General features: G+C 38.7%; 2 protein-coding genes across 3 annotated transcripts; one reads left to right on the forward strand and one right to left on the reverse strand.

Annotated features, from left to right (window-relative positions):
• The first annotated feature begins 14,742 nt into the window (after positions 1-14,742).
• CT83 (cancer/testis antigen 83) lies at positions 14,743-18,138 on the forward strand. The gene is made up of 2 exons (XM_049871429.1): positions 14,743-14,817; positions 17,857-18,138. The coding sequence occupies exons 1-2, from the start codon at positions 14,743-14,745 to the stop codon at positions 18,136-18,138; spliced, it is 357 nt and encodes a 118-aa protein (XP_049727386.1).
• An 898-nt stretch (positions 18,139-19,036) lies between these two features.
• SLC6A14 (solute carrier family 6 member 14) lies at positions 19,037-49,815 on the reverse strand. Of its 2 annotated transcripts, XM_049872779.1 has the most exons (14): positions 49,560-49,815; positions 48,385-48,550; positions 44,204-44,335; positions 42,641-42,805; positions 41,378-41,516; positions 39,530-39,662; positions 37,824-37,964; positions 31,390-31,618; positions 28,743-28,868; positions 27,174-27,292; positions 26,535-26,634; positions 26,176-26,285; positions 22,474-22,641; positions 19,037-21,246 (listed from the first exon to the last, which is right to left on the reverse strand). In XM_049872779.1, exons 1-14 carry the CDS (start codon positions 49,605-49,607, stop codon positions 21,100-21,102), a joined length of 1,923 nt encoding a protein of 640 aa, XP_049728736.1. In that variant the 5' UTR covers positions 49,608-49,815; the 3' UTR covers positions 19,037-21,099. The 2 variants fall into 2 exon arrangements, with proteins under 2 accessions (XP_049728736.1, XP_049728737.1); XM_049872780.1 differs by lacking the exons at positions 19,037-21,246; positions 22,474-22,641 and adding an exon at positions 24,928-25,168.
• Between the last annotated feature and the right edge of the window lie 22,274 nt (positions 49,816-72,089).

The raw sequence follows: 72,089 nt of genomic DNA on the forward strand, positions 1-72,089 counted from the left end.
TGTGTTAAAGATGTACTGTATAAATATTAAGGTAAATTTGTGTTATTATAAAGTGAGAATTATAACTTAAATTATCATATGGGAGAAAGGTGATCCAACAGAATGTAGAAACTATCGAACAATATCATTAAGGTCGTAAGCAAGTAAAATTTTGCTGAAGATCATTCAAAAATGGTTGCAGCAGTACATTGACAGGCAGCTGCCAGAAATTCAAGACAGATTCAGAAGAGGAGATGGAACGAGGGGTATCATTGCTGATGTCAGATGAACCTTGGCTGAAAGCAGAGAATACCATAAAGATAGTTACCTATGTTTTATTGACTATGCAAAGGCATTCAACTGAGTGGACCATAACAAATTATGGATAACATTGTGAAGAACAGGAATTCCAGAACACTTAACTGTGCTCATGAGGCATCTGTACATAGATCAAGAGGCAGTCATTCGAGCAGAACAAAGGGATACCGCATAGTTTAAAATCAGGAAAGGCGTGTATCAGGATGATGAGCAAATAATTTGAGAAGCTGGACTGTACAAAGAATGTGGCATCAGGATTGGAGGAAGACTCATTAACAATCTGCGATATCCAGATGACACAAACAGGACTTTGAAGCACTGATGAGGATCAAAGACCACAGCCTTCACTATGGATTACAACTAAACATAAAGAAAACAAAAACTCTCACAACTGGACCAATAAATAATCAATACCATGCTAAAAGGAGAAAATACTGAAGTTGACAAGGATTTCATTTTGCTTGAATTCACAATCAATATCCATGAAAGCAGAAGTCAAGAAATCAAAAGACATATTGCATTGCCCACATCGGCTGCAAAGGCCTCTTTAAAGTGTTAAAAAGCAAAGATGTCACTTTGAGGACTAAGGTGTGCCTGATCCAAGCCATGGTATTTTCAATTGCCTCATATGCGTGTGAAAGCTGGACAATGAATAAGGAAGACTGAAGAAGAATTGATGCCTTTGAATTATAGTGTTGGCGAAGAATATTGAATATATGTGGACTGCCAGAAGAATGAACAAATTTGTCTTGGGATAAGTACAGTCAGAATGCTCCTAAGAAGCAAGGAAGGTGAGACTTCCTCTCACATACCTTGGACATGTTATCAGGAGAGATCAATCCCTGGAGAAGGACATCATGCTTGCTGAAGTAGAGGGTCAGTGAAAAAGAGGAAGACCCTCAATGAGATGGACTGACACATTGGCTGCAACAATGTGCTCAAATGTAGCAACAATTGTGGGGATGTTGCAGGACAAGGCAGTGTTTCATTCTGTTGTACATAGGGTTGGAACCGACTTCACTGCACCTAGCAACAGCAACAATATGGAAGACCCTCCCCACTGTAATAGTTTCTGGATATGAATTACATACCGCTGTGGTTATATTGGAAACCCTGGTGGCGTAGTGGTTAAGTGCTACAGCTGCTAACCAGAAGGTCGGGAGTTCGAATCTGCCAGGCACTCCTTGGAAACTCTACGGGGCAGTTCTACTCTGTCCTATAGGGTTGCTGTGAGTCGGAATCGACTCGATGGCACTGGGTTTGGTTTTTTTTTTTTTTTTTTTTTTTTTTTTTTTTTTGGCGGTTATATTGATTCGTTTTTTAAAAGAATTTCCCTGATGGCTCCTGTTGAGGCTAAGATATCCTTTACGTTCAAAGGATTATTTTGAGCTCACTAAGTTTCTCACTCCAAAGTCATACTTTTTTTTCCCCTTAAAAATCAAATAGGAATGTTTCTACTACTTCCAGATGCCATATATCTTTGAACTGAAGTTATATGACATGGTTACAGATGTCATTAAATGTGTGATAGCATACCCAAGAAAAATTTCTGAGGAATGGCAGAATCTCCATAGTGCAACTAAAAAGGACAAACACTAAACCACATAAATGATATCTCAATATCATTTTTATACTCCCGTTGCTTATTTCATAACTAGAAAGATGATAAATTTTCTGTCTCTGGACCTGATGAAAAACATACTGAAAGATTTAATGTATATGTAAAGTACTGCCAAAATGTCTCCATTTATTCACCCTCTTTATTCCATTTGCGGAGAAATGGAGAATTAAAACCATAGAATATCTAAGTTGTGATTCACCTCTATTTGAGGATAAACATATGCAATCGGTGGGAAGAATTCACCTCTATTTGAGGATAAACATATGCAATCGGTGGGAAGAGGGGACCCAGAATTAGGAGACCAGGTTTGTAGTTAACTAATTCTGTGACATTTAGCAAATCAATTAAATTATGTACACCAGTTTCTTCAGCTGTAACATGGCAATTATACCTGCCCTACCTCCCACACAGGGTCGTTGGGGGGATTAAGTGAAATCATGTAAATGAAGATGCTGGAAAACAGAGAAATGATAAATGAATATAAGGGCATTAACTTACTATCGAGATTACCAGAAATCACAAACTGTTTTCATAAATAAACTGATCATGTAATAAAATATATTACCTAACTCCCATCACCATAAAAATCATATTAAATGACCTAAATATAATGTAGAAATCTTGTATATTTAAACACTAGCCTTGGAAATATTTAGCAAGCTTCCCAAAAGTATTTGATAATGAGATCCAAATGACTGAGCAATCTGGTATTTCCAAATCCAATACTGTACGAAGTGTGTGTCAAGCCTTGGACAAAATCGTGGAATGGTGATGAAATTTGTGCTTAATATTCCCAGCCTCCTTGTACTTGGCCCTATGCTATGGAACACAGTTCTATGCTATAACACATTGGGTCCCTATGAATCAGAATCAGCTTGATGATGACTGGTTTAGTTATTATTATTTTTTAGTCCTACTTTCTACCTTCACACCCTCCATGAAACCTCCTTTCTCATTTTACCATCTCCCACTAGCAAAACCCTATAAGAAAATTAATGTCACCCAGGCACAAACACCTAGTAGAAAATTGATGTTATGTACACCTTAGTATAAATTACAGCCACAGCAAGGAAAAGTATTTTAAGTCTTATTTCTAAATGTGGAGTAAAATAAAGTTTTTCACAACCTCTTCCCCAAGGAATTTCAGTTTGGGAGTAGTTGGTGTAATCTTTTCCCGTGAGAGAATGAGATGGCAAGTTGCCTATAGATAAACTTAATTCTGGTGGGAAATCAAAATCGAAATGTACTTTTCCATCCCATCCCCTGCCCCAACAACTATCTAAAAAAAACCCAACTGCTGCCGAGTCAATTCCGACTCATAGCAACCCTATAGGACAGAGTAGAACTGCCCCATAGACTTTCCAAGGAGCACCTGGCGGATTCGAACTGCCGACCTTTTGGTTAACAGCCGTAGCACTTAACCACTATGCCACCAGGGTTTCCAACAACTATTTAATCCTTTAAAAACAAAAAAACCAAACCAATTGCCATCAAGTTGATTCCGATTCATGGCAACCCCATGTATGCAGAGTAAAACTGTGCGTCATAGGGTTTTCAAGGCTTTGGTCTTTCAGAAGATCACAATTTGAGTTCACACACACACAACTACAACCTCTCAACCAGCCTTTGAGCCACACTTCTTTGCCTTGTCCTTCAAAGTCTCTTGCTTCTTCCTAATGCCCTTAATCTTTCCTCCTGTCCCAAGAGGATGGCATGCCCTTGCTGAAACTGCATAGTGTGTACTGGATCTCCATCAAGGCCAACAACCTGCCTGTGTCTAACACCTACCATCCCACTTCATAATTCCAAATACATTCTCTCTGAGACGTTTTAGAAATGAATATTTCAAAAATATCGATCATCTCTCACATTTCACAAGATTCAATAAATCACTAATCTTTCACATTTCACAAGCTTTTTGATATTGTCATAGTACTTAAACAGCAAGCAAAAGGATGAGATCTTCATTGACTACATTGACCTCTAAAGGAATAGGTAATGTGAAGCCACATGTTCTACATGCTGTCTTACAACTGAACTCATGTTATTGAACCTCAGAAAGAAATAGTCATTAGACGAGACAGAGACCTAGAAGGCACCTTTCCCTTCTGTTGGTTACAAAAAGTAATATCTTCCCTGCATTTATAAACAGGATAAGGCGGCTACCAGGCAAATGCTGGGTTTTCTTTTCTTCCACAGTTGTTCATAAAGATAACAGATTTGTCAGAAATAGCCTTTCATTAGCACAAACCAACATTTTGGGGGGAAAGAGTGGATTTTAATTTTATTCTAGCATAATAAATGAAATCCTTTGTGGGTAGGGAATAGTAAAGATATGTAGGAAAAATGTCCAATAAATAAGGTTATTTTGTGGCTCGTAATAGTACAGCAAGGACAGTTGAAACAATGAGCACGTACCTGCCTATGAAACTGATGTGCAAGTTCTGTGATGATTTTCACTATGTGTAGAAATGAACTTTATTTTTCTTTAAATTTCAGGGCATTCTGTAATGGTTTTCAAGGAGAACTAAGTAAGCATCAATGTCATTGCCTGTAGTGTACGCACCTCCAAGCAGTGCAGGGAACAGTAAAGCATGGTGATCAGAATCAAGGGCTTCCAATTCATATACACAGAGAGCTGGGTTTGTATCCACCTTCAACAGTCTGACTTTCATCAGTGCATTTAAACTTTCTAAGCTCTGATTGCTTGGTACATGAATGTCAATATCTATCTCGCAATGTGGTTGTGGGGACCAAATGAAATAATACGTTTACTGAGTCTGGTACATAGGAAAGTGGTGAAAAACAGGATTGTTACTATTATTCATACAGGCCTCAGGTAAATGAAGCAAGTAAATCAACATACCGGTTTACTGTTTTTGAATCTTAATAAAATGTGCTTAGTTTGTCAGCTTAATAAAAATCATTCCTGAATAAAAGGTATAAATGTATCAAATGAGCAAAGTGCTGTGGCCAATACTTTCGCCTATGACTGAATTATCAGTAAATTTTTTTTTCTATTGCTTTACAACAAAATAAAACGTCTTCGGACTTCAATTTTTTTAAGGAGAGGTTTTTTTTTGTTTTTCTCACTTAGGTAACTGATAAAATGAAGTCATCATTGCCAAAATTCGCATGATGTTGGTACATAATTTATTTTATATTTTAGTTCCATTGCAAGATATTTCAGATTCTGGTTTCATATTAACAGCTTCTATGCCACTTCCGGAAACTCTGGCGGCGTAGTGGTTAAGTGCTATGGCTGCTAAACAAAGGGTCGGCAGTTCGAATCTGCCAGGCGCTCCTTGGAAACTCTATGGGACAGTTCTACTCTGCCCTATAGGGTCGCTATGAGTCGGAACCGACTCCACGACACTGGGTTTTTGGGTCATGCCACTTCTGGAGCCATGGTGGTTCAGTGGTTAAGAGCTCAGCTGGTAATCAAAAGGTACACAGTCAAAGCCAGCAGCTGCTCCTTGGAAACCCTATGGGGCAGTTTCTGCTGTGTTCTATGGGGTCGCTATGAGGTGAAATCAGCTTGACTATAACAGGTTTGAGTTTTGTTTGCTTATTTGTTTTGTTTTGGTATGCCACTTCTGTCCTTGGTTAGAAAATATCAATTCATTTTAATATTATTGAATAAAAGCAACACAACTTTTCTTTCTTTCCGTTTACTCTATGTGTACATTTAAACTTTATGACTGTCTTTACTTATGGCTGTTATGAATGAATTGATATTGCATGGTAAACACCAAGTTATTATTTTATGAACAACTTGGACTGAAAATGCTCCATAATGTTGCCTTTACACAGACAAATGCAGTACAGACTTGACAAAACAAAACAAAACCATCGAGTTTATAGAAAAAACAAATACCTTTTATCTTCGTTGTCAAGCTGTTTTAGATGATGGTGTTCAATTCCGTTTGAATTTTCAAATGACTGTCCACCAGTCAAAGACCGCAGGGGATACACTCATAGCCAAAGTCAGATTTATTTAATTTGCCCCAGCAAGAGACAGCAAACATCAGAGGAACCATAGGTCATCTATACAAGAAGAAATTGGTAAAGGCTTGTCACAAAATTTGGGCTTGCCCTTGGAGATTCTAAGGAGGGATCATGGAAGTAGGGATCATTTCAGACTGGATACTGTCAAGTACCAGGGACGGTTCAGCAAATGGGTAACTCAATAATCTTTGTTTAGGATAATGGAGGAAGAAAATAGGACTAGGAATGCCACTGGTAAAAAAAAAAAAAAAAAAAAAGGAAAAATTACTCCAAAAGAAAGTAATTTTAATTTTTTTGCAGCTGCAGTGTGGCCTTGTTTGTTAAAAATATTGTTTATGTTCTGTTGGGAACATCAGGGTTTGGTTATAAGCAGGACTCTTTTTTTTTTTTTTCACCCCACCTCACGCCCACCTTTTGGCCAAGGGCAGGCAAAGCCATTCTGTAATGCATTATTTTGTGGTATGCAGATCTCCACCATTGCCAAGATTCCACTGTTCAGAAGGTTGTTCAGAGGATGTTTTCTGTCGTTGGACTAAAGTCAGTTCTTCATGCTTCTTTTTATTGTACAATATGCTGTGGAAATATTTGACATGACAGCAGTTGTACAGTAGCATTTAAGGTTCTGGAGATCACACGTGACCGCTACAACATGAGCAAATAGTAAAATAAAGATAATAATTGGAGTTTGTAGTTCACTTTTACACCGGGATCCAAAAGTGCCCAAATTAAACCACAAGAACAGATCCCACTCCCAAAATGAAAAGTCCACAGAACTAGGTATGAAGTATCAGCCAATTTATCTAATTTCCTGGATTCTTTGTTTCTTTCCCAGATCTTTTTGTAGTTGTTGTTAGGTGCCATCGAGTCAATTCTGACTCATAGCGACCCAATTTACAACAGAACAAAACATTGCCCGGTCCTGCACCATCCTCACAATTGTTGTTATGCTTGAGCCTATTGTTGTAGCCACTGTGTCAATCCATCTCGTTGAGGGTCTTCCTCTTTTTCACTCACCCCTACTTTACCAAGCATGATGTCCTTCTCCAGGAACTGGTCCCTCCTGATAATGTCTAAACTATGTGAGACCTAGTCTTGCCTTCCTTGCTTCTAAGGAACATTCTGGCTGTATTTCTTTCAAGACACAATTTATTTTTAGTAATATTAAAAATCCCAGAGAAGTAAGGATGTTATGTACAATATTCTTCTAAATGAGCACATGTTGCATTTCAAGAGGCTTATATTGTACCTAGAGCTGCTAGATGTTCTTGAGCAAGGAGTTCTATGGCCTTAGAAGAATTGTCTAGCTTCACTGTTAATCTACAAACTGTAATGTGTAGAATTTCCACACTTTCAGAGCTCTTGTAAAGTGTGAAATGAAGAAGACAGAGGGTAGAAGAACATGTCTAAAATTCCCCCTTCAATTCTTAAGGGTTTTTGGCTTCAAATTGAAGCCTAATTTTTCTCCCTCTTGAATTAAATTATCTAACGGTTGCTTTTTTTTTTTTTTTTTGGAAATTGACAGAACAATATAGACTCTCGATAATATTAGAGATTACTCATTTACTGACATACCGTTATCCAGTTTATAACCTGGTAACAATCAGTTTTTGTGCTACAAATCTAATGCTAGATATTGGGAAACACCCAAGAGTTGTATTCAGGCATGGATAATTAAATAATCTTGCTGGGGATTTTGCTGAGGTTAGTGTATCTGAGACTACTTAACTTTGAAACTAATTTGGACAATTTTAGAGTGAAGGTTGCAAAGATTAAGCACCATTTAGACAAATTTCACCAGAGATGGTTCCCTTGAGCTCTTAATTTTGTAAACATCACCAAAGAAAATCATGTAACCCCTAAAGGGAAATGAATGAAAACCTAGCAATCATATGCAATGTTTTCTGTGGCAAAATGCAAGTAAATCATAGCCTAGTATTTGCATTTACTCAAAGCGAGTAAGTCAGCAACATAAACAAACAGAGCGGCTGTGATGGCTAAGATTGTGTGTCAACTCGGCTGGGCTGTGATTCTCAGTGGTTTGGCAGTTATGATGTAGTTTGGCTGCTATTTAATGATGTAATCACCTCCATGATGAGATCCGCTATGAGCATCCAATCAGTTGAAAGAGAGTTTCCTTGGGGGTGTGGTCTGCATCCAATATATGTGGACTTTCTGGCAAAGCTCTCTGGATTTTGCTCACTCTGGATCCTGCAGCTGGCCACTCATCTGACTGTCAGTTCTAGGGACTTGAGCTAACAGCTTACCTGCCAATCTTGGGATTCATCAACCTCCAAAGCCTGTGAGCCAGTGGCCTGTCTTTTGACCGGCCAATCTTGGGTTTGCCAACCCCTGCAGCTGCGTGAGTCAGGAGAAGCCTCCAGCCTGACCCATGGATTTGGGACTTTCCAATCTCTACAAACTCATTAGACATTTCCTTGATACAACTCCTCTCTCTCTCTCGCTCTCTCTCTCTCTCTATATATGTACACTCATCACTGACTTTGCTTTTCTAGAGAGGCCAGCCTAAGATGGGGGCTGGGCCAATGCTGAGAACAGACATGTTGTTAGGTGTCATCAAATTTTTTATGACTCATAGTGACTCTACGTACAATAGAGCAGAACACTGCTCAGTCCTGTGCCATCCTCACAATCATTACTATGTTTGAGCCCATTGTTGCAGCCCCTGTGTCAATCCATCTCTTTGAGAGTCTTCTTCTTTTTCTCTGACCCTCTACTTTACCAAACATGATGTCCTTTTCCAGGGATTGGTCCCTCCTGACAACATGTCCAAAGTATGTGAGATGAAGTTTCACCATCCTAGCTTCTAAGGAGCATTCTGGCTGTACCTCTTCCAAAACAGATTTATTTGTTCTTCTGGCAGTCCATGGTATATTCCATATTCTTTGCCAACACAATTCAAAGGCATCAATTCTTCTTCTGTCTTCCTTATTCATTGTCCATCTTTCACGTGCATATGAGGCGACTGAAAATACCATGGCCTGGGTCAAGTGCACCTTAGTCTTCAAAATGACATCTTTGCTTTTCAACACTTTAAAGAGGTCTTTTGCAGCAGATATGCCCAATGCAATATGTCATTTGATTTATTGACTGCCGCTTCCATGGGAGTTGACTGTAGACTCAAGAAAAATAAAATCCTTGACAACTTCAATATTACCACGGTTTAGTATGATGTTGCTTATTGGCCCACTTGTGAGGATTTTTGTTTTCTTTATGTTGAGGGGTAATCCATACTGAAGGCTGTAGTATTTGATCTTCATCAGTAAGTACTTCAAGTTCTCCTTGCTTTCAGCAAGCAAGGTTGTGTCATCTGCATATCAAAGGTTGATAATGAGTCTTCCTCCAATCTTGATGCCGCATTCTTCTTCATATAGTCCACCTTCTCAGATTATTTGCTCAGCATACAGTTGAACAAGTATATTGAAAGTATACAACCCTGATGCACACGTTTTCTGATTTTAAACCATGCAGTATCCTCTCGTTCTCCTCAAACGACTGCCTCTTGATCTATGTACGGGTTCCTCATGAGCACAATTAAATGTTGTGGAATTCCCATTCTTTGCAAAGTTATCGATAGTTTGTTATGATCCACACAGTCGAATGACTTTGCCTAGTCAATAAAACACAGGTAAGCCTCTTTTTGGTATTCTCTGCTTTCAACCAAGATCCATCTGACATCAGTAATAACATCCCTCATTCCATGTCCTCTTCTGAATTTGGCTTGAATTTCTGGAAGTTTCCTGTCAATGTACTGCTGCAAGTTTTTTTTAATTTTCTTCAGTAAAATTTTACTTAAGTGTGATATTAATAGTATTGTTCTATAATTTCTGCATTCTGTCAGTTCATCTTTCTTTGGAATGAACATAGACATAGGATATTAAATATATACAGTTGATCCATTAGAAGGTGGCAGAATATAACCAAGGAGATAAAACACACAGAGTCATGGAAATGACAATATAGCAATCAGTGGCTCCCAGCATGTGGAGAGTCATTTTTGATGAGTACGGGTGGAAGTAGGTTGCCATAAGAGGTCATCTGATTGTTCCAAAGATTTTGAGCTCTCTCCTCCCACGGACTGTCTTCTTCTGGTGTGTCTATAGAGAATTTAAAAGATATAGTGTTTATAAATATACAGTTTCAGTGTATTTAAAATATACAGTTTTCTAATTTTTATCTGGAAAAATACGTAGGGATAATTCTCTTGGAATTTTACTGCTGAACTATTTTTATCAGTATCTCATAAGGTCCTTTCCAAAAGGTTCAAGTGTAGGCTTTTTTCCAATGATGTTTTAAAGACCATGTATAGGTTTTTTTTATAGGTTGATAAGGTGTCTGGGAAGGGAAAGCAGGTTGCACCTATCAGTGATAAGAATGAACAAGTAAATACATTATTATGATAAACAACATTATCAGAATGGAATAGAAGAATAGTATGCAATTAACTTATAAAGATAGTTAATGATTACTCTGGGAGTTTGAATAGATTTTTTAAAATGAAGACATTGACAAATCTCCTGGGCCTGTTAATTTATGTCATTATGTGTACTGTGATTTTGTCTTATTGACAATGTTACTGAAACCTAGAAACAAAATAAATTTGTATATAGTTATTGTATCAGTGCCTGTTCTTGATCATGAGTATAATTTTTATAAACTAAAAAATATGCAATCATTGAAACATTTTATAGTAGCATGTTTTACTAATACATAATTAACCTATAAAGAATGAACTTCTTTTTTACTTTGTTATTTTATTTTCTTTCATCTTTGGGGGAAGAAAAGAGCTGTCATGATAGTTTTGATTTAATTAAAATGTGAAGAATATTTTTTTAAAAAACCAATTATTCTTATTATCCTTTTGCAAAATGAGAACAAATCTAATGGCCATTCCAAGAAACCCAAAGAAATACAGCTATAAAAAAATCCTAACAGTTTTATTATTCCAATTTTGGGACTGAATTTGAGAAAAGAAAATTTAAGTAGAAATGTTAGAGGAGACCGGATACGAACATACAACTTAAAGGTCTAAAAGCAGGAATATTTTGAAAAATGTAACAATGAGCAACAGTGATTATTACAAATGTCACTTTTTTTTTCAAAAAACAAGCAAAATTTAAGATGATTTAAGTGTATTCCAGAAGTACAGAGGTTTTACAGACTATTTTAGCGATAAAAAGTAACCTCTGTTTTCTAGGTACAGAATAAAGCTCCACTAGCCTTGGTGGCGCAGTGGATAAGAGTTCGGCTGCTCTTAAAGGCCAGCAGTTAGAATCTACCAGCCGCTCCTTTGAAACCCTGTAGGACAGTTCTACTCTGTCCTATAGGGTTGCTATGAGTCGGAATTCACTCAAGGACAATAGGTTATTAGAAAGAAAACTCAGATTCTGATTTTACTTCTTTTACATGGTTTACGTAATAATTTCCAGTGAATGATTCATAAGCCTCCTTTATTTCTACCCTTAACATAGCTTCATAGGTATGCATTTAACCAAAACCAAACTCAATTCCATCGAGTTGATTCTGACTCATAGCGACCCTACAGGACAGAGTAGAGCTGCCCTACAGGGTTTCTAAGCAGTGGCTTGTGAATTCAAACTGCTGACCTTTTGGTTAGCAGCCAAGCTCTTAACCACTGTGCCACCAGGGCTCCTTGTATGCCTTTAGACATATAAAAACCCATTGCCATCGAGTCAATTCTGACTCACAGTGACCCTATAAGACAGAGTAGAGCTGCCCCATAGTGTTTCCAAGGAGCGACTGGTGGATTCAAGCTGCCAACCCTTTGATTTGCAGCCATAGTACAAACAGTTATGTGATAAGTGTAAAGCTTTCAATCTTACCTTTAAAATATACTTTATCAGTATATTAAATAAAATGAGGTATATGTTATGTTGAATTTATCATCTTAATAAACTCGAACCATTCCTTTAATAAACAGAGACAAATTACATCCATCATCTCATATATGTTAGTTTCTCTCTGTAATTATACCTAATATAAGCTAAGCTATTTATGTTTACTAGAATCAACCAAATAATCAAAACTTCGTTCCTGACAGAGAACACTAGAAGCCAGGAAACTAAAAACTGTCTAGCTGTTTTTCCATGACCACATATTTTATAATACAAGTTTTAAAGTACCCGTAATAAACATATATATAAACCTTACCCAGGTGCTTTATTTATCGTGTTCATTTATAGCTAATTAAAAAAGGGAAAATGGTAAATGAAAATTATGCTCAGTGGCTGTACTGGGTTGAATAGTGCTCTCCAAAACTTCATGTCCACCCAGAACCTGTGAATGTCACCATATCTAGAAATAGGTTATTTGCAGACCTAATCAAGTTCAGATGAGGTCATACTGGATTAGGGTGGGCCCTACTCCAAACACTGATGTCTTTATAAAAAGAGGGAAATATGGACACAGACACACACAGAGAAAAATGTCAGTGTGAAGACAGAGGGAGAGGTGGAAGTTCTGCTGTGCCCAACCAAGGCCAAGGCTTGCTGGCACCGACCAGAAACTAGAAGACTTAAGGAAGGATTCTTCCCTAGAGCATTTGGAGGTAAACCGGTCCTGCCAGCACCTTGATTTCAGACTTCTAGTCACCAGAACTGTGAGAGAACAAATTTTTGTTGTTTCAAGCCACCCATTTTAAGGTAATTTGTTACAGCAGCCGTAGGAAACTAATACAGTGACAATGTTTTGTGCATTTTTCTTGCTTAGAAATTATCCGCATAGTCAGATAATTTTACTAATTACCTCAATTTAATACTAATCTAAGGACTTAACTAAGGATTTGGAAATTAAAGATTTAAGCCAACACATTAAGTCCTCATGATTTGTAGCATTATAAAAATTCACAAGATTAAACCCTTTAAAGTATATCCATTATTGCAAATTCATTTAAACACAATTTTATATTCTACTTATTTAAAACTACTTGAGGAAACAATAATGATGATTTACTTGACCCATAAACCAATGTAGGAAATTTAAATATTTTAAATCTTGACAAATTAAACTCAAGCCTTGTACTAACTAGAACATTGTATCTTTATTATTTTTATATAGTGGTAAAATCAGGGAGAAGTCATAAAACTTTTATTAAACTAAAATTAAATCACTCTGATTTGTCCAAAGTGTCATCTATTTGATTGGGAGCATTACATGAACTGTTTTCTAGTATAACTATAAATCTCTTTACCCTTGAAATCATCCCCAAAACTTGGAGTGTCTTACTTTTCTACTTATTTTGTTACAAAGCAACCTAGGCCATTGTTTGAAGTCAAGGTTAAACTTTTTCATCTGAGTTACAGTTAATAAAGAAAAAATTTTGAGAGCCAACATATTTAAAGCAACAAAACACAAGCAATTCAATTTCTTTTTTTTCCTGTCCACCATTATTGGTATTTGGTATTATTTTCTAATATTTGTTGAATAAAGAAATCTTTAAGCTTTGGACTCATTAGGAAATAAATGTGGTATGAAAATATTTTAAAATGTAACCCTCTCCTTTCTATCTATATGAAAAGGAGGGTTTTTCCCTAAGAAGAGTTAGCTGGTTGCAGCGAGGCATCTATTGGACTAACTTTTCAGTCATTAGCTCAATGTCATCTTGTACAATTTAACTGAATCTCTTGAACATTTCTAACTTGTCTAGTGCAACGATTACTATCTCTGCTACCTCTCATTAGTTTTACTACAGATACACTCTTCAATTCTTAGGACGGAAAATAGTAAATAGTTGACGCTCACAAGTCAGCGAGTGGACAGGGAGGTTGTGGGGTGGAGGGGAGGGAACTGGGGAGTTCATCTGACGACTCAAAAACCATGGACTCAAGTCCTGCTTTTGCAACCAGGTTCAAATGAGTTTGTTTAACACCTGAATCTGCTTTCACCTTTGCAAAAATAGACACGGTATTAAAAATACCTATAGTATAAAGTTGGGAAGATTATATGGGCAAGTACTTTTTAAAGTGTAAAGTGACACAAATGTAAATATTCCAAAGTGACTAACATTGGAGTAACGCCTAAAACAGTAATCGGAGAGTGGCAGAGGTAGTTTCTGGCAAAGATTTTCAATTTGGAGATGCCTACTATTTACAGGAAACCCTGGTGGCCTACTGGTGAACCAAGAAGTCCGCAGTTGAAATCTGCCAGGCGCTCCTTGGAAATTCTATCCGGCAGTTCTACTCCGTCCTACAGGGTCGCTATGAGTCAGAATCGACTTGATGGCAATGGGTTTGGTTTTTGGGTTTGGTACTATTTACAATGCATTTGTATCTTGTTTTCATCTTTTTTAACTGAGAAATGAATAATGGAGTGGTTTGTAGCAAAGACAACACATAGTTTAAAAAAAAAAAAAAAGGAAGGGAAAGCACTTTCTAAATCTTATCTTGAGCCAGTAGATTTGGAGTCTGTATCTCTGCCATATTTCAGCTTTTTGGAAATCCCAAACTCCCTCAATGTCTCCTACTTTCCTCTCTGGAGACTTGACCCCAGTAACCAGGTAGGCGTTTACTAAGAGCATCTTAGTTTTCCTGCAGCCATTTTTACGTCATCCGATTGTGGCGTAGCGCCCCCATCATGTGCGTGCCCAATGTGAGGTCACACGCCCTCTCCACTATATAAGGCTTGGTGCTGCGGCCTATCCCAGTTGCACCAGGCAGTGCCGGACACCTAGCACCCTGGCCCAAGGCTTCCCAAGTCCGGGTGGGTAGCGGCCCCCTGGTTCCCAGCTGCCAGCTCAGTGCCCCGGTTCCCGAGAAGAGAGAAGACACGGGAGAAGTGCCATGACTATCTTTTTTCTCCTAATGAGCGGCGTTCTTTTCGCCTTAGCGTTTGTCTTCTGGAAAAAACGGCGGCAGGTAAAAATGTGTACGACAGATACAGATTGGAAGCTGGATGCATGCATGGATCCGTGTGCTTGTGTGTAAGAGTAGAAAGTTAGTAAAATAGTAAAATAAGAGTCAGAGAGAGGTGTCTTCATTCTTCTTCTCTCTTGAAAGAGCCTCAGACTTTTACTCTCTACCCACACGCTGCCCTCATATTGACCGGGGATTAGACAGTTGTGGTCTGTTATAAAAAGCCCCAAGTCATATTAAGTGATATAGTTAGCCTTCCACCCACCTGAAGAGAACAGGTGAGGTGCTTATCCTCACTCCCACCCCCCGCTTCCCATTTTAAGAATTTGTGCCTTCTCTGACTCTCTCGCTGTCTGGCTTTCACATCTGCTGCCACCTATCTTTCTCTTTGCCTCGCCCCTTTATTTTCCTTTTCGGTCATTTCTATGAGAGATTTCTGAGCATTCACAGATAATTCAGGTCAAAATGTAGGTTTCCTGGTGTTATTTAAAGTTGCAAGTGAAGTAGTTTTAGGTAAAGTTCAAAAGCAGGGTCCAATTATAGACTTACCGGACTGCCCAAGAAATGCAAGCAAATAATATGGCACTTTGACACTAACGCTACTTTTATATATTTTTTCTCAGTCTGTATTGGAAAGAGCATATTTCCAAATCTATGTAGTCATCCAGTACATATTTGTGTGTGTGTGTGTGTGTGTGTTTCTTCCATGTATGTATTTATTTCCATATAGAGTGACTAGTTCCCACCAGGTAATTTGTAAGGTTGTTCAGAAGAAAAAATCATGAGCTCTTCCTGTAGAGAAAATCATCATTTTGGGCATTTTCCTTTTCTTTCCTCTAAGCTTCTTGACTAATTCATGAGATAAGTATTACTACCCCTTATACCTTTTTTTTGGTTTACTGGGTATATGCGAGGAGGAAACCCTGCTGGCGTAGTGGTTAAGTGCTACGGCTGCTAACCAAAGGGTCGGCAGTTCAAATTCGCCAGGCGCTCCTTGGAAACTCTATGGGGCGGTTCTACTCTGTCCTGTAGGGTTGCTATGAGTCGGAATCCACTCCACGGCGCTGGGTTTTTTTTTTTTTTTTTTTTTTTTTTGGTATATGTGAGGAGGAGTCTCTGGGTGGCATAAGTGGTTAAGTTTAGGGCTACTAGCTGAAGGGTTGATGGTTCCAACCCACCCAGAGGTGCCCCAGAAGAAAGGCGTGGTGATTTGCTTCCAAAAGGTCATAGCCACGAAAACTCGATGGAGCACAGTTCTACCCTCCAACACATGGGGTCCCTATAAGTTGGAATTGATTCAATGGCAACTTTACCTGTTATATACACATATACATGAGAACACAGGCTCAGTGATTTATATGACACAGTTAGTTAGAACAGAGCCAAATCCCAGTCCAAGTATCTCTATTCCAAATCTGTTTTCTCTCCCCTGGAACATGATACCTCTCTTCAGAAACATAAAGTAGACTGCAGTCTCGACATAGCAACTCAGTCTTTAATCTATGATATGTATTTTAAAAATGAGATATGTGACACTGTACCTTGATAAATTATCGGATACCTCTCTCATCCATCCACCTCCCTTAATCTCTTTTCACATCGTCACATTGTCATATGGATTTATCCGTAGCAAAAAAGCCATGAAGGTTTTTTTTTTTTTAATTGGTTAATGAATAGAGTGAATTAGGCTGATTCTGGGCTACCCCTTACCAATAATTAAATAATGCAATAAATATAATAACGAATTACCTCTGTATAGTCTCTGCATCTTAACAGAATTGCAAAGCAGTTTTATAATTTGATGTAAAAAGCACAAATATTTAGCCGCTGACTGCCACTTTATTTTTTTTATAATTTTTATCGTGCTTTAAGTGAAAGTTTATAAATCAAGTCAGTCTCTCACATATAAATTTATATACACCTTACTACATACTCCCATTTACTCTCCCTCTAATGAGTCAGCCCGCTCTCTCCTTCCAGTCTCTCCTTTCGTGACCATTTTGCCAGTTTCTAAGCCCCTCTACCCTCCCATCTCCCCTCCAGACAGGAGATGCCAACACAGTCTCAAGTGTCCACCTGATACAAGTAGCTCACTCTTCGTCAGCATCTCTCTCCAACCCATTATCCAGTCCCTTCCATGACTGATGAGTTGTCTTTGGGAATGGTTCCTGTCCTGGGCCAACAGAAGGTTTGGGGACCCTGACTGCCGGGGTCCTTCTAGTCTCAGTCAGACCATTAAGTCTGGCCTTATGAGAATTTGGGGTCTGCATCCCACTATTCTCCTGCTCCCTCAGGGGTTCTCTGTTGTGTTCCCTGTCAGGGCAGTCATTCGTTGTGGCCGGGCACCATCCAGTTCTTCTGGTCCCAGTATGATGTAGTCTCTAGTTCATGTAGCCCTTTCTGTCTATTGGGCTCATAATTACCTTGTGAGCTTGGTGTTCTTCATTCTCCTTTGATCCAGGTGGGTTGAGACTCATTGATGCATCTTAGATGGCTGCTTGCTAGCGTTTAAGACCCCAGACGCCACACTTCAAAGTGGGAGGCAGAATGTTTTCTTAATAGATTTTATTTTGCCAATTGACTTAGATGTCCCCTGAAGCCAGTAGTCCCCAAACCCCTGCCCCTGCCCTGCTGACCTTTGAAGCATTCAGTTTATTCAGGAAACTTCTTTGCTTTTGGTTTAGTCCAGTTGTGCTGACCTCCCCTGTTCAATACATATTTTTAAATCTCTGACTTTTACAGGGGAAACCCTGGTGTCATAGTGGTTAAGTGCTACAGCTGCTAACCAAGAGGTCGACAGTACAAATCCACCAGGTGCTCCTTGGAAACTCTATGGGGCAGTTCTACTCTGTCCTATAGGGTCGGTACGAGTTAGAATCGACTCGACAGCAGTGGGTTTGGTTGCTTTTTTGGTAACTTTTAGGGGAAGGTGATCAGGTCATTTGGTAACCAAAAGTTACTACTGTATGTTGTCATTTGCTAGTGTTTGGAAATTGCTAAATTCAAACTGCATATATATTTCCTTTTTTTTTTCTCTTACAGAGAAACATTGGTAAAATGTCATCAAATTTGACTGCACTTGCACGAGCAAGACCAACCTCTCCTGGGTCAAGTAACAGCAACACTGAGAAGAGTCTTTCAGTCAACAGGCTCTCTCTGGATATCTTACATAATAATTTCCCGCACTCAATAGCTATGCAGAAGCGAATACTGGTAAACCTCAGGATTGTGGAATACAAGCTGGCCGAACTGGAACATTTCCTAGTTACCAAGGGTTTAAACGGTGCATTAGTTAACAGGAAATCCACTGAAAAGCACACATAATGTAATGACAGTGGAGGCAATCATTAAAGGCACTTTTGAGTGGATTCACTTGATTATATGTGCTTATACCAGATGAATTATTGTTTAAAAGGGGAGGAGATGCCAAGTCAGATACAAAATCCAGACACTTATCCATTTGCTTGCTCACATTTTATTTAAAGAATTGATTACATGTTGCTAATATATATTTTACTGGGGAATGAATGAAAGCACAATAGAGAAAGCAAAATAGTTCAATTGAAAAAAATAAGCTACAGTTGAAAGAATTACAGTGACTTTAGTTTCACTCAAGTGTGAAAACACTTTTCTCTAATGGTTTGCAATACCATCAATGTCTCCAAGTTTGCGTTAAAGTAAGTGGGATTCGATGAAACCGCTGCATCTTTGTAATGATAAGAGCTATCATTGTGCACCCTACAGTGTGCCAGGCATTCTGTTAGGGACTGTGCTTTACACACTTGTAAGGATAGTCACATAAACTCTTAACTGCTCCTTATGGTCAGATTTTGAAGAGGATTTCTCCCTCATCAACTCCATGGCACCCCCCCACACACACACAATTAGACATTCTTTTATTAAAAATGTACCTAAATATTATATAGGTACAAGAGTCACCTATACAAAATGACATATTTTTCTATTAGGTAAAAAATCCACGACCCAAATAGCACCAAAATGCAGTGGTAGAATGCATTTAATGTACTGTGTATTAAAATTGTCTCAAGAAAAATATATCATAATTTTTTATAAAATCCAGTATAAATAAGGAATCAACACTCTTGGAGATCGCTAACAGCATTTAACCTACCCTCAAATACAAGTTCACTATATATATATATATATATATATATATATATATATATATATATATATATATATATATAACTCATTGAGATCATTCAATTACAGGTTCGTCTATTTACCTATGTTTATGTCCCTTCCCTTAAATTACCAGTATGAAATCAATTAATACTTTAATCTTCAATCAAAAGGAAGAGGAAAAGGAATTTAAAATGTATAGGACTTAAGCAAGGTTTAAAGTCATTCATTTTATTGTCACTCATTTGCCGAACACAAAAAGCCAGCAGTAGTGCATGTGGTTCCTAAGCTTTTTTGGGGTCACAGATCCCTTTGGTATTTTGATGAAAACTATGGACTCTCTCCCTAGAAAAATAAATGTATGCATACACACACACAAGCTATATATATGTAATTCCAGTATCATATGTTCCTTGGAAGAAGTACAACCAGAATACTCCTTAGAAGCAAGGATAGCGAGACTATGTCTCACATACTTTAGACACGTCAGGAGGGATCAGTCCCTGGAGAAGGACATCATGCTTGGTAAAGTAGAGGGTCAGCGAAGAAGAAGAAGACCCTCAATGAGATGGATGGACACAGTGGCTGCAACAACAGGCTCAAGCATAACAACGGTTGTGAGGATGCTGCAGGACCGGGCAGTGTTTCATATGGTCACTATGAGTCAGAACTGAATCGATAGCACCTTGAAGCCCAAGTTAAGAACCTTAAGAATAGCTGAAAAGTTCCTTACATATTAGGTAGTGTTCATAATCCTAGGCTGTGATGTTTATACCAATTATCAATGATATATAATCAATGTATAAACCTATTGGAGCCCTGGTGGCACAGTGGTTCAGAGCTATGCCTGCTAACTAAAAGGTCAGCAGTTCGAATCCACCAGCTGCTCCTTGGAAATCTTATGGGGGCAGTTCTACTGTGTCCTATAGGGTCACTATGGGTCAGAATCGACCTGATGACAATGGATTTGGTTTGGGTTTTATAAACCTATTTGTTGTTGTTCGGTACTGTCGAGTGGGTTCCAACTCATAGAGACCCTATGTACAACAGAACGAAACACTGCCCAGTCCTGCACTATTAAATCTATTAGTAATATATGTTTTTTTCTCTTTGGTAAGGAAACTGGGGACATAGGACTTTCTAATTTGGCTTCTGGCATTCTTGACAAGTTTGATGAGTTTATCTCCTATAAGTATGTAAATAAGTTATCACCCATGAGTAGTTAAGTTATTTAAATAAGACAAAATCACTGTACTTGCCCTATTAGTCATGTGTTACAATCATGTAATGTTAGACTTGATCAAAGCCATTTCCTTATTAGCATTTTGGTCCATAGTCTATTTGAAATGAAATCTAGATTTTAGAGAGCGTAATGAACTGCCCTTAATTTTGTAAAACAAATTATATTTTTCTTCTGAATATAACCTAAGAGGGAAAGACATTATATGGGAAAAAAGGTATTCAAAGCTTCTGGATTCAGTTTTCTAGATTTCTCACTTATTGACTTAATTTTTCTGCCTTATTTCACTCTTTGTAAATAAAGAACATAACCACTAAGGTCACATAGAAAAAGTGAGCAGTAACAAATACATGAAGTTTTAAAACATATTTAAACCAAAAGTATTAATCTACAGTCTTCATATTCTATATAGTTTTTTTCATAAATATATGGAATTTCTTATTGTCAGGCTTTCAGTTTCTAATACATTCTTTAAAATATACTCATTTATTTTTTTTCTCTAGCTTTGTGGAAAAGAAATCAGTGTATTAGCAATATATAAGCAAATAATATTTTTAAAGCTAGTAATAGAAAATATAACCATTTTCTAAATAACCAGCTCAAAATAGTCTTTAATGTATTAGAAAAACATTTTGGTAACACTTACAAACATGTTTTTGTGAAACAGAGACAGCCGTGTGTGTGTTTATGTGTATGTGATACAGGTAGATAATCTAAAAGGAATTATAATAAACACATTGCTAAACATAAATAGATTCACATTTTTATATTCCTGCTTAAATGGGAAAAAAGTTTATCACATTATGAACACAGTATATACATTTTTCTACTCAGCGAACATACAAATAAATAATTTTTTCCTCTATTCAAAAAAAATGACATACCATATATTTTAAAATATCTCATTCTGGTTTTCCACTGCCACTAACAGTGGGTATTTCATGGTCAATTTCTTTCTTAGGATCTACCATGTCTTTATATCTCTCCCCACGATGTTGTTCCAGGTATGGACCCCAGTTAGGAGCTGATCTGCAGCAGCTTGCAATGCGCTGAAAAGCAGAAACAAAAATACTTGTCTTATAATTTAAGTGCTACAATCTGAAAACAATCAAATACTAAACTTGCTTTTTAAAATTTTAAGTTCATCTTAACTAAAATGATGTAGGAAGTATAGGCAAGTGAAGTGATGATCTAAATGTTGTAAACTATTAATAACGCAGTCAACTAAGAAACAAATAATAATCAAATTTAACTGCTACCATAATTGTATTAACTACTAAACCAAAATATCTGAGTATGTGAATGATTTCAAAAGAAGGTATGTGAGCCCATTAGAGGAACAGCTTCACTCTACACACCTTCACTGAATTCCAGCCTGGCCTAAGGGTGAGGGTTATGTGTGGGTCTAAACCAGTGTGTACCTGGGGATGTTTTCAAGATCCAAAGAAAGGGAGCTCCAAGATCAAACCACTGATTCAGATACATTCTTGGATGGGCTTAGGAATTTATTTAAATCCAAGACTCAAGGTTTCTGTTACAGTGCCCTAGTATAATGTCGTAAATAACTTCATCCCCCTAGGCTTGCACAGAATAGGGATGACTAAAGGTCCAGGTTGGGTTCAGGGTCATTTACCAGACGTATTCCAGTATACACACACTATTAACCAGTTGCCGTTGAGTTGATTCTGACCCATGGTGACAGAGTAGAACTGTGCTCCGTAGGGTTTGTGATTTTTTGGAAGTAGATTGCAGGCCTTTTTCCCGGGGTGCCTCTGAGTGAATTTGAACCACCAACCTTTCAGTTGGCAGTCAAGAGAGTTAACCATTCGCACCACCCAGGGACTCCGAACACACTATTAGGACTATATTATAACCAGATGAGGTTTCAAAAGTGGGGATGACAGACAGAGAGCTAAAAGGCCTTGTCTTGTTTCCTTTTCAGGAACAACTCAGTGTAAGTATAGCTGTCATAGCTATTATGTGCTAAGCACTGTACTAGGGCCTGAGGAGATAGTAACAACAAGCAAGACCATACTCCTCCCTCAAGAAATTTATAGTCCAGACATAAGACATACTAATATATATAATACAAGGTTGTTTACATAGTAACAGATGATTGTATCAGGTACAGAAGTGCTTTAGAGAAGATGATGAATTTATCTCATGATCAGAATCTCATTACAGCCATATGAGTAAATTAATCATTTTGATCATAAGCATTTTACATACAATTAAAATAATTTACTTTTAATTTAATCTCAATTTAATGTGCTTACTTGAAAGATGTTTCCTTTCGCCTGAATTATTTTCATGATAGCCACAATTGGAATCCAAATAATGCAAAAAAGAATCATACACCACCCTATAGCAATTCCCCAATCAGGGTATTCGATGGTGCCATAAGTAGGTCTGCGAAATGTCACAACTGACCAGATAAAAATTGCCTGTGAAAGTAAAATATGAAAAAACAAAGCTAAATATTAGACTCCATTGCACTAATGATTTCAGTTGCACTAATGATTAGAATTTGACACCATTCATTAGAAATAATCTGTCAACAATTAAAATGAAAATGCATTCAAGCAGGTAAGATAACCAGGTGACTAACCAGAAGATAACAATACTGAATGGACCAAACTAACTGGGTTGTGAATAAATACTTCCAAAATTAGTCCCTCTGTGTATTTATAAAAGATACAAGTACTTGTCCAACATGTATTTCAATAAAATACTTGACCAAATAACAGATTGAGAGTAAAGTAATATCTGACATTTTCCATTATTAGGCTGCCCCATAGGGTTTCCAAGGCTGTAAATCTTTACAGAAACAGACTGCCACATCATTCTCCCAAAGAGTGGTGGGTTCAAACTGCTGACCTTTTGATTGACAGCCAAGCGCTTAAACCACTGGCGCCATGGGGCTCCCTTTAATTTATTATACAGCATTGTTCTATGTCACATACTAGGCAGCATATCAATTAATTCAATAATAAGAATGTATTCCTTAGTGGACATGCTTCTCTCCTTACTTAGCAATTGTTTCCATTGTTTCCCATTGCACACACACCCTTTACCCCACCCCTAAAACACATGTATTTATACACACTACTCGTGCATTCTATGAGTCGGAATAGATAGCACTGGGTTTGGTTGTTTTTGGGTACTTGTGCATATTTATCAAAACATTCTTCACTTCCAAACTCTTATTAAAAAAAAAAAGCTCGATGTGTATGTGGTTTACCTGGAGAAACTTGAGCCTTAAAGACTTTAAGGCCAGGCTGAAAAAAAATTTTTTTAACTACTAGACAAAGCATTAAAACTATTTAGAAACCTGTAAAGCAAAAGAAAACAAAACCCAAAAATCACCTAGTAGTTTCTCTGAATTTAGGTGTCTTTGTTTTACTAATAAGGAGCCCTGGTGACACAGTGGTTAAGTGCTCAGCCGCTAAGCAACAGGTTGGCGGTTCAAACCCATCAGCCTCTGTGAAAGAAAGATGTGGCAGTCTGCTTCCGTAAAGATTTACAGCCTTGGAAACCCTATGGGGCAGTTCTACCCAGTCCTATCGGGTCACTATGAGTCTGAATCGACTCAAGGGCACTGGGTTTGGGGGTTTGGTTTGTTTGTTTTTACTAAAATCATTGAGAAAACAATAGAGCCTAAGAATCTTTATAAAATAGATATTCAAGTCTAATTTTAGAATTAAATGGACTAATTCCATTTAATTTAATTACAGTAATTTAAATGTATTTCACAGTAATTGTGCATAACTACAAGAGAATGGATGGAGGATTAAAAAAAACACCAAACCCGTTACCTTCAGGTCAATTCCAACTCATAGCGACCCTATAGGGCAGAGTAGAACTGCTGACCTTTTGGTTAGCAGCCAAGCTCTTAACTACTGCATCACCAGGGCTCCAAATAGAGGGGAAAAAAAAAAAAAGTAAACCCATTGCTATTAAGTCGATTCTGACTCATAACAACCCTATAGGACCAAGTAGAACTACCCCATAGGGTTTCCAAGGAGAGGCCGGTGGATTCAAACTGCCGACCTTTTGGTTAGCAGCTACAGCTCTTAACCACCGCGCCACCAGGGCTCCTGGATGGAGGATAGTGGAGTCTAATGTACCTAAGTTCATACTAAATAGATGATCCTTTTGTGTTTTAAAATAAACCCAGGTGTCAGACCTTATGGAATCAATGAAAATTTGCTGGTAAAGTCTAGTTAGATCTTCTAAGTTGATAAGGGGTTTATTATAGAGACTTGTCAAACGAGGAAAATTAGATGCCTAGTGGTACTTTTGAAACTAAATATTTCATGGTCATTTATCAAGAATATTTTTTTAAATAGATAAATAAAGCAAACCCATTGCCGTTGAGTCGATTCCGACTCATAGTGACCCTATATGACAGAGTAGACCTGCCCCACAGTGTTGCCAAGGAGCGCTTGGTGGATTCGAACTGCCAACCTTTTGGTTAACAGCCATAGCTATTAACCACTGTGCCACCAGGGTTTCCAAGAATCAGGAATATGGAGCATCCAAATATATTAATTCAGCACATCCAGTCCCAAACTGCCCTCTACATGAAAAGTTCATGTTGAAAAAAAAAAAAAACCTAACACCCTCTAAAACAAATATGATAATTATTTAATGGCCCTTTCTAGGGAAATTTCTGAAGCATGAAGGCAATAAAAACCAAAGCACATCCTCTCCGAAGCTTTGCCACTTCCACTACCCCACCGTTATCGCTCGTTCTAGTGCTTCTCTCTCCCACAACGTGTTTCTGTTGGCACTCTAACCTTTTGGTTAGCAGCCGAGCTCTTAACCACCACACCACTGGGGCTCCGGTTACCGTCCAGAAGTGTTATTTAAAGCTTTCATGCCTATATCATGTCTTTCCAGTAAGGCATCTTTTCCTATTCCTCAGCTTCTAAAGTCAACTGTTGAATTTATTAACATAAACCGTTGCCTCTGTTGACACACATGAGTATCTTTTAGCAATTTCAGATACTAAATACCTCATATAAAGAGAAAAAAATATATGCATTAATATGAGTGTAGTCTCTTGGCAAACAGTATATTTAGAATATGAATTTCTTGAAGGCAGGGTCTGGGTCTTATGCATCTTTGTATTTTCTGTACTTAGCAGAAAGACTAGGGACATTGTAGATGGCTTACTATAATGTTTGGGGAATGTAATGGATTAAATTGTGTCCCCTCAAAATATATATCGATTTGGCTGGGCCAAGATTCCCAGTATTGTGTGGTTGTCCTCCATTTTGTGATTGCAATTTTATGCTAAAGAGGATTAGGGTGGGATCGTAACACCACCCTTACTCAGGCCACCTCCCTGATCCAAGGAAAAGGGAGTTGCCTGCACCACTTTTTATCTCTCAAGAGGTAAAAGGATAGGGAAGCAAGCAGAGAGTTGGGGACCTCATACCACCAAGAAAGCAGCTCCAGGAGCAGAAGCTCCTCAGCCAGGGGAAGATTGAGGCCAAGGATCTGCCTCCGGAGCCGACAGAGAGAGAAAGCTTTCCCCTGGAGCCGACGCCCTGAATTTGGACTTGTAACCTACTAGACTGTGAGAGAATAAATTTCCCTTTGTTAAAGCCATCCACTCGTAGTATTTCTGTTGTAGCAATACTAGATAACTAACACAGGGAATGAGCAAATGAATGATTTATTTTCATTTATCCTATTAATAATTTTTACATCTGTAGGACTTTTAGGAGCTTCTTTCTTTTCTCAGATGGTAAATGTTTAAACCCATCATAGGCTGAAAAACATAGTATTGTAAGGGCACTTTAATTTAGGCATCTTGGAGATGCCAGCCACAGAAATACTAAAAAGTTGAAAACCATTCATTTAAAAGAGTATTTTGCCTTAGCCCAATGTGAATTATTCTTCAAGTTTATTTTAGAACTGTTTAGCTATGTATATTGTTGATAACAAATGCATGTCATATTAATACTTACAGTCAAAAGGACAGGCGTAATGGCAAACCAGCAAACTCTCCACCACAGCCAGAATATCCACCTCTTAGCTCCAATCATCATTTCTATATCTTCAATGAATCTGTTCCCTCCTAAAGAAAATAATGTTGCACAATGCATTTCAGCCCTTGCTCATATTTTCCTTCAATAATCATTGTGACCCCAAATTATCTTTCTGTGTTTTCCTGTACTAAAACAATGAGCATACACCTTTAACTATAGTTTCTGCATAATATATTTTTGCCCAGTATTCTATTTTACATTATAGTAAAAATAATGAAAAGGAATCAAGGTAAACTATTTTAATAATTCTTGTTAATAGTTTTATAGTCACTATTTACCATAAATCCAGATGATTCCTATTATTTCCAGTATAGCTGCAATCAAAATGCCCCATCCAGCAGAGAAGTGATCAATCAGGTTAACCCAGTAAATTCCAGCCTACAAAAAAGAAAAAAAAATTACTTCTAAGTATATTTTTATTAATTTTATGGTTGATGAAATATTCAGAATTGAATGTATTAATTTGACCTTAAGATATTTTCCTTAGCTTCACCTCTGCTAAAATGTGAAAAGAAAATGTTTTCAAATGTGGATACAAATGTGTCTTTAAATGTCTCAAAAATGATGCATAGTTATCTTTCATTTTGTACTGAGCCTTTGGGGGGGGAAGCATTTAAAATAGTTAATATTCCAAATGATCTGCAGTGTCTATGTGCTTGGTTGTCACTGTCAAATAACTTATGTTTAAAGTCTATAGTCTTATCATAACTGGGCCTCCTTCTCCTCTGGGAAATGTATTTACTCTCGAAATTGTGTTGTTATGGGGAACAAAAATCTGGGCTAAAACTTAGAAAAACCTTGGTCCAAGTCAGACTTGGACACATAGCTAAACATTCTCTTGGACCTTGGTTTCCTCGTTTATATCATAAAGTATCTTCCAACTAATGTTGTGTCTATGAAAAAATGTTGTAGTATACCTGAGTCACACAGACGAGACCAAGAAGAAACAAAACCAAGCAGCAACCCAAAGTTATGGGAACCCTCATTTTCTTCATCAGTTTTGGAAATAAATCTTGAATCGTCGTCGTAATGGTTTCTTCGGAGATGGGAGAAAAAAAAAAAGGCCATGTTACATGTCAACTCATTTGACAAAAATAAAAAATAAAAATGTTGCCGTCGAGTCGATTTTGGCTCATAGCAAACCTATAGGACAGGGCAGAATTGCCCCATAGGGTTTTTCGAAGGAATGCCTGGTGGATTTGAACTGCCACCTTTTGGTTAGCAGTCGTAGCTCTTAGCCACTGTGCCACCAGGGCTCCAAGGATACAAGTAGTCTCTATTTTTTTGGAAGCTTATAACTCATTTAGAGTAAATTTTGTCTGTTCATCAAATTCACAAATATATTTTGAGAATACACTCTGAACCCTGCTCCTAGCTCTTAAAAATCCATAGGGTCCTTCTTAGCAGTCACTTGTTGCTTCTGATGAAAACCAGATGCAGCTACATTTGTTTTGTTTTTTTGGTTTGGTTTTGTTTTGGTTTGTTATAGGTTTTTCATTGGTAGCAACTGTAAAGTAAGAAGCCACTGTGAGCTGAATTAGTTTAAAAGAGGGTTAAAGGTAAGGAAGAATTCAATTGGACTTTTAAATAAGGTGAATATTTGAATAAGTGGTATGGAGACGAAAGGCATTCTATCTTTAAGAAATAACTCTGCTCATGAAACAAGGAACTGGCTAAGGGTAGAAGGATGTATAAGAGAAAGGAGGATTAGAGAATATATTTGAGATTTTAGAAGGCTTTGAAAGTAAACCAGAGGAGTCTGGACTTTACCCTGTAAACAGAGAAAACTATTTAAAAAGTTCTATGTAAGAGAGTTATATGATGAAAATTGTTTCAGAATTTCTAGGCATATACCCTAGGGAAAATCCTTATGTGTACATATAGCCATGTTCAAGGTAGTCATTGCAACAGTATGTATAATAAAAACAAATTGGAAATAATCCAAGTGCCCATTATTACAACAAACAGATTGAGAATGAACTAGATTTATATATGTACATATGTATGTGTACCAACATGGACCCATATAAAAAACAACTGTCGGAATGATATGTATGCTATGATACTTCACATTTGTGTGAAATTTTAAAAACATATGTTACTTATGGATACATACGAAATGTAATACAAACATAGACTGAATAACATACACAATCCTTGGTGACAGTTGCCCTAGGAAGGAGAAAATATGAGAGGCATTAGGAAAAGAAACAAGGGACTTCAAATTCATCTGTAATAGTTTATTTCTCAAAAACAGGTCTGAAGCAAATATGATAAAATATTAATGTTTGTTCCTTTGGGGTGTCAAGTACATGGGTACTTTGTATTTTTCTGTATTGAAAATATAATTTAGGAATCTTTCAGAAAGATCATTCTGAGAGTAACAGCTAGAGGGGGCAATAAGGGTAAGAAAAGTATGTTTTCAAGTAAGAGGAAACATGAGTAAAGTACAGGTGAGATATTTTAACACCAGGAGTATTACTTACCAATGGAAGCAAACTGAGAGTCGAGACCCAAAGTCAAAAGCATGAAGAAAAATAATATGGACCAAAATGGACCACCTGGGAGCTGGGCTAGAGCTTCTGGATAGGCAATGAATGCCAAATCAAAACCTAAGAGAAATACATAGTATTTTAATTTAAATTAGTAGCCAAGAAAATTTGCATATTTAGACATTTTCAAAATAAGATACTAGAAAAATTTAATTTCACTTTGGCAACCTAATCCAAGACATACATTTTCATCAACTGTATGAGTCTGAGAGCCCTGGTGCCACAGTGGTTAAGAGATTAGGCGGCTAACCAACAGGTCGATGGTACAAATCCATCTGCTGCTCTTTGGAAACGCTATGGGGCAGTTCTACTCTGTCCTGCAGGGTCGCTATGAGTCGAAATCGACTTCATGGCAATGGGTCTTTTGGTGTTTATGAGTCAGAACCGACTTGACAGCAATGGCTTTGGTCTTTAAGTTTTTTTAATTTCACTTTTTAAAATATTTGATTTGAGGGTTCCACAAGGTGATAATGTGAACATGTGACATGAATTAAGCTAGTGAGACAAACTTTGTATATGGCACGTTTCTTACATAAGAGATCGTAACTATTTTAATGGTATTGTTTAACTGCTTTCATTTGTTTAAGGATTAATGAAGAATAAGAACTATCTTAAACTCCAGAACATAAGTCAGGTCACCTTATCCTAGCCTAAAAATTATAAAAGGATTTCACTTATGGAACTTTCTAGTCTTCAACTTTCTCTCCAATGTTTACCAGAATCACTATATGCAGTGCAGTCTTAAATCAGTATATGGATACCTGCAAAATCATAGGTAAAGAAACTATAATTTGAATCTTGTTTTCCATTTGACATATGCTATACTTTCAGAGATGCTTTTCTTCATTTCAATTCTCTTACGTGATCGTTAAGCAGCTCTGGTGGCACAGTGGTTAAACGCAAGTTTGCTAACCTAAATGTTGGCAGTTCAAACCCACCAGCTGCTCTGTGGAAGAAAGATGTGGCAGTCTGCTTCTGTAAAGATTATAGCTTTGAAAAAACCTATCGGGTATTTCTACTCTATCCTATAGAGTCACTCAGAGTCAGAATTTACTTGATGGAAATATGTGATCCTTAGATTTATATGTGATCCTTAGATTTAAGTGTTTTTAAAAAGTTTCTCCAGTCTCCCAGAGAACTAGTGTAGGATTCAGGAGAATTAACTAGCTCCTTTTTTTTTTAGTATAGGTTCTATCACTGTCTAATTATCTGACCTTCTGCAAGGCATACAACATTTCTGTGCATCAATTCACTCCTCTGTAAATGAGTAGCTAGACACTTGATCTCCAGGGCCCATTCTATACTCATTATACCCATGCTGTTGAGTAGACTCAAACCGCTGACCTTTTGGTTAACAGCCAAACTCTTAACCACTGAACCACCAGGGCTCTTCAGGGCTTTCTAAGTCTGATATTCTATTAAAATCCTTCAGTCTCTCTATTAAATGATACTAACTGTAAAAAAAAAAAAATTAATGAGGAATACCTGCTTAAAAGAACTAGGGTTTCCTAAGAATCCTGTGATGAATTGAATTGTGTCCCTAAAAATGTGTGTCAACTTGGCTAGGCCATGATTCCCAGTATTGTGTGATTGTCCACAATTTGTGATCTGATGTAATTTTCCTGTGTGCTGTAAGTCCTACCTGTATGATGTTACTGAGGCAGGGTTAGAGGTAGTTATGTTAATGAGGCAGGGCTCAACCTACAAGATTAGGTTGTTTCTTGAGTCATTCTCTTTTGAGATATAAAAGAGAGAAGCGAGCAGAGAGACTGGGGAAACTCAGACCACCAAGAAAGTAGTGTCAGGAGCAGAGCACATCCTTTAGACCTGCCGTCCCTGCACTGAGAAGCTCCTACACTAGGGGAAGATTGATGACAAGGACCTTCCTCCAGAGTCAACAAAGAGAGAAAGCCTTTCCCTGGAGCTAGCACTTCTGAATATGGAATTTCAGCCTCCTAGACTGTGGAGAATAAACTTCTGTTCGTCAAAGCCATTCACTTGTGGTATTTCTGTTATAGCAGCACTATATAACTAAGACAAATCCTTAGCTAGATAATTAATCATCCCCAGCTAATGAAGTTTTTTTAATGAAGTTAGGAAGTTCGTTAATCAGATTCCTTTAAAGCAGGACACAGCTCTGTACACTCAAAGACACTTGGATTTCAATCTATACAATATTAATGTGTTTTAAAAAATTCAGACCCAAGACTATAACTGTAGTGTAATTATTATTGTGCATAGGGTATATTATATATATATATGAACATATGAATATAAAGTGCTTAGCATGATGCCTGATATTTATAATAGTGTAATAAGTGATTCATATAAAGGACAAAACAAAAATCTGGAAAGAAGCTGTGTCCTCTTAAACAATTGTTCCCTAATATAGTTTTGTCTTCCCAGATTGTAAAAAAATTATTACATTATTAAAACAAATAAACTATATAAGATGGAAAGAGAAAGAAAAGGCATACCCTAAATCCTGAGTGGCTTAAGTAGATTTCTATGAATCATATTAGAGTTTCATAAGTGAGGTGCATTGAATTAACCCAAGTTGATAAAATGCAGCGTTACATACCTTCCTTTACAACTTGCGAGACTTCTTTTCCAGATATATGAGCCATGTGTCCCAATATAGAAAAAATAGCAAATCCAGCAAACACACTAGTGAGGCAGTTTGTCAAACAAACTACAATAGCATCAGAGTAGCAGTTGTTATTGAACTTATTGTAAGATGATAGAGCAACTAAGCCACCCCAAGCCACAGAAAGGGAGTAAAATATTTGAGTGGCAGCATCTTTCCAAACCTATAAGAGAAAATAATTCAACATTTACTTTAAAAGTATATACTCTTAATTTTTCATTTGTATTAAATATTTCATATATATACAAATTATGAATATATATCATAAATTATAATGAAATGAATACTCAAATTACTCACTACTCAACTTTCAAAGCCTCCATATGCCCTTTCCTGATCATATCACCTTCCTATCCTCTAGTGGTAACTGCTATCCTGACTTCTGTTTATCATTCCCTAGTTTTTCTTTATATTTTGCTACATAAATATGCAAAGCGCAACAGTATAGCATTTAAACTTATAGAAATGGTATCTTAGTACATATAATCTTATCTAACTTGTCCCTTTCATTCAGTATTGTGTGTGAGATTTATCCATTATCAGGTAGAGCCATATGAAATTTCCATTTTTGTAAGTCAAAAACGAAAGAATGTAGGCAAATTTATATGGCTCAGTTAAGTATATATAATTTTTTTAGTCATTTTTTCACTGTTGTACTATCCCACTGTGTATATCACAATTTATCCTTTCTTCTGTTAATGGACATTTAGGTTGTCCACAATATTTTGCTATTACAATGTATTTGTGAACATTCTTGTGCATGTCTCCTCCTACCTAGCTATGGAACTGTGGTGTCGTAGAGTATATGCATCCTCTTATTTTACTAAATGTGGCTAAATTGTTCTCCCACTTTGTAGTCCCACCAGCTGGGTATGGGAGTTCCCATTACTCCACATCCTTGACAAATTTGGTCAGAATTTTTAATGTGGTCCAATCTAAGTGGCTGTGAAATTAGTTTTAATTTTGATTACCCTAATTATTTATAAGGTTTAACATCTTTTCGTGTGTTTGTTTGTTCGTTTGTTTGTTTTTCTGTTAAATCCCTGGACATATCTTTTGCAGATTTTTCTTTTGAGTTATTTGTCTTTTTCTAATTGATTTCTAGAAATTCTTCATACAATTTGGATACCAATTCTTTGTCTATTAAGCATATCAAAGTTTTTTTCTCCCAATTTGTGGCTTATTTTTTCACTTCCTTGCATTGTCCTTTGGTGAACAGAGAATTTGTATTGTTTCTTATTATAATCTAGCTGTATTCATCTTTGCTTTTATGTATTGTTCTTGATCTCTCTTAATTAAAATCCTTAGCCGAAGATCATAAAAGTGCTATCCTATATTTTCTTCTAAAAGATTTAAAGTTTTTATTTATATTATTACGTTTTGAATTCACCTGAAATTGATAATATGCATATGAAGACGTGGAAATCCCATTTCATTTTTTTTTTCTAAATGGAATATCAGTTGTCCAAGGACCATTTACCGGATAGACTGTCTTTTCCCCACTGATCTCCACCGTAACCTCTGCCACATATCAAGTCCCACATGTTATGAATATTTCTCTGAGATTACTATCTTGTTACACAGGTCTATATATCTATACCTATTCTGATACCATTTCAATTACTCCAGCATTATAATATTGTTTTATGTCTGGTAGAACGAGTCCTCCTCACTTCTTCAGAAATGCCTTGGCTTTTTGGTCTTTTTCTCTTCCGTATACATTTTAGAATTAGTTTTCAAGTTCCACAGAAAACCATATTGGGACAATTTTTGGAAATCTATTGGCTCTAATCAATTTAGGGACAATAAAAGAATTTTAACTCTTAATGAGACTTGAAGAACGATGATACATTTAGATGCCCCTTAGATCACCGAGTTCCCTCATTCCATGTTTTGGTTAGGGTCTCTCATGTAGCTGGCCTCATCTCTTTAGGAAGTCCTCCACACTCTTCATCTAATCCTTCCCCTTTAATATTCTCCCTTTTACAATTTACCTTTCCTATGTCTTTGCTAAAGGACGATAATTAATCTCAGAAACCAATCCACATTAATCCATTACCCCCAAATCATAAATCCAATCGTGCAGATGTCAAATAATTGGACTGGCATATATTTCAGCAAATGTGTCTTTTTAATCCATTTAAAACAGGACCAGTCAGTGAAAGGCAATATGATTATTAAGAGTTCTGGCTCTGGAATCATAAAGAATAAATTTTATATCTAATACCTCTCACTCTCTTTGACTTAAATTTATTTTAACCTCTTTCAGCCTAGTTCTTCATCTATAAAATGAAGATAATAATAATAATGTCCTAGGGATGATATGAGAATTAAATGAGGTGACACATAAAAGCACTTAGCTGTCTGTCGTTCAATGATTATTATTATTGAAAACAAACATCAATTGATAGTCACTTTCTTATATGGAAGTTGAAAATAATATTTTCCCCTTGAAAGGTATATAATCTATTTCCAATTTCGATAGAAACAAATTCATTAGGGAGTAAAATAAATGTTATTATATCTTCAGATCATAGCTTGATGTTACGTTATCATCATCCTATAATTGCTTTATAATGGCAGCAAGCCAATATGACGCCAGTTGGATAGATAGAGAGAGATCAAAGTTATTTAACTCAAATATAACAAAAGCATATTAAAAAAGCAAGGCTCTTCAATCTCACTCCTAGGAATATACCTGAGAGAAAGAAGAACCATCACATGAAGAGACATATGCACACCCATGTTCATTGCAGCACTATTCACAATAGCAAAAAAAGATGGAAACAGCCTAAATGCCCATCGACAAATGAATGGATAAACATATTATGGCACATACATACACACAATGGAATACTACACAACGATAAAGAACAATGATGGATCCTCGAAACATCTCACAACATGGATGAATCCAGACGGCATTATGCTGAGTGAGATAAGTCAGTCACAAAAGGACATATATTGTATGAGACCACTATTATTAGAACTCAAGAAATGTTTAAACACAGAAAAAAGCATTCTTTGATGGTTACAAGGGTGGGGAGGGAAAGGGTGGGGAAATCACTAACTAGATAGTAGACAAGGATCTACTTTGGTGAAGGGAAGGACAAGACACAATACAGAGGAAGTCAGCACAACTGGACCAAAGCAAAAGCAAAGAAGTTTCCTGGACACATCCAAACACTTTGAGGGACAGAGTAGCTGGGGCTGGGACCTGGGGACCATAGTTTTGGGGGACATCTAGGTCAATTGGCATAATACAGTTTATAAAGAACATGTTCTACATCCCACTTTGGTGAGTGGCGTCTGGGGTCTTAAAAGCTTGTGACTGACCATCTAAGATACATCGGTTGGTCCTATTCTACTCGGAGCAACGGAAAATGAAGAAAACCAAAGACACAAGAAAAATACTAGCCCAAAGGACTAAAGGATCACATGAACCAGAGACTCTACCAACCTGAGACCAGAAGAACTTGATGGTGCCTGACTACCACCAATGACCACCCTGACAGGGAACACAACAGAAAGCCCCAGACAGAGCAGGAGAAAAATGTACAACAGAACTCAAATTCATATTAAAAAAAAAAAACCAGACTGAATGGTCTGACAGAGACTGGAGGAACTCCCGAAACTATGGCTGTTAACCCAGAACTGAAAACATTCCTGAAGCCCACTCTTCAGACAAAGATTAGACAAGACTATAAAACAAAAAAAATAATACACGTGAGGAATGCGCTTCGCAGTTCAATCAGATATACAAGACCAAATGGGCATCTCCTATCCAAAAGCAGGATGAGAAGGCAGGAAGGGACAGGAACTGGTCGAATGGACACAGGTAACTCGAGGTGAAAAGGGGGAGTGTGCTGTCACATTGTGGCAGCTGCAGCTAATTAGGAAATACAAATGCAAGTTGCACTAATTTGTTATGTAAACTTGACTACATTTGATTTTTTCTGGGTCTGTTTCTTCACTGTAAAATAAAGGTGTCTGTAAAATAATTTCTGATGGCCCCTCTAGCTATAAACTTGTATGGTTCTCTGCTTTCCTAGAGATCTCAATGGAGTTCAGATATTCAAAGGAAAAAATATATACAGAGATATGATCCTATGTTTACAATATGGATTGCGAGAACTAAAACAAAAAAATCTTAAGAAAAAAGTTATCACTGCTAGAAACCCAAAGAAGGAGGAAAAAAGGAATGAGATATTATGTGTGTTGCAGGAGGGGGAATAGATTAACTTGTATATCTCACAAGAAGCTTTCAGTTTAACTCTGATTTTTTCGAAGATAATAGAGATACAGAAACACAAACCAATATAAAATTTTCAGGATAGTTTCAAGGAAGTTTGTAAAGCCCAGGTGATCTGAGGTTTGCAAAATCCACTTAGAGACAACCAAAAGGGCTTCTCAACTGTGCTCAAAGCAGGGCTTTGAAATGGCTTGAACCCGTTCAGTCATGGGCGCTGAAGCGAAACTGAACAGACCGAAATTTCTACAATTTGGGTGATCTGGAACAGTAACGGGAACAGAAAAATTATGGGTTGAAGCCCTGGAACGGGAGACTTGGAAGAGACATAGTGAGGCTTTTCAGGAGCCTGATGCCTGAGATTTGTAATACTGGCAGAACTGTGGAGAGCGACGCACATTCAAAGCGGTGAGGTCTGCTGACATCTTTGAGCGGGGGCACCGTTGTTTCCTATGGGCAAGAGATTTGGTTGCTATACAATGCATACCCTGCCCTTGTTTTCTAAAAGGAAGATTAGGTTTCTAGCTGGGCTTTGACCTGTAATTTTTCCTGTACTAGTTATCATTCCAGTTCACCAAATTTTAAAATTTCAGGTCTGTTCTGGTTTTGTTTTCTCAGCCATGACTGAATTGGGAAGAACTGGTTTGAAGCCCTGGCTCAAATTTGTGAGGTTTTAAAAAATAATGGGCCAGCTTCATAGGGAAATGTTGCAACTATAATGATGCAGTATAATAGCAATAATTGAAATAATTGTACATTAGTTCATATTTGTGTTAGCTTACGATTTCCAATGTATATTAATTTGTTTTATCTCATTTAATAACCTAACATAGAGAAAGTGATGAATCATATTTTCCATTTTATTTGTTTCTTTTTCACCACCGAAAATGGTCTTCAGGTTGGGAAGAGATTAACCAACAAGGCTAAAAAGATGAATGAAGAAATAAACTAAGACAGCCTCTGGACAAATCAAACTGTTACTCTCCAAGCCTAAAATAATAAAATCTCCTAGTTTTAACATACTTTAGAGCTATTGTGGTTAATGACTGAGTGAAAATTATTAGGAACAAGAAAGGTAACCAAAGATAAGGGATCGACATCTCAATTTTCAAAAAGGATAAGATTATAAACTGATAAACTTGACATTGCTTACCAGAAAATTTCTACAACAAAGAATAAAATACCCAGCTTGTAAGTATTTAGAAAAGAAAACAGCAACGGTTAGAAATTAATAACACTGGTTCCACAAAGAATACCATAGCAGACTCAAAGTAATCTCTATTTTGAATAGCACTATTTGGGTAGTAGATGATACCAACAGTATTTCTTGATTTCAACATGAATACGATTACGGGGTTATAGCTGGCCAAAGCTCGATATGAGCCAAGAAAATGCTGTGAATACTAAAAAAGTGAAATCATTCTTAGGCTATACCAATAGAGTATAATTATTGTTAATGCTCTCTGCAGTCAAAATTGTAAAAGATTTTATGTACCCAGGATATACATAACCATCATCTGGAGATGGAATAAAGTTAAAAGAGGGTTACCCAAGTGATATTCATGGAACATGTTTATGTTTTTAGTACAAGTGACAGTTTTGTTTATGGAATACTTAATCCATGCCAAATTTGTGTTTTAATTTCATAATCCATTAGGCAAAATTTGATCTTACTTTTGGGATAGTAACATTTAAAGACAGTTAAAAATGTATACTAGACCACTAAACTTTCAACTAACAATCTTTAAAGCTACTATTAATTGTATCCAGTAAATCACACCAACCTAGTCATCAATTTGGAAGTTTTATGCATGAGATATTCTTATCCATATTAATAAGCCCAAAATACTTTTGGTCAAATTGAAGCAGTTACACGAATGACAGTTTTCAAATCTATTGCTAAAAAATGATTATCTCACTTCCAATAAGAGAGCATGAGTGCCATGTTAAAGAGCTAAATTAGACATCCTTGTTGACAAAAACACCAATAAAATTAATTGGGTATTGTTTGCAGGCTACTACATACTACTATGGCACACTTATATGCAACCAGAGATTTTTGATACTTGTTTAGTATTTTCCTCTTCTCATAATTTTAGGTCCAAATTCAGTCTCTTACCTCAGCTTCCCTAAGTTTTGTAAAATTTGACTGCGATCCAATGTAGTATGAAATGCCTTTGCCTGCACCCTCCAGAGTTGCCCCTCTTATTAGCAGGATGAGTAGGACAACGTAGGGAAAAAGAGCTGTAAAATATACCACCTACCAAGGAAAACAAGAGTTATAGGTTATTTTTAAACCATGGTATATAATTGCATACAAATAAAGTTATTAGCCAGTTGAGATTAGTGAACTAAAAGTAATGGAGATTTCATATGGTTATCAATAAGTCTGATGACACCAATACCAAAATTTGCATAATTTTCTTTCTGTTCTCACACCCTCAAATGATACATTGTCAAAAACATCCTGATCTATGAAGTAATATTCTCCAGGTTCATGCTGTAAATAAACAACACATCAACAGTGATAACCTGGAACCTAGATGGAGCGCTTTCCTAAATATATCCTTACTAATGTTTTAATGTCCCAGAGGACTGAATCTCTCCTCTCTGTAAGTTACTGTATTGAGGTAGGAATGAAAATTATTTTCAACCCTGCACTGGTTAGTACATACTCAATCCCCAAAGGGAAGAAAAATAATTCCCTAGTATATACCCAAATCCCATGAAAGCTCTTTAAAGTGACTACTGGACACTTCCTACCGCTATCCTTAAAACTATTGTTGAGTCTGATAGCACAGCATCCAAGTACTCTGCTTGGGTCCAAATAAAGCATGGTCCCAGTTGAGTAGACTGTCTTTGAGGCTGATTTTTTCATGAATATGGATGGTTTCTTTGATCCATAGATGTCCTGTGTCTGATAATATACCCAAGGAGATGATTTAAGCAAGTCATTCAGCAACCAATAAAAATTAATTGGCCGGGTAAATGGCCTTTAATTGACTCTTTCAATATTAATGTCAAAAAGGAACAAAGAGTTTCAAAAAAAAAAAAAGTGCAATTGAGAAATTATTTTGGAAATTTTCCACTGGGTTTGTGGTGTTCACAGTGTTTTCTTGATCTAGCAACACTTCTCATTGCAACTCACCATTAACTGAACGTGCCAGAAAATATACTAGGAATACAAAAATACTATCCACAGTTATTCCTGCCCCCCACATTTAAGGAAATTTTCAGTCTAGTTATTACAAACACATAAACATTCACTTTTCTAGGTAATGTGCACCTGCTCACAGAGAAAATTGCATGGTGTTCTCTTAAATTGACAGCATGCTCTCAGAAAATTTAGAAAATAAAATGGAGTGGGAAAATATAACAGAATGGTTTGCAAAAAGGCCCTGTTCTCTGGGAGAGAAGGTTCTCAGTCAACTTTAGCAAAGTTTAACTTAAGGTAGTCCTGACACTATTACCCCTATATATAAAGGATCTTGACTTTCCAACCTACCCATTGCAATGTATAATTCAATACAAGATGTTTATTTATATAGTGGGAAAGAAGTATTTAAAATATGCCCTCCTCAAGCCTCAGGATGCTGTATCAGCTAGAAAGGTCCAAGTTTCAGTGACTGCATAATTCTAGCACTAGTTTTTGTTTGTTTTGCTTTGTTTTTAACAATAGAAGTCATCATAAATATTTACTTAGAGCTAGACTGTCTACTTAGAATTAACAGAAAGTTTTTCATACATTTGAATGTTCCCATTATTGACAAAAACATGCATATGATACTGCTTAGCATTGAAATACAATGAAGTTTTCCAAATTACCTTGCCAGAAGACTTGATCCCTTTAAATAGTGCTGCTCCAACTATGAGCCAAGCCAGAAGAAGACAAAGTGCTAAATACCACACAATTACTCCAGTCTCTTCCAATCCACTTGACCGTTGGAGCGCCACTTTACTGAAAACACATAAGACTTTTGATGAATACAGAATCTCTTGTCTTAAAAAAACATTGAAATTCACGTGATTGAATATTGTAATATCTTTCATCCAAGAGTACACTTCATGAGTTTTACATCTTATTAATATATCAATTAAAAGTTCTGTGAGCCTCTTATTGATACTATTTTATGGAGCAGCAAAAAGAGTTCATTGAATAGTCAGGCTCTGAACTTCAGGGTTAACTGCAGCAATATAAAGCTCCAAACCCGAGAACAAAAGATCTATTGATACCTAAAACTAAGATTTTTTTCTAATATTTCAAAGCCCTTTATGTGAAGAAACTAACTTTACATCAGTTTACTTCATTTTACTCATTGTAACATTTTTAATAGAAGATAAATTATATTAAATATTTTGCATATTCATCACATTTCTAGATATCATCAAATCCAAATGGTTCCATTATTTATGCCTTTTTCCAAGGCTTTCTGTAGAACTCCACCATTTTCACGAGGGACATACAAAAATCTAGGGTCTGAATTCTGAACTTGATGTTTGGGAACATTTCAAGACACGGACTTTGAAAGGGTCGCAAAGGGCATTAACATGTGAGTGAGGAAGAGCTAACTTCAGTAGGAGAGTGAAGAAAGTTGGATAAGGCTAAAAATAGGTATATGGGTTGGCATGAGTTGGAATCCACTACAGGACAACTAAGAACAACTACATAGGGTAAAAAAAAAAAAAGACAGGTCATGTTAAATTGATAAAAGTAAGCATAAGCCAAAATATCTAGTCTTACCATATAAGGTCGGCAGTTCAAATCCACCAGGTGCTCCTTGGAAACTCTATGGGGCAGTTCTACTCTGCCCCATAGGGTCGCTGAGTCCAAACTGAGTCGAGGGCAACGGGTTTTACCATATAATGGCATTTGTAAGCAAATCACATAACAGGAAATTGCAGCTTCAAATACAAATTTTGCCAAAAATACTTCTCATCATCCAACTATTTACCATTAAAATGTTCGTTATAGTCTAAAATTTGAATATTTTTTCTTCAAAGTAGTGCCACAACTTATATCACTAGTAATCACTAAATAAATCATTACTGACAGCCTTGTGTCCATTTAATAACTAATTTATCAGTGACAAATTGTTGACTATCAGCTGATTTTTTTAGGAACCCTGGTGATGCAATGGTTAAGTGCTCAGCTGGTAACCGAAAGGTCAGCAGTTTTAACCCACTAGACTCTCCGAAGCAGAAAAAAACCTAGTGATCTGCTCCCATAAAGATTCAAAAAAACAAACTGAACCCATTGCCTTCGAGTCGATTCTGGCTCATAGTGACCCTATAGGTCAGAGTAGAACTGCCCCATAGAGTTTCCAAGGAGTGCCTGGTGGATTCGAACTGCCCACCTTTCAGTTAGCAGACATAGCTCTTAACCACTACGCCACCAGGGTTTCCGCATAAAGATTACAGCCTAGAATTGCCCCCATGGGGCAATTGTACTATGTCACTTGAGGTCTGTATGAGTCAGAATCGACTGGATCGGACCCAAAAACAACTCCTCTCCAACTCATCCAGGATTGGTAAGCATTTGAGTTAAGTGAAGTGTAACCTACCCAGATCCCCCTTTTTTCCTATTTAAGAAAGGGGCTGATCAACATTTTGTTGCTGTTTATAAAAATTTGTTAATAGCATCTGCTTAAGAAGTAGATCATCTAGTGCACTTACTTCCAATATTGTTCGCTGGGAAGCTGCCCTGGCCTGTAAACTTGGCTGCCATTGATGCAGGTCAAATTGTTGGTGTCTACCCAGCTTTTATTCGCTTGGATGATCTCACTTGTAGTTAGGCTCACATTACAGAGAATTACTAAAAAACGATTTTAAAAAATACACATAAACACAGACACGTATTTAGTTTTAGAAAAGTACTTTCCTGGAAAAAAAAAACATTTAATGGTAAATTATTTAAATTACTCTATAAATTCTTCCTTGGTGACAGTGGGGTATAAATCTCACAAATGGAGGAAGTCATGTATATTTAACATCTTAAATCTTCTCTACTACTAAGCTGAGGATGAGTATGAAAATATCTGCCCTTTTAAATTGTGATTATGTTTATAGTAATAACAGGTATAGAATAACAGTTGTTTTAGTTGGGATTTAGTACTCTAAGTAACTTTTAGTGTATGAATTTATGTAACCTATGTAGGTGATGTGACATCTTTAAATTCCTAAGATGTGGTAAGTCTTTATAAATTTATTCTCTTAAGGTGCACAGGTAGGAGCCCTGGTGGCTCAGCCAGAATGCTCCTTAGAAGCAAGGATGAGGAGACTACGTCTCACATACTTCGGACATGTTATCAGGAGGGATCGGTCCCTGGAGAAGGACATCACGCTTGGTAAAGTAGAGGGTCAGCAAAAAAAGAGGAAGACCTTCGATGAGATGGATTGACACAGTGACTGCAACAATGGGCTTAAGCAGAACAATGATTGTGAGGATGGTGCAGGACAGGGCAGTGTTTCATTCTGTTGTACATAGGGTCACTATGAGTTGGAACCGACTCAACGGCACCAAACAAGAACATGCACAGGCAATCCCTGTGTTAATAGTCCACATTATTGATGCCACATTACCCCAAAGGTTAGCAACATATTACATAGAAAACACTTACTGTCTCCTGAGACACACTGCTACTATTATAGTAGCACCTTTCTCTCTTTTTCACTGTCTCATTTTCTTTTCTCTCCAGCCCATCCCATGCCTTGGGCCTACAGTTAGTACTCTTAGGCAAGCCTTAGCCTTGCAGGCTGCCCTCAGATTAACATACTGCATTAATCAACTTTCAGGTTATACATGTCTTATTCTGCTTCCCCCAGTGCCCACTTAAAATTGCACTTTAATTGGTTAGAGGATTTAACCCTTTAGGTTTATATAGAAAATATAAAAGGATGATGCAGATTTTATAACATTTAAGAAACAAATGTTTTTACCTATAGGTGATCTGCTACAGTTTTCATCTGCCCAAGAAGGAGAACAAGTCGCCCATGGTAGTTCACTTCGAAAAGAAGCAAACAGGTAGTAAAGACTATAGGCAATTATGACATTGTAATAAATGGTCACAAAAATGGATATCAAGACCATTGTAATTCCAACACCTGGAAAAGAGAACAATTAAAAAATAAACACATTTTCCTTTGTGAATTCATAAAAAGTTGCATCTCCGATTCCACAAAATCTTTGAAAAAGGACGTTTCAAATAACTGTTTGGGGGGAGGCAATACTGTCTGAGGAGCCCTGGTAGTGCAGTGGGTAAGTGTTCAGCTGCTAATCGAAAGGTTGGTAGCGCGAATCCACCAGCAGGTCCTTGGAAACCCCATAGGGCAGTTCTACTCTCTCCTATAGGGTCGCTGTGAGTCAGAATCAACTGGACAACAATGGGTTTGGTTTTTTTTTTTTTTACTTAGTTTACTTCCCAAATTTAAAATTATTTTGATGATTGCCTTTTTGAGATAGTTTTTCATTTGATTAGAAAAAGGTCTTAAGGCCAAGGCAGAAGACCGAGATTCACATAAAGAAAAAACCCATGCCCTTTACTGTTCCTTATTCTGTCTACAAACTCTTGTTAGAATGGGCGCTATTACTGGCAAAAAAAAATTTAAAGCTCATATCCTATTACTTAATGACCAATACCTACATCTTCATCTATAAACCAACATTTTGATGGGTAGAAAATGAAATGTCTAATATTTTGAAAGGATAGGGTACAGTATTTTTACAAGCACACGTAAAAAAAGATTCAATAACTCTGTAATAATCTTGAATTTGAAGCTCCAAAATTTCTTTAACTCAGTAGTTTCAAAATACAGTTTAAAATACTGACTATAACTCTTATGCTTGAGACTAGCTTTTGAGGTAGCTTCTCCAGTATTGCAGCACAATAGCCTATTCGCCTCACTACGAATTTATTTTTGATGTCGCATTGAGGTTTTCACAAACGGTTTTCAGCAGCTAGTACATACCAAAATGATATCTAATCTTCAGACAGAGAGGCAGTTTGATGTTTAATCACAATCAAGGCTTTTTTTTTTTTAACTTCACCAGTGCCCTATTCCATTAGGAGCATTTAAGGAAAAATAGTGACCTGCCCTTCAGTTTTTCTGAATCAGGCAATGTGAAAGATATGCCAAAACAGTAAGACAATGACTGCGTATGAAGTAGAAGAAAGCTAGAGCCATGGAGTTCACGCACAGCAGGGCGATGTGCATGGGAATTTGAAAGGATAAAATAGAAAAATAATGACCCCCTTACAACCCTCTCTAATGTCCTCTATAACCACCCCCGAGACATATCTGCAGCTAGATAAGCAGAAATAAAAATACAAATTTGATTTTTAAATTCTACAGTGGCAAACTATAGAGGAAAGCAACAACAATGCATGCTTCTTTGCCTTAGCCCATCAAAATTTTAAATGCTTTTTCTTCTTCCACATAGTGAGGTCCTCACAAAGTAAACCAATGAGAAACAGACAACAAGGAAAATACTTTTAAACCAACCTTGAAACATTGGAAGAATCCTCCAAACTGAAACTGGACCTAAGCTAGCAAACTGTCCCAGGGAACACTCTAAGAAGAACAAGGGTAAACCAGCCAATCCTAGCATAATCGTATAAGGTATTAAGAAGGCACCTAGAAAAGAAAAAGAAAAAAAGCACAATTAACATCTCAAAATCTTGATGGCACTTTGACAAGCACCAGAATATTTTTAAAGCATACTGATGTAGTAGAGCCAGAGAGTGCTGGTTTTGGATCCCAAATTTACTACTTTCTGTGATAAAGTAGCTGATTCTCTAAACCTTGGATTCCTCCTCTATAAAATGAGGATGTTAATGAAGTTGGCGTGAGTATTATAAATAATAGCCTATATAAAGTAATCTAGAGAAGGCTTTGGAGTCAGATGGAATTAAATTAAAACTCTGCCTCTACCACTTACCAGTTATGTGACCTGGGGCAATTTACTTAACCTCCAATAGAAGAACAATACTAACCAGTTTGTGGTGAGGGTTCAGTTACATAGCCTACCTGAAACACTTAGCAAAATGGCTAGCACATAGTATAATATTCAATGCTGATTTCCCTCCTTGGTCTTTAAAAACAAATGGTCTACTTTTAAGACATAGGATTCAACTGCAAAACTTGGTTCATAGCAGCAGTTATTGCCACTAAGCTTGTTATTCCTCAAATAATTACAAATGTATTAGTTCAGTGTTAATAAGAATTGTATTGGTTTTGTTAGAAGAACCTGAATTGTGTGTGTGTGTGTGTGTGTGTGCGCTTCAGGTGAAAGTTTACAGCTCAAGTTAATTTCTCATACAAAAATTTATACACATACTGTTAAGTGACATTAGTTGCAATCCCTACAATGTGACCACATACTCCTGCTTTCCACCCTAGTTTTCTTGTGTCCATTCAACCAGTTCCTGTCCCTTTCTGCCTTCTCATCCTGCCTCCAGACAGGAGCTGCCCATTTGGTCTGGTGTATCCGACTGAACTACGAAGCACACTCTTTACATGTATTATTTTTTATTTTATAGTCCAGTCTAATCTTTGTCTGAAGAGTGGGCTGCAGGAATGGTTTTAGTTCTGGGTTAACAGAGCATCTGGGAGCCATAGTTTCGAGGGTTCCTCCAGTCTCTGTCAGACCATTAAGTCTGGTCTTTTTACCTTAATTTGAGTTCTGCTCCACACTTTTCTCCTGCTCTGTCTGGGAAGAACCTGAAGTTTTAAGATGTATTCATATTTAACTCTCAATTTCATAGGGACTTATTCTCCCACATTTAGATTATAGAGACCTCTTCTTTTTATATTTATTTTTTTCCTGCCCATGTTTGGGGCACAACATTGCTCATTAGAACCTTTACCAGATTGTAGGTAGGAGCAGGGACAGAATATTAAACTTATTGTATCATATACTCTAGAAGTCTTGGCAAAAGATTTAACAAGAAAATGTGGGGATCAGTGGGTAAAAATGGACTTTTGGATTATGTAAATTCCATTTATCCATGTTGCATTTTTCCTCTTGTGCACTCAGCTGCTAACCAAAAGGTTGGCAGTTCAAACCTACCCAGCTGCTCTGTGAGAAAAAGACCTGGAGATCTCCTTCTATAAAGATTAAAAAACCAAAACCAAGCCCAGTGTCATCAAGTCAACTCCAACCCATAGTGACCCCATGTGACAGAATAGAATTGTTCCATAGGGTTTCCAAGGCTGCTGTCTTTACAGAAGCAGACTGCCACATCTTTCCCCTGCAGAGTAGCTGGTGGGTTCAAACCACTGACCTTTTGGTTAGCAGCTGAGTGCTTAACTGCTGCTCCAGAAAAGCTCATTTCTGTAAAGATTACAGGCAAGTAAACTCTATGGGGCAGTTCTACTCCACGATATGGGGTCACCACGGGTCAGAGTTGACTGAACAGCACCCAACAACCATGATAACATTTTTCATACTATGGTACTCTAACATCATACCTAAGAATTACATTTTTTCTAACCCTCAAAGTATATTCTACTAAAAATAATGAGAACATAGTACTTGTTACATACTCATAGTTAAGTGGCTATACTTTAATGCTAATCCTGCAAGTCACTAGGCAATAGGAACAAATATGTTTGTATAGATGACGCAATGTACATACCATCATTACTATGACTAATAGAAGCTGAAGTCCTATCAGTGATAAATATGAAGAAAAGCAAATACAAAATATCCCTGTTTAAATACACCAATAAGCAAACTTTCACCAGCTGATATAGACAGGAATTTTGAAAAAAAATTGAATACTCCCTTCATTGTTATACGTGCCTTTTCATCTATTATATTACCATTAATATTAACAAACAAACAAAAACCCATTGCTGTCGAGTCAATTCTGACTCATAGTGACCCGATAGGACAGAGTATAACTGAGCCATAGGGTTTTCCAAGGAGTGACTGGTGGATTTGAACTGCCGACCTTTTGGTTAGCAGCCGAGCTCTTAACCACTGTGCTACCACGGCTCCTAATAATAACAACCATAACTGATCAATTGTTAATATAACATAGAAGACACAAATTGTTAATGCTGTTGACCTAAACACTAAGGTAGTATGAAGCTTTTTTCATAAACTGTTAAAGAGAGTCTACAGACAAAATTGTTTCCAGATTTTAGCAAAAGTTTCTCAAACCTGCCATATTTTTAACCTTATCTATATACATTTGACAAATTTGAATTTCATGTTTCTCTCCCACCCTTGTACAAAAGAGAAAGAAGCAGTTGAGAGAGCCTAGAACATCCATTACCCAAATGATGTGACCTTTAGATATTGAGAGTCAATTTGGTATATTAATTTTTAGAAGAAATGAGAAAGAAACACATACAATAAATAATACTTTTTGGCTTTGGATCTGCCCTGTATTAAAACTAGTTTAATATCTTTCCTGAAAATTTATGGTGACTACTGAGTATACTTATAATGTCAAGTCACAGGGAACTTCTACACTAAATATAAGCACACGAGTTTAGAAAGGTGTCCTAATGCTTTTCCTTACCACACTAAAAAAAAAAGGAAATACCCACCAAAAAGAATGTGACTTCTGAGTCATTTTCTAGCTAAAACATATACCAAACCCATGACTGAACAACCCAGGCTCCAGATAGGGGAATTTATGCCACCAGCATTTAAAGTATTTGATAAACAGAGCTCCTTTTTTATGTCTCTGAAGTCCAATATGAATGTTTGAATGCAACCAATAAAGTAGGAATGTAAGATTAAAATATCACCACACAAAATTCTATTGTACCAAGAAAAATAATTATAGTGGCATAGTTTCACTGGTACACAGTTATGAAATATAAGGGCATGTCACCTCTACACTTCTAATAGAGCATGTAATTCCAAGTAAATAAAATATGGTGTAAGTGAAAAGTTGTTTCGACATTACTAGAGAATTGTGCAATTCATTTTTTCCCTTTGTGTGTCACATCAGAATTATTCTTTCTCCTTCTTATAACTGAGTCTACCCTAAATGATGTACAATGTAGAAACAGTATTGTTTTGCAGGAATAAAACACCTGGCTTTGAACTAACCTCTACTGCATTTTAGAAGGATCTTCCTTGTGGTCAATCCAATTTGAAATCCATGTGACTGAACAATGCAGCTTAACATGCTAAAGCTTTAACATGCTAAACCTTTAATTACTTTTTAATCAACTCCTTCCACGCTTAACTTTTCAAAATATAATTCCTTATTCTACTTAAATAAATGATTTAAGAGTTTCTTTAAAAAAAACTTTTTTCTTTGATTCAGCTATGAATTAAGCAATGTACAACTTGTGCATGAATGGATTATTATAGGAACATACATAAATGAAGAATAGTACATCATGGCTAAAGATTACATGGGCACTCAGAAGTGCTAAATATAAAACTTTGTCAAGTTTATATCTGAGGATTCTATGAAGACAAGCAGCTTCCTAACTTGAGCTAGTAGCTTAAAAAAAAAAAAAAAAAGTAGCTTAGCCTAGTAATATATGCAGTATGCTTGCTTCCTCTTCATCAATGACCTTTTCCCCATTTCACAAACCTCCCATTAGCCCAAACTATCACATATCTTTCCTCAGCTTTTAAAACACTCTCAGAGGCCATACAGCACCTCACTGAAAACCGGAAGGGAAAGAAGTTAGGGTAGGGGAAAAAATACCTCCGCCGTTGTTGTACGTCAGATATGGGAATCTCCACACATTTCCCAATCCCACTGCATATCCAACCATAGAGAGAAGATAATCCGATTTTTTGGACCAGTTACCACGGTCCTGATTCTCATCATTTTCGCCAACATGGAAATTCTCAGATGAAACTGTCACTTTCTGGAGAAGGGAAAATACCAACAACTGTCTTTCTACCATTAAATATTTCACAGAATCATGATTTAACAAGTCCATAGAGTAAAAGGAGAGAGAGAGGGAAAAGAAGAGGAGAGGGGAGGAGAGGAATCCTGAAAACCTTAACCAAGGCGAATTCTTTCCAAAGTTCTTGGGATTACTGCTGATAGCTGCTTTTACTTTACAATATTTACCCCTCCACTTGAGAAAACTTCCAGAGGTGGATATTTTTACTTCTCCTTTAGCTGAGATCATCCAAATTTTAGTGAACAGGTTACATATTGCACCCAGCCATGACGAGGATATGAAGGAAGAGAAAGCAGGTTTCAAATACAAAAGTCTTGAAGATGAACTAGGAAAAATCAACACTCTTGAGATTTTAGTTGATCTTTGAGAGGAAGAATCAACTATAGCTTCTACTGAAAAAATAAAACTTCACAGACTCCTCTTCCTGTACGGCTGATCATTTGGGTGTTTGGAATTAAGGAAAGTTTAATTCATCTCCCTATCTTGGATCAAAATCAGTCCTTCTCTAAAAGCCGGAAAATAATATGCAGAGCCAGATCAATTCTCCTGTCCTACCAGGTGAAGTAGCTCTCTCTCTACTTGTGGGGGGAGGGGGGGCGGGGAAGAGGCTCTCTCCCAAATCTGTTAGCTTTGGGGTACAGAATGTTACTCAGGTCTGATGAGGACACGGCACCTTTCCATCTCCCTCCGGCATAGACTAAAGGCTATTCTGGAGAGGACAGAGAACAGGATTTTGTGGGCCCACCCAAGGCAGGTGATGAGGTGCCCCTAAATCCTGTAACCGGAATAAGAGCTCTTTTCTTTTCCCTCTATTCTCTGCGGACACCTCAGACACACTTCAGGACAGGTGAACAGAGATGTAGAGAACGAAGAACAGCCACAAAAAACAAAGACTGAGAATTGCCCCCCCCCCGTAAGTTTTCCCTTCCCAGGCCCTCCACAGCTCCCGCAGCTCCCAGACCCCTACCTCCTTCCCCCTGCACTTGAAGAAGCTCGGACACTTCAACTTGTTCATGGTTCACTCACTCCCTCGGCTCGCTCCGCCTAGTCTCGCAGTCTGCCTGAGCTGGACGGGTGGCAGGTGCACACTCCCCCGTTCCTACCTGCCAGAGTGATCCGCCTTGCCCAGGGGTGGGACCATTTATGGAAGGAAGCTCTCCCCTCCCCCTCCTTGGATCTCTGTCGTGTCAATTACCGGAAGGGGCCAAAGTGAGGCTCTGGTTTTTCCCCAGGTAAGCCGGCATGTAGCAATTCCCTGCCCTGGCCCGGGGGAAAGGGCTGGGCTGCTAGAGAGCAGAGCAGCCTGAGCCGAGATGACTGACAGCCTTTGACTCAGAGCCTTGCTGGTGCCTTCGCAATCTCGCCTTTCCGGGGTTCCCTGCTTCCTCCTAAATTTGGCCTCTCAGTCTGGTCTCTGTCCTGGGGCCAAGTGCTGATCACTGGTACTGGAGTCGGGGAGGGGACAGTCAATGGGACCCGCTCTGTTCCCCACGACTGTCTTGAACAGTCCATACCCCACGTTCTCCCCTGGTTTCCTTACCAAAACGAACAAAAAAAAAAATCATCCCCGTCCAGTCGATTCCGACTTATAGCGACCCTATAGGACAGAGTAGAACTGCCCCATAGGGCTTCCAGGGAGCGCCTGGTGGATTCGAACTGCTGACCTTTTGGTTAGTAGCCGAATTTCCGAAAGTCTCGCCCCTCACTAGAAAGCAATCAAGTCCCTGGAGCAAACACTGCTCCCAGAGGCAAAGCCGCTGATTTGGGCACCTTGAAAAGCAGCCAGCTGAGGTAAAATTACTCATCTGGCTCTGCCTGAAAAGAGCAACTTTGAGCCTATGTTTCAGGCTCCTCTCTCAGCCTTTGGAACAGCGTTACCTTTTACAGGGATTGCTTTGTGTAGTATTTCAAAGAAGCCAAACAAAAACAAATTATTGAGGTTTATGGGAAATTCTAACCTGAACAAAGGACTGTACTCTGTAAGAAAGATGAGGCCTAGAAAGTAAACTATGAGGAAACATTCCAGCTTGGCCAGAGAGGAAATAATTATTATAATGCTATTTACCAATATAGCACCTTTCATCAGGAAACTCAGATTTAAACTCAAACCGCCCAGGTAAGAGAAGGTGGTGGCAGTTCTATGAAACACAGGACAAATCAATGCCCACAGAGGAACCAGCAGAAAGTCAAATTCTGTACCCTATGTGCAGCTCCTTTGTTCTCCACTGACAGACAAGAATTTTCCACTTGCAGCAGAAATTTGCCCTGGGGAATCTGGGCCAGTAAAGCAGAGTAAAGTCCATGAGGGAAGTGGGAAGGTAGTAAGGAGAAAGTTCAGCAAGTTTCTAACTTTGCCTTGGACATAGCGTAGGCTAGTATGTGTGTGTAAGCAGGAGCGCGTGTCTGTTAGTGTTATACCATTGACCTGTCTTAGACATAGAAACAACAACAACAAACAGCCCATTGCCACTGAGTTGATTCCAACTCATAGCGACCCTATAGGACAGAGTAGAACTGCCCCATAGGATTCCAAGGAGTGGCTGGTGGTTTTGAACTGCTGACCTTTTGGCTAGCAGCCGAGCTCTTAACCACTGTGCCACCAGGGCTCCTAGACATAGAAAAGAGGGGCTTAGAACCCTCTTTGGAAACCCCGGTGGCATAGTGGTTAAGTGTTACGGCTGCTAAGCAAGAGGTCGGCAGCTCGAATCCGCCAGGTGCTCCTTGGAAACTCTATGGGGCAGTTCTACTCTGTCCCATAGGGTCGCTATGAGTCGGAATCGACTCGACGGCACTGGGTTTGGTTTTGGTTTTGGGTTTATAACGCTCTTTACAAAAGGATGAGCTGAAAAGTGAATCTAATAGCATTTATCAAAATATTCAAGTCTCGTAGAAATGAAAGGGACCTACCATGAGGCACTGCAAACAGATGGCAACTAGGGGAATAGAAAGAGACTAGGAATCCCAAGAATAGAAAAATAAGTGACCTTAAGTATGTCTGGGGTAGGTGCAATGCCAAGGAAACAATCAGCAATTTTCCCTGTCTGTTAGAGAGAAGCTTTTCAAACCTTTGAGAGTTTAGGGCATCTGGTACATAGAATTTTAAACGGAAGGTATTTTAGAAAATGTGCTGGTTTGTGTGTTTTTGTTTGTTTGCTTGTTTTTGGTGTGTTATTCCCATTGTCACACATGGCTTTTCATGACCTGGTCCTGACCACCCTTTTAGTGTCATCTCTTGCCATTCCCTATCTCAAATTCTTAAGTGTGTGTGTCCTTTCCTATGCATGCATATACATGCTGTTTCACACCTCTGTGCCTTTGCTCACGCTATTTCTTCTTCTGGGAATTCCCACCCTCCTCTTCAAGTGGCTAACTACTACTCATCCTTTAGGACTCTGCTTAGCTGTCACCTCCTCCAGGTCTTTCTACAATGGTTTCCCTTCTGTTATCTCAGGTGGGTATAGATGCCTCTCCTCTGTATTCCTATCTACCCTGCACTCTTTTTACATTCTGTAAAATCCTTTGCGTGTAGTCCTATAGCCTGTGAGTCCTTTGAGGGTAGGGAGACTGTCTTAGTCATTCCTGTATTTCCAGTATCTAGCACAGAACCTGACACAGAGCAGGAGCTCAGTAAATATTTTTTAGAAAAACTTGATTCTGACAGGCCATTTAATGACTTTGTTGTCAAACCAGGGAAAAGACAGCTGGTCTAGAATCCATCTCGCGAGAGATCATGAAATACTAGGAGCAGCTTCTCTATTTTGGGGGGTCTGACTTGATGAACAAATTGTATTTGTGAATTATTTATTATTTATTCACTTGGAACTTGACATTAACCACTTTATTAAAAGAAAAAAATAAGGCCTCATTCAGAGGCAAAACATTAGTGAATTTTTTTTCTAAAATAATTCCCTTCATTCCCAGGAAGCAAGAACTACTTAAGAAAGACAATCACATAGATGTGTTTGAACCAGAAAAGGAGATGACTCTCTAACTGAAGCATCAAGTGAATGGACAGAGAAAGCACATACTAATTTCCTACAGAGTATAGAAGGATATACAGGATAACATGCCAGACAACTCTAGAAGAAAATGATAGCTACTGATCCACAATTTCTTACCGGTGCTTTCTCAACAGGGAAAGTGAATCTGTTGCATTTCATTATTAATTGTTACTATTATTATTTTTTTTACTTAGCTGCAGCATACCATAGAGATTTTTTTTAAATATAAGCTTTGTATTAACGTGTAGCATGCATACCAAAAGTACACAAATTGTAACTGTACAGCTTGATAAATTTTTGCAAACCTATACACCCATGTAAATAGCATCTAGTTCAAGAAACAGAATATTACCAGAGCACCATAATACCCCTCATTACTCCTCAAGGGTCACCACTATCTTGAGTTTTAACACCACGGTTTTGCCAGTTTTCTAACCTTTTCTAAATGGAATATTATAGTAGGTACACTTTTGTGTCTGACTTCTTTTCACTAAACATTATGTTTTGGAGATCCAGCCATGCTGTTGCGAATAGCTGTAGTTCACCTATTATCATTCTAAACAGTATTCCAATGCATAAATATACTGAACATATTATCATTTTACTGATGGAATTTGGACTGTTTCCAGATTGAGGCTATTTCGAATAGTGCCCCTATGCCCCTATGAACCGTCTTGTAATATATCTTCTTATGCATTTCTGTTAGGTATAGACATAGAGTGGAATTTCTGGATCACAGGATATAATATGTTCAGCTTTAGTAGACGCCATCAAACAGTTTTCCAAAGTGATTTTCCAGTTTACATTTTCACCACCACTACTGCATAGAATTTTAAACGCCACATGGAATGGACTATAGAAAAAAAAGAGAAGGAAAATGGGAGCAAAGTAATGCTCGATGGAAAAAGAGAAGAAACAATTATTGAGCCAGGTACCTCGCTAAGTGCACTACATTTATTATCCCATTTAATTCTCACAAAGCTCTTTGAAGGTAGGACCTACTATAACCCTTATTTTGCAAACTGAGATTCAGAGAAATTAAGTCACTTGCTCAAGGTCACACAACTAGTAAGTGACAGAACTGAGACTTAAACCCAAATTATCTGACTCTAAGCCTATGCTGTCAAATCACTCTAATATAAGAAAATCAGGGCAACACATTGGCAAAGGTTTTGTCTGTGGCATTCCTGCTGCCCAAGGCTCCATCTTCCATCAACATTAATGATGACATGGCATATCGAGGCATCATTTGAACTTCCATATCCTACAGAACACCACATACGGATAAAACTGTTTAACCTCATCTTCGTAAGATTGAAAACAACTTCTCTGTATTTCCTCCTCGAAGGAGAAGTCACAACTTAGACAACCCATGTGCGCCTCCTTCCCAACTATTTGCCTGCTGAGTCTCACACTGTCAATTTGCCAGGGTCACTCACAAAAGGCTCAGATTTAATTGATTCATAGTGAAGATAATCAGTACTGGGTACCCAAGGTGAAGGCTGGATTTCAGTAGCTGCAGCTTAGAAACAAAGACGGATGCATACTGCTCTTTAAAACATCATAAGCACATAGGATTTGGAGCCTCAGAACACCTAGATGCTTCACTAACACATCCCATTGAATGTAGCTATTTATTTATTTATTTCTAAATCTCTTAACCAAACCAAATCCTTAAAATAAGACATGCCCGAATCACACTGGGCAATAGAGCCAATGTGACTTAAAAAAAGAAAAAAATCAAGAATTTTCTCACCCAGGACTGAGAGGTTCTTTCTACAGTCCAATATTTATTCTTTCCATCACACTGAAACTTTGATTATGTAGCCATTAGTGGTACTCACTAAATTGTAAGTAACAATGAATGAACATTTTCATTTGACCCAGTTATCTGACACTATTGTAATGATGCATTAAAGGAGAGAAATACTTAGTCCTCAGTCTCGATACACTGGTGTTTCTCCTTTTAAAAGCACTGCAGTAAGTGCTTACTGCTGGTTTGCGTTTACAATAATGAACTTTATCCGAATTACGTGCCCTCACTCTTAAACATCTGATGACTTAAACATTTGGAGAGCTTTGTCCCTAACCTTTTGCTTTCCCACCTCTAAGGAAATAATTCACTCCATGTGGTTCACATAATAATTGCTCTTGTTAACTTCTTACATAAAAACAAACACAGCAAAAATAATTTTACATGGAGCTTAAGTGAAATCTACCTACTCGAGTCCTTTGAGAAGGTAAAATCAGTTGAAGAATAATGATGTGAATAGTTTCTAGGTTCAGGTGCAGGTATTTTCAACGTACTCCTGGTGGCGCAGTGGTTAAGAGCTTGGTTGCTAACCAAGAGTTTGGCAATTCAAATCCACCAGTTGCTCCTTGCAAACCCTATGGGGTAGTTCTACTCAGCCCTCTAGGGTAGCTAGGAGTCAGAATCCACTCGGTGGCAAAAGATTTGGTTTTTGGGTTATTCTAATTAATGAAGATTGAGTTGGAAACACCATTGAGTACATATCATGAAGGAAATGCTAGGAACGAAACCAATCATGTGTGTAAAGTATCACATTTATTTTCTCTTGCTCGGCTGAAGTTTTTTAACATAAAAGTGGCGTGCAGTAGACTGTCTAATATGTAAGTAATATAATGCAATTCTTTCCTCCTTCACTAAGCACAGTGATGCTCAAGCTTCCGTTGCTAAAACTGACATCTGGAGAGCTATCCGAGGCCTCCTCCATCTATGCACTTTCTTTTATCACTCAATGTCAGGAAACTGGTTTGTCTGTGTTTTACTACTGTCAAACAATACTGTCACCACCGATAATAATATTACTGTCTCTAACAATAATAACAATAACTACCTACCACAATAATAATACTATCAGCTGCCATTTTATCGAGCAGCTACCATATGTGTGTTCTTTTCAGTACTCACAACAACTCTACCAACCAGGTACTATTATTATCCCCATTTTTGTATACGAATAAACAAGCTGAGAGAGGTGAAATGACTTGTCCAAGGCCATAGGGCTGGAAAATGTAGGGGCTAGAATTCAAATCAAGTTCTGTTAACAGAATCTGAGCTTTTTTCAGTAATCATATCATGGGGTTTCTCCTTCCCACCTCAGCGTTTCCGAATTATTCCATAATTTCTATTCCTCTCCTATTCTGTTCACTTCTATTTCTTCTTCCTTTATCCCTTATCATACCTCACCCAGCCCTTCTCCCAGACTGGTTTAGTTTTCCTTTCTCCCAGTCTGTCCTCTTTCTAACTAACCCTCCCTTTTCATCAGTCTATGCTTAAAACACAAACAAAATGTAATTAGTATTCATCACCAGCCTGGACAGATAACACCTTAACATCTGCCGGCTATCTCACTGCTCCAAGCTTGCGATCCCTCCCCAGAGACTACTGGAAGAAGAGGGACGATTCAGTGTACGAGCCAATTGGATCTGTTTCATGGGCTTTCCTACTCACAATCAGAGATTAGTTTATGAAACCAGCACCAGGACCTCTGCCAATACCCATTGGCAGGGAAGGGGCTATGAAGAAAGTGAAGCCCAGCTCTACAAATCAGTCATCTTAGTTATAAATATCAATGTGCTACAGCAAGCACTTACTGGTGATCAGGAGTTCAGGCTGTCCATGACCCCGTGTTATTGGGATAGTGTTGTTTTCAAGTTTAGGAGTGGTGATACACCTGTCTTATAATTACACAACACCAGCTAATACCTCAGTATAGCATTAGCCTGACTCATTTGTTTAGCTCTTTTGTGTCTGGAAATGAAGGAAGCTGTGCAGTTAAGACTTACTATGAAATATCAATGGAAAATGCCCGAAAATAAAAATAAAGCTTCTTTCATAACATCATTTCATTAAATTGTTTTAACAACTGGAGCTGCTCATTCCAGTGAGGTACACCAGGTGAAATAGGTGCAGGACATATGGTGCTATTTGTCTAAATAGTCAATAGAAAAACACTCACACTGCTGTTTTTTAACATCTTAATGCAAAGAAGAAGCCCTGGTGGCACAGTGATTAAGAGTTACAGCTGCTAACCAAAAGCTCAGCAGTTTGAATTCACCAGCCACTCCTTGGAAACCCTAAGGGGCACTTCTGTTCTGCCCTATAGGGTCACTATGAGTCAGAAAAAATTCAATGGCAACGGTTTTTTTTTTTTAATGCAAAGAAACTGTGGAGCCATAAAAATAGCAACATTTCCTGGTGTAGGTACTAAATCCTATTACCTATTCTGACTAGTATGCCCTTTAGGCCACCACTCCTCCGTCAGATGGTTGTACTGTGGTGGCTTGTGTGTTGTTGTGATGCTGGAAATTATGCCACAGGTATTTCAAATACCAGCAGGGTCACCCATGGTGACCGATTTCAGTGGAGTTTCCAGACTAAGACATACGAGGAAGAAGGACATAGTGGTCTACTTCTGAAAAAATTGGCTAGTGAAAACCTTATGAATAGCAGCAGAACAACGTCTGTTAGAGTGCCAGAAGATGCGCCCCTCAGGTTAGAAGGCACTCAAAGTACTACCGGGGAACAGCAGCCTCCTCAAAGAACAGTCGACCTTAATGACATGGATGGAGTCCTTTCAGGAAATTCATTTCCTGATGTGGCATGACTCAAAATGAGAAGAAGCATGAGCCGTTAATAACTGGAACATGGAATGCACGAAGTATGAATCCAGGAAAATTGGAAGTCATCAGAAATGAAATGGAATGCATAAAAAATCGATATCCTAGGCATTAGTGAGCAGAAATGGACTGGTACTGGCTTTTTTTTTTTAATAATTTTTATTGTGCTTTAAGTGAAAGTTTACAAATCAAGTCAGTCTGTCACATATAAGCTTATATACACCTTACTCCATACTCCCACTTACTCTCCCCCTAATGAGTCAGCCCGCTCCCTCCTTCCAGTCTCTCCTTTCGTGACGATTTTGCCAGTTTCCAACCCTCTCTACCCTCCTATCTCCCCTCCAGACAGGAGATACCAACACAGTCTCAAGTGTCCACCTGATACAAGTAGCTCACTCTTCATCAGCATCTCTCTCCAACCCATTGTCCAGTCCCTTCCATGTCTGATGAGTTGTCTTCAGGAATGGTTCCTGTCCTGGGCCAACAGAAGGTTTGGGGGCCATAACTGCAGGGATTCCTCTAGTCTCAGTCAGACCATTAAGTCTGGTCTTTTTATGAGAATTTGGGGTCTGCATCCCACTGATCTCCTGCTCCCTCAGGGGTTCTCTGTTGCGCTCCCTGTCAGGACAGTGATCGGTTATGGCCGGGTATCATCCAGTTCTTCTGGTCTCAGGATGACGTAAGTCTCTGGTTCATGGGGCCCTTTCTGTCTCTTGGGCTCATAGTTATCGTGTGACCTTGGTGTTCTTCATTCTCCTTTGATCCAGGTGGGTTGAGACCAATTGATGCATCTTAGATGGCCACTTGTTAGCATTTAAGACCCCAGACGCCGCATTTCAAAGTGGGATGCAGAATGTTTTCATAATAGAATTATTTTGCCAGTTGACTTAGAAGTCCCCTTAAGCCACAGTCCACAAACCCCCGCTCTTGCTCCACTGACCTTTGAAGCATTCAGTTTATCCCGGAAACTTCTTTGCTTTTGGTCCAGTCCAGTTGAGCTGACCTTCGGTGTATTGAGTATTGTCCTTCCCTTCATCTAAAGTAGTTCTTATCTACTAACTAATCAGTAAATAACCCTCTCCCACCCTCCCTCCCTCCCCTCCTCGTAACCACAAAAGTATGTGTTCTTCTCAGTTTATACTATTTCTCAAGATCTTATAATAGTGGTCTTATACAATATTTGTCCTTTTGGGTACTGGCTATTTTGAATCAGGCAATCGTATGGTCTACTATGCTGGGAATGAAAAATTGAAGAAGAATGGCATACCATTCATCCTCAAAAACAGGACATTTCAAGGTCTATCCTAAAGTACAATGCTGTCAGTGATAGGATAATATCCATATGCTTACAACTAAGACCAGTTAATGGGACTATTACTCAAATTTATGCATCAACCACTACTGCCAAAGATGAAGAAAATGAAGATTTTTACCAACTTCTGCAGGGATCTTAAAAGCTTGTGAGCAGCCATCTAAGATTCTCCACTGGTCCCACCTTTCTGGAACAAGGAAGAATGACAAAAACAATAGACACAAGGGAAAGATTAGTCCAAAGGTCTAATGGATCACAACTACCACAGCCTCCACCAGACTGAGTCCAGCACAACTAGATGCTACCCAGCTATCACCACTGACTGCTCTGACAGGGTTCACAATAGAGGGTCCCTGACAGAGCTGGAGAAAAATGTAGGACAAAATTCTAACTCACAAAGAAAAGAGACCAGACTTACTGGTCCAACAAAGAATGGAGAAACCCTGAGAGTGTGGCCCTGGACACCCTTTTAACTCAGTACTGAAGTCACTCTTGAGGTTCACCCTTCAGCCAAAGATTAGACAGGCCCATAAACCAAACAATAACACACATAGCTCAACTATGTATGTGAGACTAAAATGGGCACACCAACCTAGTGGCAAGGACAAGAAGGCAGGAGGGGACACGCAAGCTGGGAGAATGGAAGAGGGGAACCTGAAGTCGAGAAGGGGAGTTTGTTGACACATTGTGGGGTTGGCAGTCAATGTCACAAAACAATATGTGTATTAATTGTTTGATAAGAAACAAATTTTCTCTGTAAACTTTCATCTAAAGCACAGTTTTTAAAAAAGGGAAAAAAACAACGTATTACAACAACAACAACAAATAAAATTGTTCAAACATGCAATCAAGATGCATTGAAAATTACTGGTGATTGGAATGAGAAAGTTGGAAACAAAGAATAAGAATCTGTAGCTGGAAAATATGGCCTTGGTGATAGAAATGACCCCAGAGATTGCATGATAGAATTTTGCAAGACCAATGACTCATTCATTGCAAATACCTTTTACCAACACCATAAAGGGTGTCTATACACATGGACCTCATCAGGCTGAATACAAAGGAATCAAATCAACTACACCTGTGGAAAGAGACAATGGAAAATATCAGTGTCTTCAGTCAGACAAGGCCAGGGGCCAACTGCAGAACAGACCATCAATTGCTCATATGCAAGTTCAAGTTGAAGCTGAAGAGAATTGAAATATGTCCACAACCACCTGATTTTGGAGACCACCTCAAGAACAGATTTGACGCATTGAACACTAATGACTAAAGACCAGATGAGTTGTGGGATGACATCAACAACATCATACGTGAAGAAAGCAAAAGGTCATTAAAACTGGACGTCAGAAGAGACTCTAAAACTTACTCTTCAATGTAGAACAGCTAAAGTGAGTAGAAGAAATGATGAAGGAATAGAACTGAATAGAAGATTTCAAAGGGCAGCTCAAGAAGACAAAATAACGTATTATAATGAGATGTTCAAAGACCTGGAGTTAGAAAACCAAAAGGGAATTTTCTCAAGCTGAAAGAACTGAAAAAAAATTCAACCCTCAAGTTGCAATATTGAAGGATTCTACGGGCCCTGGTGGTGCAGTGGTTAAGAGCTATGGCTGTTAACCAAAAGGTTGGCAGTTTGAATCAACCAGGCGCTCCTTGGAAACCATATGGGTCAGTTCTACTCTGTCCTATAGGGTCGCTATGAGTTGGAATCGACTCAACATCAATGGGTTTTCTGGATAGGCAAAATGTTGAATGACACAGGAAGGATCAAAAGAAGATGGAAGGAATACACACTCAATGTACCAGAAAGAATTGGTTGGACAGATGCAGCACTGGAGGTGCTCACTCATCTATGCCAAGAAATTTGGAAGACAGCCCTCTGAGTGACAGGTGTCCAAATAATGGGTGTGCATGAAGTCCTCTGGAGCCATATTGGAAGGTGGTTTCCCCTGCTCTGTTCACCAACATGAGAGTTCTGCTAGAGTTCCAACCTCTTCCAGGCTTCCCTCAGTTCCATGCCTGGTGGTACATCTCAGAGCCTCTGGCTGTTGGGGGCACCTTCATCAACTGGCATCCACCTTGGGTACCATACTGGCAAGATGGCTCAAGCCTGGCTACCTTTGGAAAACATATACATACTTTTTATGCCAAGTTAGTTCAGGATGTTCTACTGACTGTCTGCTCTCTTTACCCTGCCATCTCTATTTTAGTATTTTCTCTCCTACTCAAACAATCATAAGGTACAGATCAGGTGGTTCACTAGATAAACAGAGGTTAAAACAGAAAGCGACATGCCAGTGTCCCCTTTTTGCCAAGCAGTTATCTCGGAGTTCTCTCCACCTGTACTTGACTTTAGAGCATATCTCCTATCCCCCTTTAAAAAGAAAGAGGAAAACCGCAATACCTCACACACTCTTATACTACTTTCACATATAACTTCTCACATGGTCCTTCTAATGATACTGTGAAATAGGTAGCAAAGGTATCTCTGTCCCCACTTTGCCGAAGAACCCAAAATTCAAGGGTTATAAGACTTTCCAAAGTACTGTGTTTTCAAAAGTCCCCTATGTGAGTGGCAGAGCCAGCAGTAAACTCTGGTTACCAGATTCCTAGGCCTGCGCCCTTTCTGGGACACTGCTGGGGCCCCAGTCTAACATTGTCTTCACAGGGTTTCCGCCTTATATTTCCAACTACACTAACATAAAGACCTGTGGGACCTCTATAATGAAATATCCTTGTGTAGGGTTGGTCCAAATTAGAGAGGTCTCATTCAGGATTCTCATCATACTATATTAAAGCAAGATTCTGGTAAATAAAGGGTGACATGGTACATATGCTACACTAGGTGCTATGGGGAAGTTGTCCACAAGGAGCTTGCAGCCTTGCTCGGGAGGGTATTAAAACCCATTGCTGTCTAGTCGATTCCGACTCATAGCGATCCTATAGAACAGAGTAGAACTGCCCCATAGAGTTTCCAAGGAGCTCCTGGTGGAATAAAACCATGTCAGAAGTGGGATTAGACAGTTAAATAATACAAAGAATAATCGAGTACTAAATTCTGGGTACAGATTTAAGTGCTCAGAAGATTGGAATAGTAGGGAGAACTTCAAAGGGGACTTGAGATAAGTCTTGACTGAAAGGATTAGGGCTTATGGAACAAGATAACTGTAATTAGGCAGGAATGAGTATAAAGCAGCATGATTGCAGGTCTGACTACAGCAAAAAATTCTGCTTTGGGGAGGGGTAAAAGGAAGTGTCGGATCACTGCTGTGGGACTACCAGATTGCAAGCTTCATGAAGGAAGGACCTTGTCTTGTTCGCCACCATATCCCCAGTGCCTTGAAATGGTCCTGGAGCATAGCAGGCTTAATAAATACATATTGCTCGTGGAGCCAAGGCTGAGAATAGATGCGCTTGGATCTAGATTCCACCTGTAGGTAAGAGGTAACCTTCGAAGTTGATCAATGACAAAAATCACTCGAGAATTTTCCAGGATGACTTTAGCATAATTTCATATTCAGCCTTTATGTTTCACAGTTATTCTAAGGATGCCCAAAAGTAGGTAAGGGCAAAACCACAGTCCCAGCACTTAAAATAAGGATGAGGGATGACCTAAGTAGCATTCATTTTTATTTCTTTGGCTATTGTCAAAAATGAATTTTATTGCAGTATTTGTGTTGTTTTTTGTGGTGTGAAAATCAGGATTTACATTGATTTGCATGGTTGATGGGACTGTAAATTGGTATACATTCTGGAGGGTAATTTGACAACATCAAAAATCTGAAGAATGTTCATATCCTTTGACCTGGTACTTCTTAATTGCAGGAATCTACCCTGGGAAAACAAAGATATGAACAAAAATTTAATTACAAGACTGTTTATGCAATATATTCATACTGAGGAAAAACTCTGAAAACACTTAATATCTTAAAATTTCATGAATGTTTCAGTAAACTTTATATATTTTAACCAAGAAAATTCATTTTGTACAAGAATATTTTATGGCATATAAAAATGCAGACATATACACATACGCTTTAGGAAAAAGACTGGAAGAAATTATGTCAAAATAATAAGAGGAGTTTTCTCTGAGTGGTGAGATTGTTAATACTTTATATTCTTAATCATCATGTTTCTTTTTTATAATCAGAAAAAAGTATATTTTATGAATTTTTTTAATCCACATTTGATTCTATTTTCACATGCCTTCTGCAGAGGCATAAAATGAAATGGGACAGTGGAGAGTAAGTGATAATGAATTCAATACAACTGAGGAACCTACTGGTATTTATGGACTATGCCTAGGTACCCTTAGCCAATTCTTGGAGTAATCCTGCAAATTCCTCCTTTGTCTTAGTGCTCTTGCCTCAATAGGGATGTCCATGGAAAAGCAATATTAGAGAAAGATGGATCAAGGACCTAAATGAGAAAACTAAAAACATAGTTTTATGGTTTTCCTAGAAGAAAAGGTAGAGGTGAAGCTATGGGATCTAGTTTTTATTGATGGGCTATAAGATATGACAACAAAAGCACTAGCAGAAAATGATAAGAGATAAATGGGACCTCATGAAAATGAAATACTTTTGTTCAACAAAGGACTTTATCAAAAAAGAGAAAAGACAACCTACAGATAGAAAATTTTGAGCAATCATGTCTCCAATAAGGGCTAATAGCCACAATATATAAAATACTTCAATTTACAATAAAAAAGACAAACAATCCAATCAAAAAATGCACAGAGGACTTGAACAGACATTTCACCAAAAAAGATATTCAAATGGCCAATAAGCACATGAAAAGATGCTCAACTTCATTAGCCATCCCGTTCCCATTCCTGTTGTTATCGATTCCGACTCATAGCGTAGAGTTTCCAAGGAGCACCTGGTGGATTTGAACTGCCAGCCTTTTGGTTAGCAGCCATACTTCTTAACCATTACACCACCAGGGTTCCCCATTAGCCACTAGGGAGATGCAAATCAAAACAACAATGAACTACTGTCTCATAATGATTAGTTTGGCAATGACCAAAAAAAAAAAAAAAAAAGGAACAAATTAGATGTTTCCCAGATTGTGGAGACACTGGAACACTCACCCATTCCTAGTGCGAATGTAAAATGGTAAAGCCACGGTGGGAAACAATTTGGAGGATCTTCAAAAAGTTGAACATAGAACTACCCAGCAATCCCAATCTTAGTTATATACCCAGAATAAGTGAAGGCAGGAATGCAAACAAAAACCTGTACATTACTGTTCATTGCAGCACTATTCGCAATAGCCAAAAGGTGGGAATAACCAAAATGTCCATCAACAGATGAAAAGAGAAACAAAATGTGGTGTGTGTGTATATATATATATATAATGAAATATTATTCAGCCATAAAGAGAAATGAAGTCCTGATCCTTGGAACAACATGGATGAACCTTGAAAATGTTGCTGTTGTTGTTGTTAGGTGCGGTCGAGTCGGTTCCGACTCATAGCGACCCTATGCACAACAGAACGAAACACTGCCCTGTCCTGAGCCATCCTTACAATCGTTGTTATGCTTGAGCTCATTGTTGCAGCCACTGTGTCAATCCACCTTGTTGAGGGTCTTCCTCTTTTCCGCTGACCCTATACTCTGCCAAGCATGATGTCCTTCTCCAGGGACTGTTGATCCCTCCTGACAACCTGTCCAAAGTATGTAAGATGCAGTCTCGCCATCCTTGCCTCTAAGGAGCATTCTGGCTGCACTTCTTCCAAGACAGATTTTTTCATTCTTTTGGCAGTCCATGGTATAGTCAATATTCTTTGCCAACACCACACTTCAAAGGTGTCAACTCTTCTTCGGTCTTCCTTATTCATTGTCCAGCTTTCACATGCATATGGCGTGATTGAAAATACCATGGCTGGGTCAGGCGCACCTTAGTCTTCAGGATGACATCTTTGCTCTTCAACACTTTAAAGAGGTCCTTTGCAGCAGATTTGCCCAATGCAATGTGTCTCTTGATTTCTTGACTTCTTCTTCCATGGCTGTTGAGTGTAGATCCAAGTGAAATGAAATCCTTGACAACTTCAACCTTTTCTCTGTTTATCATGATGTTGCTCATTGGTCCAGTTGTGAGGATTTTTGTTTTCTTTATGTTGAGGTGCAATCCATACTGAAGGCTGTGGTCTTTGATCTTCATTAGTAGGTCCTTCAAGTCCTCTTCACTTTCAGCAAGCAAGGTTGTGTCATCTGCATAACGCAGGTTGTTAATGAGTCTTCCTCCAATTCTAATGCCCTTTCTTCTTCATATAGTCCATCTTCTTGGATAATTTGTTCAGCATACAGATTGAAGAGGTATGGTGATAGAATACAACCCTATATGTACAACCCTATATGTACAACAAAATGAAACGCTGCCTGGTCCTGGACCATCCTCACAGTCTTTGTTAGGCTTGAGCTCGTTGCAGCAGCCACTGTGTCAAACAATCTCATTGAGGGTCTTTTTCCCTGACCCTCTACTTTACCAAGCATGATTTCCTTCTCCAAGGACTGGTCCCTCCTGATAACATGTCCAGAGTATGTGGACGAAGCTTTACCATCCTTGCTTCTAAGGAGCATTCTGGCTGTACTTATTCCAAAACAGATTTATTTGTTCTTCTGGCAGTCTATGGTTTGTTCAATATTCTTTGCCAACACCATCATTCAAAGGTGTCGATTCTTCTTTGGTCTTCAATAAATGTCCGGCTTCCACGTGCATATGAGGCAACTGAAAATACCATGGTTTGGGTCAGGAGCACCTTTGGCCTCAAAGTGACATCTTTGTTTTCAACACTTTAAAAAGGTCTTTTGCAGCAAATTTGCCCAATGCAACACATTGTTTGATTTCCTGACTGCTGCTACCATGGGTGTTAATTGTTGATCCAAGTAAAATGAAATCCTTGACGACATCAATTTTTTCTCCTTTTATCATGGTGTTGACTGTTGGTTCCGTTGTGAAAATCTTTGTTTTCTTTATGTTGAAGTGCAATCCATACTGAAGGCTGTAGCCTTTGATCTTCATCTGTGTTTCAAGTTCTCTTCACTTTATGCAAGCGAGGTTGTGACTTCTGCATATCACAGGTTATTAATGAATCTTCCTCCAATCCTGATGCTGCATTCTTCTTCATACAGTCCAGGTTCTCAGATTATTTGCTCAGCATACAGATTGAATTAATATGGGGAAAGTATTCAACTCTCACACACATTTACTGATTTTAAACCACACAGTATCCTCTCGTTCTGCTTGAACGACTGTCTCTTGATTTATGTACAGGTTCCTTATGAGCATAATAAGTGTTCTGGAATTCCCATTCTTTGAAATATTATCAGCAATTTGTCATGATGTACATAGTCAAATGCCTTTGCATAGTAAATAAAACACAGGTAAACATCCTTCTGGTATTCTCTGCTTTCAGCCAAGATCCATCTGACATCAGCAATGATATTCCTCATTCTACATCCTTTTCTGAATCCAGCTAGAACTTCTTGCAGTTCCCTGTCAATGTACTACTGCAAAGGTTTATGTGTGATCTTCAGCAAAATTTTACTTATGTGTAATATTAATGATATTGTTCGATAATTTCCTCATTCTGTTGGATCACCTTTCTTTGGAATAGGTACAAATATGTGTAACCTGACCCTATGAATGCCAGTAAATTCCCATTAGTCTTTAACTAGCCCACGCCAGATTTGGCTCACACCGCATGTGCAGAAGGGCCAGCTGTGACCATTAATTGACCTCAACAGAGAATCCAGCAACAGGTGGGACAAATCAGAAGGAAAATCATCACCCGACCCTATTCCAAAGCAAGGGGTCTGACAAGAACCACAGCACCTCCTGTTTCCTGGCCACCTTCTAGAATTTTCCCTCCCCAGTACACCTGTACAGCCACCATCTTGCTGTCCAAATCACTTATAAGCCCTGCTTTCCCATAGCATGGGGAGCCAGATCTGAGGAACTTCCTCCCGGATACTTGCTCTGCACATTGCAGTAAAGTTACTTTCTCAAAGGCCAGTGTCCAGATTATTGGCAAGTCTGAGCACAGGACAGAACTCACCTTCCCGTGTTCAGTAACAATTTTGGTACCCCAGCTGAGACCAAAGGGGTCACACAGATCCTCCATCCAGAGCCCAACACCCCCTCAACTGAGAGTGGAACCCTCAACCCTCAGTGCACCCCGTGCTTATCGTTCAGGAGGATTGGGTGGGTCTCCTGGCCCCGTCTAAGGGGGCAACCGGCCTGACGTGCTTTTACTTTGAGAATCAGAAACTAACTCAAGTACGGGCGTCCACTAGGTAAATGCCCTCAAAATTTCTCTTGTTAAGTGTAGGTGCTTGGGAATAGAGATGGGTTGAAAGTAGGACTAGGACATCCCCGTTAGGGAGGATGGAAGCCTTACTAAGACATCCTCATTACTCCGACACTCCCCTAGCTGATGGCACAGAATGGGCACCGTAGTTTCTTGTTGACCCTGGATCTGGTCCTGGTCTTGGTCCTGGTTCTGAGTGAGTGTGTGTGTGTGAGTGAATCGTGGGAAACCAACCTAGTGTACCTTTACTGGTGCTCTTTATTTTTTCATGTGGATTCTAATCACTGTCTGGGGTCATTTAACTATGCTACCGTCTTAGATCTGTTTTGCAAAACAGAGGGAAAATGGGATGAAATCCCCTACGTACAAACCTTTACATCTCTCTGGCAAAATAAAAACCTACAAAAACAGTGTAAAAAGTTAATAGCGCAGGGGAAAAAGGAAGGGGAGAAAAGCCCCCCACCTGGAGTTCCCTAGGGCAAAAACCAGGCCAGATTAGCTGGATGATTGATAGGGGGCCAGGGTCTTCTGGTTCCACAAAGCCAGAGGCCCAAATCCATATGCATATAAATGGGAAGATAGTTAAAGCGTGGATAAGAGAAATCTGGAATGTTTTAAAAAGGGTTATGTGTTTAGAATCATGAATTTATTTGAATGTTTCTCCTACCTAATGTTGTAAAGCAGACCTAAATACATGATTATAGATTACAGAAAGGATGTAACTCTGCCTTCAGCCAATACTTAATTGGATATGCTAAAAGAGGAACTAGAATTTGTCTGGGAGAAACACAGGCTTTTTGTTTAAAGCCAATAGTCCTGCGTATAGAGTGGGGGCTTAGGTCAAACACCTGAGTCCCACCCAGATTTGCACTTATCCATACCCCTTCCACCTCGAGGTGTAGGCCTGGTTCCTGGCCCAGCAGCCACTACCCCTTTGGTGGAACCCTCTGCCACCCCTCTGGCGCATTGCTTGCCAGCCCCTCATGAGTTAGAAACTCCCGTCCTGCCCAGGGAATAGTCTCCCACACACACCTGTAGTGGGGTGCAATTTGGCCAGGGATCCACCCAAGGCTCCTCAGGGCAATTTCCACTGAGACAAATGCCCGCTGGACTGGATCATACCGACCAGCCTAGAGGGTTTATTTGGGTCCATACACCGTTCTCCACCTCTGACCTGTATAATTGGACGTACAATCTCCCAGTGTACAGAGATGACCCAAAAATGCATAGAAGCTTTGTTTCTGTCCATCTTTGCCACACATCACCCTAATTGGGCTGACTGCAGTCACTCCTAAATATTCTACTAACTCCAGAGGAACAGAGGATGGTCTTAGAGAAGGCATGCCAGGAGGCTGACAAGTTGCATAACTTTAACCCTCAGAATGGTATTAGACTCCCAACAGCCCAAACTGTACCTGCCATAGTTCCACACTGGGACCCAAATATTCCACTGGGGGCAGGGCAGCTAGAATACTATAAAAAATGATAATTGGCTTACAGCAAGGGGCCCCAAAACAAAAGAGCATTATAAAAGTTCATGATGTACAACAAGGCCACAAGGAAAATCCCTCCAGCTTCCTAGAATGGGTATATGAACCACACTAGCAGTTTACTGATATAAACCATGAAGACCCAGAGAATGCTAGGTTAATTGATGTTGAAATTGCCTTCAAGATCTTCAATAATCAGGACCAGGTACAAGAAAAAAAAAAGGAAAATAAAAAAATGAAACAACAGGCTGCACTCCTGGTAGCAGCTCTTGGAGGTAACCTACCACCCAGGCAGACCTTATACGCGGTAAGTCGTCATGGGCCCCAAAAGAGCTAGTGGCCAACCCAAGGCCCCCTAAAGCTAGGCCCCAGTCAGTGTGCCTACTGCAAACAAGAAGGGCACTAGAAGCAGAAGTGCCCCTTGCAGCCAAACCAGTCCAAACAAGAGCCCAAGAAGAAACCCATAACCCATCTCCTACAACTGTCAGCTGATGACATGGACTGATGGGGCCCAGGGGATCCCCTGCAACCCACACAACCAATCTTAATCTCCCACGAGGAGCCCCAGGTTACAACTACAGCGGGAGGGCAACCTACTCAATTCTTAGTGGACATAGGTGCAACCTACTTGGTTTTAAACACCCTGAAGGGCCCACTCCCTAAAACAAACATGACCATTACTGGAGTGTCAGGAAAACCTGCCAATAAACCATTCTTTCAACCTATGGACTGTCAAGTAAGAGGTACAGAATTGACTCATAATTTCTTGTATGTGCCTGAATGTCCTATCCCCCTTTTGTGTAGGGATTTGTTAACCAAGTTAAATGCCCAAGTCACCTTTTCAGCAGGTCACCTTCAAATAGAAGTAAAACCAGATAAAGCCTGTGCTCTTCAAAAGGCCCTTTTGCAGGTGGTCACCACTATGGAATCTCTACTCCTACCCGAGCACATCCAGGATCAAGTTAAACCTCAGGTCTGGGCTACTGGAATCCCTGGTGAGGCAAAGATGGCAATCCCAGTCCAGGTAAGGCTTAAGCCAAACCACATCGTTCCACATCTAAAGCAGCACCCCTTGAAGCTAGAAGCTGAACTAGGCCTACAACCCTTAATCAAAACTTTCTTGGCATGTGGACGTATCGGTCCCTGCAAGTCTGCTTTCAACACCCCTATTCTACCCATAATAAAACCAGGCACTGGAGAGTATCTATTTGAGCAAGACCTACAGGCCATGAATCAGATAGCAGAGGACATTCATCCAGTGGTACCCAATCCATACACTCTGCTGACAGTCCTCCAAGGGGGTTGCATGTGGTATACAGTTTTAGACTTAAAGATACTTTTTATTGTGCCCCTCTGGAAGAAAAGCCCCAAGAAATATTTTCCCTTAAGTGGGAGGATCCCACCTCAGGAACTAAGATTACATACTGCTTGACTGTTTTACCACAAGGGTTCAAGAATAATCCCACTGTCTTTGAGGAGGTACTAGCCAGAGACCTCCGAGACATACACCTAGAGAAGAGCACACTCCTCTAGTATGTAGATGATATTTTAATTGCCAGTCCCACCAAAGAGCTTTCTGACAAGAATACAGTCACAATACTGAACTTCCTAGGAGACCATGGATACAAAGTCTCACAGAAAAAAGCCCGGATCTCTGCCACTGAGGTAAAATACAAAGGGTTCAAAATATCACGAGAGAAAAGAGAGCTGCTACATGATCAGAAAGAGGCCATTGCCCAAGTAGCCTCCCCAACCACAAAGAGACAGTTACAAGGGCTACTTAGAATGCCCAGGCTCTATAGAATCTGGATCCTCAATTTCAGCCTCATCGCAAAACATTTATACCAGGTAGCCCAAGACAGTGATTCTGAACCCTTGGTATGGACACCAGAATGTTGAATAGCCTTCTAACAAATCAAAGATAAGCTGATGTCTGTCCCATCCCTAGGATTACCAGACCTTAAGGAACCTTTCAAGCTATTCACTCACTAGAGGCAGGAAGTTACCTAAGGGTCCTCACTCAGACCCTGGGGCCATGGGAGCAACCCAGTTGCATACTTCTCTAAACAGCTACACCCTGTGGCCCAAAGCTGGTCCACCTGCCTCCCGGCAGTTGCAGCAATGTGTGAACAAAAGCCAAGAAGTTCACTCTTGGCCAACCTACCATGGTTCTAATCCCTCATTGTGTGCTTCCCTTGCTCGAGCAGAAAGGTGGTCTGTGGCTACCAGCGGGGCTACTCAGCAAATACCAAGCTATCCTACTTGAAAATCCCACTGTAACACTAAAGACTGTCTCCACTCTCAACCCTTCAACCCTGTACCCATATTAAAAGACGGAAAACTCAAGCACCACAGTGTCCAGGTAATTGAAGAAGTGTATTCTAGCAGGCCTGACCTGTCTGACCAGCCTCTAAATAACTCTGATTTAAAACTGTTCACAGATGGAAGCAGCTTTGTAAAACAAGGAATCCAAAAAACTGACTACACCATGGTGACCCTCCACAAGACCAGAGAGGCTGAGGCACTGCCCCGGGCCCTCTGCTGAAAAGGCAGAACTTATTGCCTTAACCTGAGCCCTCCAACTGAGCTCCAACCAATGGAAAAGGTATGACTTTTCCGTGCTTCATGCCCACAGAGCCATCTGGAAAGAAAAAGGATTCCTAATTTCAGGTAAAAGAGAAACAAAACATGCAGAAGAGATTTTAGTCCCCCTAGAAGCACCAGCAGAAGTGACAGCTATGTACTAACCCAGATATCAGAAAGCGGAATCTCACATAATTAAAGGAAATCACCTTGCTGATCATGCAGCCAAACAGGAAACTAGAACAAAAATTCCCGCCAATTGCCTTGCTTTAATTCCTAATCTTCAGCTCCCGCAAAACCCCCAGTACACTGAATGTGGTATAAAAAGAGCTTAGGAATGAGGATTTGACCTTAATAACAGAGCAGAAGAAGGGTGACTGTACAATTCTGAAGGAACACCTGATGCACGCAATAATAAGGGCAGCTCATGAGACCACACATTACAGTCAGGATGCTATGTTTCCCTGGCTAGCCAAACTGATTAAAGGGCCCAATCTACAAAAGACTATTCAGAAAGTAGTGCAACAATGTGTCACCTGTGCAAAAAACAATCCAAAAACAGGCCCACCACCTCCTATGCCTGGGGTACAAGTTTGTAGGACTGGACGCAGAGAGGACTGGCAAGTAGACATCACTGTAATGCCAACAGCTACAGAAGGTTTCAAACATCTCTTAGTGTTTATAGGCACCTTTACCGGATGGGTAGAAGCCTTCCCCTGCTGAACAGAAAAGGCATCAGAGATAAGCAAAGCTCTTCTTGATGAAATTGTTCCTAGATTTAGCCTACTTTGTTCAAAATCTCCTCCATTATCACTTTGAATTTTTTTATTCAATTCAAAGTGATAATGGAGGAGATTTTGTATCCAAGGTTACCCAAGAAATTTCAGGCCATTTAGAAATCCAGTGGAAGTTACTTGCTTTCTAAAGGCCACAGATGGCTGGAAAAACAGAGAGGATGAACCATACCTTAAAGAAGGCGTTAGCTAAGCTCTGCAAAGAGAACAACCTGCCCTGGATCAAACTGGTACACACTGCCCTGTTGAGAGTCCGGATGAACCCTAGAAGCAGGCTCCAACTGAGCCCCTATGAAATGCTGTATGGGAGACTTTTCCTTAAGGCAGCCTGGGGATGTAGTGCTTCATATGATCGT

The sequence above is a fragment of the Elephas maximus genome, chromosome X, assembly GCF_024166365.1.
Source record: "Elephas maximus indicus isolate mEleMax1 chromosome X, mEleMax1 primary haplotype, whole genome shotgun sequence".
NCBI classification, from domain to species: Eukaryota; Metazoa; Chordata; class Mammalia; order Proboscidea; family Elephantidae; genus Elephas; species Elephas maximus.

What these genes read in the sequence shown, in the direction of transcription:
- CT83 (XM_049871429.1), top strand. Translation starts at nt 14,743, where the DNA reads ATGACTATCTTTTTTCTCCTAATGAGCGGCGTTCTTTTCGCCTTAGCG. An exon ending in TCTGGAAAAAACGGCGGCAG is followed by an intron (nt 14,818 to 17,856) that starts GTAAAAATGTGT and finishes TTTCTCTTACAG; the next exon opens with AGAAACATTGGTAAAATGTC.
- SLC6A14 (XM_049872779.1), bottom strand. Translation starts at nt 49,607, where the DNA reads ATGAACAAGTTGAAGTGTCCGAGCTTCTTCAAGTGCAGGGGGAAGGAG. An exon ending in TCAAGTGCAGGGGGAAGGAG is followed by an intron (nt 48,551 to 49,559) that starts GTAGGGGTCTGG and finishes TCCCTTCTCCAG; the next exon opens with AAAGTGACAGTTTCATCTGA. An exon ending in TTACGCCTGTCCTTTTGACT is followed by an intron (nt 22,642 to 26,175) that starts GTAAGTATTAAT and finishes TTACTTTCACAG; the next exon opens with GCAATTTTTATCTGGTCAGT.